Source organism: Lolium perenne, chromosome 7 (genome assembly GCF_019359855.2).
Source record: "Lolium perenne isolate Kyuss_39 chromosome 7, Kyuss_2.0, whole genome shotgun sequence".
NCBI lineage: Eukaryota > Viridiplantae > Streptophyta > Magnoliopsida > Poales > Poaceae > Lolium > Lolium perenne.
Window position 1 is genome coordinate 148,541,503 of NC_067250.2, and position 63,590 is coordinate 148,605,092.

The 63,590-nt window shown below is 45.6% G+C and overlaps 1 long non-coding RNA gene across 3 annotated transcripts; it reads right to left on the reverse strand.

Moving 5' to 3' along the window:
• Positions 1–46,341: 46,341 nt before the first annotated feature.
• On the reverse strand, positions 46,342–59,207 carry LOC127303810 (uncharacterized). Of its 3 annotated transcripts, none has more exons than XR_011748255.1 (3): positions 58,793–59,207; positions 47,510–47,643; positions 46,342–47,296 (listed from the first exon to the last, which is right to left on the reverse strand). It is a non-coding gene; the product is annotated as an uncharacterized lncRNA (long non-coding RNA). The 3 variants fall into 3 exon arrangements; XR_011748254.1 differs by lacking the exon at positions 58,793–59,207 and having other exon boundaries at positions 46,342–46,600; positions 47,238–47,296; positions 47,510–48,008; XR_011748253.1 differs by lacking the exon at positions 58,793–59,207 and having other exon boundaries at positions 47,510–48,008.
• Positions 59,208–63,590: the final 4,383 nt, after the last annotated feature.

A 63,590-nucleotide genomic window follows, 5' to 3' on the forward strand; every position in this document is an offset into this window, starting at 1 on the left:
ATCGGCTTCTAAAATAGAGCATCTACCAGGCCAGCTGCCCCCCGAGCCTCAGTCAAGGCGAGAATAGCGGTGAGGATGCACAGATCAGACAAAGGACTTTGAACTCAGGTAATTCTGAGACAGCCACCATGCCGAGCCAGCCAAACTTGCCCCCATCGATCGCCTCTTCTTTCGTTGAAAGCCGATATTGTAGACGAAACACCAACGGCTTAATGAGCAAAAGGCTGCCTTGCATGCCAAAACTGACGCTTCTGACAGTACTGCTGAACTGGCGCAAAGGGTTGGAAGTCCTCGAAGAGAAAGTTCGGGCACCAAAATCGGCTCATTGCGGCTGAGGAAGCTCTCATTGTTCACTCCCTCAAGGAAGCAGAAGGCCTTGAAGCTGAACTGACGACCGACTTGGTGAAAATCCGCGTCTTGAACACGCAGCTGGTAGTTCTTGTGTAATTTGTACTAGAGTCGATGGCTGTGCATCGGCTTTGTTTCTTAGCTCTAAAGTCGATGTCCGTGCATCGGCTGTATACCATGAGAGATTTTTTTTTTACTGGCCGATTTTTCTATCGGCCCCCAATATTTCACTGCACATGTATCGCACATGTTCATCTGATTAGGTGCCCCCCGAGCCGAATCTGCCAGGTAACTGCGGATATCGGCTCTGTAGTTAGCCAAGGCACTGTATTTGAACGTCGGCTCCGGTAGGACCAATGTTGATTCTTCCAGCTCATCAGCCGACGTAAAACCGCTGCCCATTAGATCGACGTTGAACACAGGCAGAATGTGTGGTGAGGATAATTTTGGCCGATTGCTGGAATCGGCCTCCACGTTGATTGAATCGCTCAATGAAGGCTTTGCAATGGTCCTCCATAGATCTTTGGGGCCGATCCCAAGAATCGGCCTCGCCACGTTTGTCCATAGGTTTGTTCTTGCTATACGGTCAGGCCGGTGGATAAGACCAGCCTAACCCCATCCTTTGTCACGTCGATGCGCTCGCAGTCGTCCAAATTGATGCCTGAGAGTGGCTCTTGGCCTGTTGTCTCCCAAGCGTTCATGCCAGCCGTTGAAATCTCGGCTGAGTCATCTGCATGGACGACCTCTACCTCATCTCCATCCCACTGTATTACGCATTGGTGCATCGTGGATGGGATGCAAGCTGACCAGCGTGGATCCAATCTCTTCCTAGCAGGACAGCATAGGTGCTCTTGCTATCGACAATAAAGAACGTCGTAGGGATGGTTTTCCTTCCTACGGTCAGATCCACGTTCAGAACACCTTGTGCGTCAGACGCTTGGCCGTTGAAATCGCTCAATGTCACGTTGGTCTTGATCAGATCCGAGCTAGAGCGTCCCAACCGACGTAGCATGGAGTATGGCATAATGTTGACTGCCGCTCCGGTGTCCACCAGCATCTTATTGACAGGCTGCCCATTGATATAACCTCGCAAGTACAGGGCCTTCAGATGTCTGTAGCTTCTTTCTCGTGGCTTCTCAAAGATAACTGGCCGTGGGCCGCAGTCAAGTTGTGCCACAGGTGCTTCGTCTAATCTTGGAGCACTAAACTCCGTCGGAAGGATGAACACCATGTTTGTGCCAGCCGATGTTTCATCATCGGCTTTTTTTTGTCTGGGGCGCCACTCTTTCCTTTGTGGCCGACCTTCTTCGTCCAGGGTTCGCTGAATTTTAGCGGCCAGATCAGGCCGCGCCTTCCTCAACGTGTGCAGGTATAACCTTTCGGCTTCCTCCAAACCACGTAGTCGCTGAACCCTGCGCTTTTGGGAACGGCTGAGTCCATCAGGCACCACCTTGGTCGGTGGTACTTATCTTCTTCTTCTTCATCGTCTTCCAATTCCTCGAGATCTTCCACCCGAGAGGACTCAGCGTGCTTGTTCCGAGGCGGGAGAGGCCCTAGACGTTTGAACACGGACACGTTAGCTGCATCCTTCCTCTTCTGTCTACATTCTGGGCAGTTGCCGATTGTAGGCAATCGGCTCATTCCTGAATCCCAGCAGTGTCTGAAGAAGGGGCAGTCCCAGTGCCTATCCTCGTCGTCTTGCTCTCTCGACTTTTCCTTGGCGTGGCGCTCATATCTCTCCTCGTCGCGATCATGCCGACGATGTCTCCTGGCGTCCCTAGCCAGACGATCTCTTTCATCATCGTCGTTGGGTCGTCGGCGTTGGTCATATTGACTCACATACTTGTTGAGGAGGTGATCAGAGAGAGGTCGCTGATATCTCACATTCCTCACTTCTCCCTCTGTGATGTAGCGCTTGCCATCGTGACGGAGCCGATCGCGTGGAATGGCTTCCTCTGTGTCCTTGCTACGAGAGCAGCTGCCCTCGTCTCCGTCTTTACCAGAGTGGTGTCCAGGTGCTACCATGTTGATGTTGAACGAGAATCCTGGCTGGCACCCTCCAGGGTAAGTGCACTCCACCATGTTAACGGTGGGGAAAGGGTGTGTGTCGACTTTCATGGCGTACTGGCTGAAAATTAGACGCCCTTGTTCTATCGCCATTTGGACTTGCTGCCGCCACACCCTGCAGTCGTTAGTGTTATGGCTGAATGTGTTATGCCATTTGCAATATGGCTTTCCATTCAGCTCCTGTGCTGTGGGGAGTTTGAGACCGTCGGGTAACTTCAGCTGCTTTTCCTTGAGTAAGAGATCAAAAATTTGCTCGGCTTTGGTTACGTCGAAGTCAAACCCCCTAGGAGGACCTTGTGGCTTAACCCACTTGCAGGACACGGGGCTTGCCCCCCGAGTCCATTCAGCCACTGCTACCTCTTGATCTCCCGCAGAGCCTTCGTCTTCATCTGCGTCAACCAGGACCACCGCACGTTTGAATTTATCCTGGTATACATCTGGGTGGCGCTGTTCATATACTGACAGCTTCTGCACCATATGCGCTAGTGAAGGGTAGTCTGCTTGGGAGGCCACGTCCTTGATCGGTGATGCGAGACCCACCACCGCCAACTCGACTGCTTCTTTTTCAGTCACACGAGCCGAATAGCATCGGTTCCTAACGGTCCTGAAGCGCTGGACGTATTCTGACACTGTTTCTCCGCGCTTCTGTCGTACTTGTGCTAAATCGGCAATGCCAGCCTCGGAAGCCTCTGAGTGATACTGCATGTGGAACTGCTCCTCCAACTGCTTCCAAGTCCGGATTGAGTCTGGTGGCAGCGATGTGTACCACCCGAAAGCCGATCCTGTGAGGGACTGTGCGAAGAACCTCACACACAGCTCATCTGCTGCCGAGATCGTGCCTAGCTGTGCCAAATATCGGCTCACATGCTCGATGGAGCTGGAACCATCTGATCCATTAAACTTGGAGAAATCAGGGAGCCGATATTTGGGTGGTAGCGGGATCAACTCGTACTCGTTGGGGTACGGCTTGGAATAGCCGATTGTCCTCCTTTTCGGCACCATGCCGAACTGGTCTCTCAGATTGTATCGATTTGATCCGCGGTGCTGGCTGCAGGAGTCGAACTCTGAAGATTCGCCGGAGTGGCATACTTAGCCAGCCATGCTTGCTTTTCCAGCTCTGAGCCAACTGCAGGAGCTGAGCTCTGGAGGTTTGTCGGAGTGGCATACTTAGCTAGCCACGTCTGCTTCTCAAGATCTGTTGCTGAAGTTCCTCCTGCTGTTCCAGAAGTCCCTGCTGTTGCAGTCTGGTTTGTGAGTGCCCAGTTACTGCAGTTTGGCACGTATGTGCACGTGTATCCGTGAGGGATCTTCTTAGGCGCCTCATGCAAGAACTGGTAGTCACTAGGGTCACCACCGATCTTGTAGACGATGTATGCCGGTGAATTCGGCACTTCTGATGCTGCCAACGCGAATGGCAGCGGTGGACGGGACTGGAGTGGCATCTCTCCTTGGTAAGTCCCGAGAGCTGGTCCTGACGGAGAGTACTGATGCCTCATGATTTCCTGGATCACCCGAAGAGCGACACGCTCCAAAGTGTTCACCAGGCTCTCAGAATGGCGGTGTAGCGAATGAGCTACCATGAAGTTAACCTCCTGACGCAGGGACCTGGTGCGTTCTTCTGACGGGGCAGACAGGTCCACTCCATCGAGCGCGCCTTCAGGTGAGAAACCTTTCCACCTGATGCCATGTGAGCGGGTTCTGTGAAAAGAGCCGATGAGGTCGGCTTCGAGGATTGCTTTGACCTCGTCATACTTCTTCTTGAGTTCCTCGGTCAGATCCTCGTACGTGATTGGAGTGCCATCCGCCATCTCAGATGTAGATGGCGATGCGGTTGATGTCGCAGATTGTCCCACCTGGCGTGCCAGAATGTTTTGCGGTCAGAAACCCACCGGCGAGCAGCGACGGGCAACACGGTAGAGCCGGGAGGCTCCCAGGACTGCGGCTGGCCCTGGTCCCTCCGAGCGACGGCCCGCAAAGACTCGGCACGCACGTCCGATGCTAGTGCAAGGGCGTGCCACCTGACCTATACCTGGTCAGGAAGGTGATGGATGTGCCTCACTTAGTTTCCTGCATGGCATACACGTAAACATTAAATACGAGCCTCGATCGGCTCTCAGGTTGTCCTGTGAATCGGCTCAAAGAGCCGATCCACCCATGATCCGTACGAGGTGTACGAATATATGGTGGTCCTGCTTTATCAGAATAAAGCTAAAACGACCTACTACAATTTAGGGTTTTCACCACATAATCGGAACATCCTACTCGTGATTGAGCCTGGCGGCCACGCACGGTAATCGTAAACCGACCCTAGACAGGGCCTAAAAACCAACACGAGGTTGATCCCCGGAACATCCTGTCTAGGGCTAGCAAACTACACCCTACGCGCCACTGGATCCTTCAATCCGTTTGTAAGGCCTAACTATGCAGATATTAAACTAATCCTTGGAGAACAAGGAGCAACCATAACGGATCGGATCTACTAAATAATGATCAAGTGGGGTGCCGCCCTTACACCTAAGATAGGCGTAAGGGCGGCTAGACGTCTCAGGGTTGCACGACGATAGCATATGATACGATGAACAATGCTAACCCTAACACGTCTAAGATAACTACGTTGCTCGCCATCAAAAAGGCTTCAGTACGAGCAACGCATGAACAGCGGATGAACGTGTACTGCCTAGATCGCAAGATGCGATCTAGGCAGCATGATGCTTACCCGGAAGAAACCCTCGAGACAAGGGAGTTGGCGATGCGCCTAGATTGGTTTGTGGTGAACGTGATTGTTGTTTATTTCATAAACCCTAGATACATATTTATAGTCCGTAGACTTTCTAACGTGGGAATAATCCCAACCGTGCACGAGCCAAACTCTAACTAACCGACACGTATCCTACTATATTACAGATACACGGGCAAACTAGCCCAAACTTTGCATATAAGGCCGATTCATCTATTCCTTCCATATATATTCTTCAAGCCCATCTTGATCGCGGCCCACCTCTGATTCGGTCAAATTCTGGTGATAACAGGGTGATGTCGTGCCTAACACCGTCGTCCAACTTTTTGGCCGGGCCTCGCTTCCTCGACTTTACAGAAGAAGTGCTCGATCCGGAGGGCTAAAAAGGAAATAATTCATAGTCAGTACAATTTAATTAGTTAATGCATCTAGTCGATCAACAGCGGCTTAATTAATTTATATACCTAGGTGATAACTACGGTTCCGGAGCCATTATGATGATCTTCTTCCTCACCGGCGCCATTAGGATCTTCTTCCTCAATATTCTCCGCTCCCTCACCGGAGTCATTCAAATAAGTTGCGGTGACATCGTCACCGCCATCATCTGGAATAACGTCGTCGTCGCGATCATCCAGAGTACCGTGGGCTATGAGGTTCTCCATGAAATTTTCTTGAATTTCATCTCTGTCCATGCTTTCTACAACGACCTGCAAGCTATATATAGGAACCATCATATGATCAAATTAAGGATAATGCAGAAAACTGAAAATGGAGTTACATATGTAGTTCTTAACTAAGGATCGATAATATAGTGTTGAAAGCAGATAGTGCAGTTACATGCATACATAGATCGGGTTCATGTTTATTTAACCCTAATACATCAATCAATACTACAACCTCTCAACCGCGCCGACCGGGTCCTAGAGGGTGCCGATCGGGTCCTAAGCCGCGTCGGGTGAACCCCCAAAGCCACGGAACAATCACGGGAGCATGGCTAACATGAGATCCCTGTATAACGCTCCATCCGGTCCTATACATGTTGTGTAACGCATACATGTAACAGCGAACGTGCTTGTCCTCCGCCGCAATGCGCTGAGCTACCTCCTCCGGCGGGGCCGGCTCCCTCTGAAACGACCGTGGCCCATAAGACCTCCACCAAAGAATATCCGGGTCGACGACGGGACCCGGATTCCACACCAAGGTGCGCGACACGGAAGCTAAGACCTCCCAGTGCGACCCCGGCGGAGCCCAGTCCCGGACCTCCCCCATCTGCTGCATCTCCTCGGTGAGAGTCAGACCACGGCGCGGCGGCTGTCGCGGCATCGTAGCTACGAAAACAAATCATATATATATGTACCAACATTAACATAAATTAAAAAATAACTTCACTACTTTTAACCCGGCAGGGGCGTCGGCACTATGTCGCGGCGGCACAGCCACGGGCGCCGGTAGGGGCACCGCCACGGACTCGGCACCGGCAGGAGCGCCCGCACTACCGGATTAACTATACTAACAATGTACTAACAATGTACTACCGGCAAATAGTTTACAATAATAGAGTTCTAACTTGGTGTTTTGGAACATGGGAGCATATGCTCCCTCTATTTTGAAATGCATCTTACACATATTTTGATTTTAGAAAAATTGAAACCAAAAATTCGCATGTAAATCTTCTCGTGCTAAACGCTTAGAAAGTTGTTTCATAAAAAATCGACTTATCATGTAACGTGTGTAAAAAATACAAAACTCAGTGCTGAAAATAATGTTTTCCACAAGATAATTTTTCTCTTTTTTATATAGACCACAAAAAATATTGGTTTTTCGTGAAACTTGACGAACGAACATATATTATGAAGATGTGCATGTAAAAAAATTTGTTAAAATTTTTCAACATTTCGAAATATGATTTTTTGGTAGAGGGTGCATACGCACCCAGGAGCCGAATTGAATTTCCGTCTAACTAACATTATTTTTATTAATGTTAGAGTTGTAACTAACATTATTTCTAACATACATATTATTATTGTAACTTTTACTAACTATTTCTAAAAAATAGCTTACTAACTATTTCTAAAAAAAATAGAGTTCTATCTAACATAGAATTTACTAACTATTTTTACTAACATATATTATTGTAAATATTTACTAACTATTTCTAATTAACATATTATTTTTACTAACCACTATTCTAATTATTCTAACAAACAAATTTTATATTTTTACTAACTATTTGTACTAACTTGTCTAACTAACAAATTATGTATTTTTACTAACTATTTTTACTAACTATTTGTACTAACTAACTACTAATCTATCTAACAAAAAAAATGTGGCCGGCCGGGCGCCGGCCGGAGGAGAGAAGGAGACTCACCGGCGGCGGTCGGCGCGGCGAGGAGGAGGGCCGGCGGCAACGGCGGCGGTCGGGGCGGCGATGTCGGCCGGAGGGTGCAGGGAGAGGCGGCGGTTAGGGGCGGCCGGCTGGGCGCGCGCGGGCCTGCGATGCGGCGGCGGCGTCGTGGGCGGCGGCGGCGGCAACAGCGGCGGGGTGCGCGTCGGCCGGCGGCACGGTCGGCGGCGGCTCAGAGATTGGGCAGCCTGGCGGCCCTCGAGTTCCTCTCCGCGCGTGATTGATCTGCGCGGAGGAAGGGGACTAGCTATTTAAGGGAGCCCCCCTTTGGTCCCGGTGCATGGCACGAACCGGGACCAAAGGCCCCCCCCGCTTTGGTCCCGGTTCGTGCCATGCACCGGGACCAAAGGTGTTTTTTCGCCTGTTCCTCTCCCTTGGCGCCAGATTAATTTTTTTCAAATTTTTTTCATTCCCGCCTTATTTCAAATCAAAAAAAGGGCTATGATATATCAACATGTTCAGAAAAAAAACTCTATCTAATAAAAGTATAATTTACATATGAATTTAAATATAATTTTAAATAAGTTATGAATTTGAAGCCACCGCCGCCGCCGTGCCACACACCGCCCCTTCCACGTGCCACCGCCGCCAATGTGCCACACATGTCCCTTCCCCGTGCCACATGTCGCCGCCGCTTCCACGTGCCTCGCCCCGCCGCCGCCGGCGTGCGACGTGTAGATGCCGCTTCCACGTGCCACGCCCCGCCGCTTCCCCGCGCCACCTGTCGCCAAACTTGCCGCGTCGATGTGCTATAAAGCGCCGCGTGCGCACGGAACCACACGTCGCCGTCGCCTCCGTTCATTCATCGCCGGGATGCCGTCGTGGCTCGTCCGGCTTCCGTGGCGTCCGAGCGCATCCGAACGGTAGGTTCTACGCCGAGATGCGCGCCGGTGGCTTCTGGCTCACCCTCGGCACGTACAACACCCCGGAGCTGGCGGCGCGGGCTTACGACGCAGCCGCATGGCGATTTCGGCGGCCACGGTGCGACATGAACTTCCCAGACGTCGAATCGCTAGAGGAGGCGGAGTTCCTCGCGCCGACGTCGTGCCTCGTCGACGACGAGGACCGTCGCCGCCACCGCCAGGTGCAGCGCCGGATCGCCATCGCCGAGCATGACGAGGAGTTGATGCGGCAGTGGAGGGCGCAGTTCCCCAATGACGTCGACAACACCGACGCGTTCTTCGCTGACCTTCGGGCACATCGCAGGTCCAACAGGCGCCACCGTCGGGCCGTCGCCGTGTTCGAGCTCGACAACCCGAATACAACTTGGGCCGACAACAACCCTCGGTGGGACAACATTTGGACCGAGACAACCTCCGACGATGAGTAGATCGACTAGACTAGTTGTTTATCTATTTTAATTGTATTTTCAATAAAGTCGTTGTGGCAGACGCTGATGATGAGAAAAGTTTCCCGCCAGATACATGGAATTAAAGTACAGAGCTCAACTGAAAATTAATTAAGATACATGGCCAGATTCGACTGTTCGAGTCATTCAGTCATACTCGTGCCTAGCCCTATAGTACTCGCCACTGTAGTCGTCGTAGTCGCCGTCATCATCGTCGCTGGCATCGGGGTCGCGGTAGTCAAACCTCGGCGGGAGAGCACGCGTGGGGTGGGACTGAGGGTAGCGCAGGCGGGGGCCACGGTGGGCCATGACGCCCTGGAGAGTCCGGCCGCTCCACCACAGCCGATGGCCGGCCTCGTTGAAGTTCGAAGGAGGCGGGCCGCCCTCCTCGTGCCTGGCAAGCGCCCTCTCATGCCGATTGATGAAGAAGCTTTCCCAAGTCGGGCTGTAGTCGGGATGCCACTGGGGATTCCTCCGCTGCTCTGGCGTGAGCTCGAAGTAGTAGTGGTTCGTGATGGCCATCTCGCGCACCACACCTAGAGGGACAGGAGGGACCGGTACGCCTCCGACGCTCAGCAACCAGCCGGTCGGGACGCGGTAGCCCGGCGGGCAGGGGTAGTTCGACGCGCAAAGCGCCTCCGCCTCCCGGAGGGTTAGAGATACGATGGAAGCCATGGGATAGAGTGATGAGGTTTGCAGATATGAGTCTAGATGTGATATGTAAATGGAGGCCAAGCCGACATATATATAGTGAAAAAATGGCGGGAGGACTTAGGCGGGAAGCAGTGGAAAGCTGTGGTGACCCGGCATACCACTGCATGGTGTAGTATGCAAGTCTGATACAACACCAATGAAACACCGTTCCACTAGTATTATATCGCTCAGAGTGGTACCACAGAAACATATGCGGGTCCAAGGCATGTCTATAGAATTACAACTTTGACTCTATTACATAAGATCAGCACAGCCTCCTACTTTACAATGAGGTAAATCTGCAAATAAACTCCAAAAGAACGACTCATAGTCTAATCCTATCACGAACTCTATTTGTAGAGTATTTACCTAGCTATAGAGACTAAGAATAGATTCTAGCTAAATAGGAGCTAGGTTTAGGAAGCTAGTTCCCTTCTATGGCTAAACTAGGTTTTCTCCTTGTTGGATGTGGTATCTGACTCCTCTGACAGGGTCTTGTCTCTTGAAGTAGTTGTTGACTCCTCGGCCTTCGAGTTGCACTGTGGATCCTTCTTTGATACCTCCATATCTAAGCAGGGGATTTAAGAGTGGGATGAGTACGAGCGTACTCAACAAGTTCATTATAGGAAAGAGGTGTTTAATGCACTAGCTACAGCATTAGACCAGAAAGTCTAATACCAATGCAAGTTTTCATAACCATTTCTTCAAAAGGTTGCTTTTATTCAGAAGAACTATGTCCGTCAGCCTTCACCGGTTTACTAGAACTTCATGGAGATCCTTTCCGGCCGCGTTCGCAGTTCCATATCCCGGAACAGGGAGTGACAGGTCACGATTCATTACACTCTGCAGAGGTGTGTTGCTTTACCCATAAGAGATCTTAACCTTGGTGCCAACCGGGCGCGCAACCCGTCCACACTTCCTATGGTGTGAGGCCCGGTATAAGGTCATAGTCAATCATATTCCTCCGCTACCTCGCACACCCACCCTTTGTTGCAAACCCCGACCCTGGGTCCTCGCCGGTCCCATTATTCCCGTAATTTCAGGGTGGACCCCGACCACGACAACAGTTCTGGGCTCTACCATAAACTCCTTCGCCGGCAGCTGCAACCCATCATAGACCGCATTACCGTGGGGAATTGGAGTGGGATCCCCACCCTCCGGTTGTTCCGCAAGACACAACTGCTACGGCAAGCAATGCTTTACCGTGGAGAATTAGAGTGGGATCCCCACCCTCCGGTTGTTCCGCCAGATACAACTGCTACGGTAAGCGCATCCGTTGATGTACAAGAGGTGGAAATACGATTGACTAGTCCGTCCCATTCCAGATCTTATGGTTAACACGGGTATTACGGCACAAGAATCACTGGCGACATTTGTTGTTTAATCCTAGATTGATATAAACCCTTGCAATGGAACCTCCACCATATCAACACAATCCATGGTTCCATTGCCCACCACATAGTCATATTCATAGTTATGAAAATAGTGGTTTTGGTTTTTATGCAATAGTGATAATCATAGTACTTTGCAAGTAATTTGATAAAGATACTCAAATGACATGAGCAAGTGATGAACTTGCCTTTCTTGACTGCAAGATTATGCAGACAAGGTCTTTGTTATGCAATAACTCCAAATTCTGAAATAGCATCATCGTCCGGTAAGGACGATGTTTAAAAGATTGGCAAAGATGCAATAATGCATAAGTATGAGATGCAATCGCTCTAAGCGTGACCTAACCCTGATGATTTAGGATTAGTGAGTGGTAATGATTAGTTCAGGGTGTGTTGCACTTTTAGAGTGATTCACAAACAAGGTTCTTATTCAGGTGTGATTACTTGGTACTATAAACAGGTAGATAATAAAGCATAATAATTAATTGAGCACACCAAGAATGATAATTGGCGTAATATTAACAAGTAAAGAACAATGGTCAGTTTAGTACTATATGGCATGGTTAATGATTAATTAGCATATACTTTAAAAGAATAACTTTTGAAGAACATGTTCTTTAATAAAGAACAAGTATGATAATTAAGTGGGTGGTTTTCTATGGTTGACTATGGCTTCATGTAGTTGCTGGAATAGGTATTAGATGGATCCCAACCAAGTTGGATTCATCAACACCTAGGGCTTGTAAGGTTAAGATAAACCTAGGAATCCTAAGCAATTATTCATACAAGGTTGCTATCAAGGTTAATTTATTTGGCTGGTGATTGCTAGCTAGGGTTTATAGGTTCTTATAAGCAGGGTTGATGATGATTCTTTATTTACTTCAAAAGAATAACTTTTGAAGAACATACTTCTTAATTAATAAGAAGTATTGCAATTAAGGTTGAGGTTGTCTTGTACTAGCCATTGGATCTCTAAGTAGAGAATGGTTGGTTCCTAAATAGGATGGTTCATAAGTATCTCACACTAGTAGGGTTTAGTGGAACAGGGTTATGTAATGTAGATAGTAGTTATGGTTGCTATTAGGGTTCATCACAATGGTGTGATGCTAAATAGGGATAAACAAGGATGATGGATTTGGTAATAGGAGCTAGGGTTTTACACTTGGTTGACCCTACTTGATTATCTAGGTTTGATGAAGATGAACACATGGAATGCTAATTAGTAGTGCTAGGGTTCCCATATTTTATGTGAATTTGAATTAGTATTTAGTTGCTAGATATGAATCTATGATTACTAATGAAGTAACATGATCACATGTTACTTGGGGTTTGGGTTTGGAAACCATTTAGGGTTTAAATGAAGTAATGGTTCTAGGGTTTCTAATTGAATTAGGGTTTTAGGAGTCACATGAAATAATAGAGTTGTGATATCATTCCATATTGAATTAGGGTTTGCTATTTACCATGTAGTTCCATGGTTAATAACTTCATGGTAAAGTTGAAGTTATTAGTAACTTGGAAATAAAAATAATATTGAATTTAGCATTTTCTTTTTTTTAAATAATTAATAATAAGGGTAATTATTAATTAGGGTTTAAATCTCTCTGATAATGATTTAACAAAATACCAAATAAGAAAAATTTATTTTAATGTTTTCTTTATTTATTTACTGGTTTTTATTTAATTTTGAAATTTTTACTAATTATTGAATTTTAATTGAGTTTAGAATTAGAATTAAAGGCTTAAATAACAAGTATTAAATAATTGAATTTTTATTAAAAATAAAAATTTCATTTTATATTTTTATTGGGTAGAGTTTACTTTTCTATGAATTTTGATGTATCATTTATATTTTTCTGAGCTATTTTGAATTTTATATGAATTTGTAAAGTTACAGCAATTATTGAATTTGAAATTAAACAGAAATAGCTAAAGCTACCCGTGTTTTGTTCCCACGAAGACACTGACCAGTGGGCCAGAGTCCACGTCAGGGCCACCGTGGCGTCGATGTGGCAGCCTGGTACCTCACCGGCGGCCAGTGGTGGTGGACGCCGGCGATTCTGCGTTCCCGCGGGGGCGTGCGTGTGATGGTTGGAAAGAGGACGCCGAGGCGATCCTAGTGGTGGTGGCGCCGCCACCAAATGGTCGCCAGAGCTCGGCCGGCGGCGAGGCCGAGCGGCAGAGCTCACGGGCCAACGTCGCGGGGCGTGCTTCGGAACGTAATCGAGCGAGATACGCATGCGAGGGGGATCAGTGGCTCACCAGGAGCACGCAGGGCTTGACGGCGAGGTCTCTGGTGGTCTAGGTCGCCGGAATTGCTCGATGCCGACGCCGGAGAAGACGGCCTGGCACGGTCGATTGAGGGCATTTCAGCTTGATTCCTTGTGCACGGTGACTGAGTCGAGGACGGTGGTCACAGTGGTGGTCACGGCGGGGCTCGGGGCTTCCCCAATCGACGGCGGTGATCGGTGCCGGAGCAGGTTAGGGTTTCGGTATGGGAAAGAAATCGAGCAGAGGAGAAAGAAGGTCGGGCTAGGGTTCGTCCAGGCTTTATACGGCTCAAGGGCGAGCCTCGTCACGACGTCGGGGAAGGAGAAGGCACCAGCGCGAGGGAGAAGCTGGCCACGGCGTCTCGCTGGCCTCCAGGCGTGAAGAAGGAATGAGGACGAGCTCCTCATTATTTTTTTTAACGAAGGGGTATACGGGCTCCTGCTGGGCTGGTGTTTGGGCCATGTCGATGGGCTGGTTGGTGGGCTGCGTCGGCTTGGCAAGGTCCATGTATCCAGGTAAGGCCTTTCTCCCCTTTTCTTTTTTTTCTGTTTTTATTTTCTGTTTTCAAATTCTATTTTAAATCCTGGTTTAAATTCAAATTTGAATCATTTTCTACGTTGCAGGTATTTCTTAATTGAATAATACAAGGAATAGCCCAAGATTCATCATCCACTTTGATAATGTATTAGAAAATTTAATGTGGGTACTATAACCTTGGTTTAGTTGTTATTATTGGGATTTGAATTCAAATATCCATATGGACATGAATTTGACTATTATCTTTAAGAATGTTAAAAATTGTTTTCCATATGATGGTTTTGTTACTTAGTGATATATGGAGTTTTGTTGGTATTACTTTTTATGAAACAATCCCAAAGTAATACTTATTAATGAATTTCAATAAGGGGTGACTTAATGGCATAAGTTCATGTGTTAAAATATCTCTAAGGATTTGACCTCCTATTTGAAAAGGTTGTCACTTGCCTATTATTTTATGTGCATAACTATGTGCTAATGAATTTTATTAATTCTATCTTGAATGCCCTAGGGTGAACATTATTCTCAACATAGTTTGGTTTTGACTTATGAGGATAAGTGGTTGATCACACATATGATTTTAATTATGGTATTTAACACTAGGTTAATCTTAGGTTTATAATTGAAACATAAGATGTAGTTTGTGAGCAATCCTAGGGTTCTAATGAGATTCACCTAATGGCAATTGGTTTGACTCTCAACTATGGCATGGTTTGTATTATGGTCACCATAGTGATACATAAACTAGGGTTGAGGTATACTTCTAGTTTGTAGAGTTGGGATGACACCATATTGCACTTGCTAGGGTTTATTCTCCCCTAACCAAGGTAATATGATTACTTGCTTAATTGTTTCTGTTCTCCTTGAATTATTAAGGACTTGAGAATTAGTTTTATCTAATCCCAATTAACTTGTATTACTCTCCTCAATTTATCATTAAAGTAACTAAGGTGGTTATGGTTCTTTTATAGTTAACTTTGGTCAAATAGATGGATGGTTTCTCACCATATAAAGTATAGAGTTTGACTCTAAAGGTTTTCTTGTGGTTCTTGAGTGAAGATTGGGATATAAGCCTGGATTTGATTACTAGTGATCTCCCTATGATTTCATGTGGTGAATTAATATGTGCTAATCATATAAGTGTTAGCATTTGGATTATTCTCCTATTTCTCCAAAGCATGGTCATGGATTAGGCATGATCCACTTATTCTTAATATCCTTACCTCAAGTTCTTTGGTTTTAGGATCATCACTCAATCTATAATGATCAAGGTTTGGCTTCCTAAGGTATCACTCATTAAATAGGTTTCTCACTTCCATGATCAAGTATTGTCTTGATCAACTAGGGTATAGTACTTCTAACCTACCTTCTTGAATGGGACTACTATGGTTGCCTCGTTAGTTTATATCCCAGGAGAATGCCTGAGATATTATGTTAGGGTTCAACTTGATCAATGATGATGTAATTATCTGGTATATGGATAGTTCTCTCCCTCACATTCAAGTGTTGCCTCAACTACTTGTGTGTAACACCATAGCTTGGGCTCTCTTATAAAAGGATGGTTATTCTAGGTTTTATGGTATACTCCTAATATTAATTTAGGTAGCTAAGCTAAAGATTCAATGGTCTAACTTAGTTGGATTAGTCCTATCCTTATTTCACTAATCCATGTGTATAGTCTTATTGATATTTGGTTGTCCTTTATTCTTAAATAGGTAAAGCTAAGATTGGTATGAGTGGTCCCTCTCTCAATTGGGAATGATTTTAGTACTAACTTAAGTTAGGCTCCATAGGGATTGATGTGATCCTCAATATCTATGTTTAACATAATTGGATTCTCTCTCTAGGGATGGTCTGGAATAATATCCTAGGGTTTCTCTTAGAGATGATGATTTGAATACTTGGATGTATATCCAAGGTTTTGCTCCGGGTTTGTTAATGCTTCTCTAATAATTATAATAGAACTCTCACCTCGCTAGGTTTGATGCTTAACTATTTGGAATAGAGAAGAATGTGTATTTCTAGAGTTGATCTCCTTGTCATGTTTCCAAGAATGAAGTAAAATAAATACCATGAGGTTCATGGTAGGATCATGGATTAGTTTAAGACATGGAAAAGATAAGTGAAGAATAGTTTCTCCAGTTATTGTTACTTGATTTCCAATTAAATGGATGTTCATATGTTATGGCAAGGAATATCATGTTGTGATCTTTAATAAGATCAAGTAGTTGATCCTTGATTAATAAGTTCTTGTGTTGATTTTAATTTCATTTGATCTAACCCCTTAGATCAAATTATCTCTACCCAAAACAAGGTTTTTGCAAAGTCACATTGAGGTTTATAGCGCTTGACTTGATGAGCTACTTCAATTCCACCAAGGTCAAGTGAAACTTCAGTTACTGTGACTGTTTTACTTTAAAGCGCGAAAATTCCCCAGATTTTCTATGCATGAATGCAATGCACACATCTGTTTCCTCTATTTTTGTAACCCCAATACCTGGGATATTACAGTCTCTACCCCTTAAACTAAACTTCGTCTTCGAAGTTTGATCTCTCTCACGTTTCGGAGTGTGGATCTGACTTGTGCAGACTACTTCTTTTCTCGAACTCCATGGTGATCTCACTGGATATAATTGAATATATCCCTTGTCCAGATTCTTCCTGGAATCCATTAGGGTTTGTCTCTGAACATTAGTTTCTTACTCCAGTTCTACGATACCTGTCTCTGAGCCATGGCTTCTAACTTTAATTTATTGATTTCTTCCAACTCTATAAGCTTGTTTCCTTTCTCATTGAAGATTCAATGATTGAGACTTCTTCTGATGCTGCTAGTCTTAACTGAAGAATAGTTTGATAACATACTCCTAATTAGTAAATAGGTCTTGGTTTTCCCTTACTACCAAAAGTGCAATAATGGTACATGGTAAGGTACTGACCATAGAGATGGTCGTCATGGTTTATTTCACTAAGAATGGATTAGACTCATTTAGTCCATCCAATCATGGTTTATAGTTGATATCTATAACTATTTTGGGTTATTTAGGTTCCATGAAAGGAATCATTCTATTAGTCTATGGTTCTGGTAAGTTCAATCTTCTTCGGTCTTTGGCCTTCTTGAGCTGTATTTGGCCTATAGTATTTTCTTCGTCCAACTTCATTAACATCAGCTGACTTAAGCTCTCGTACTTCTGAGTAAATATCACTCACTTTCTCAAGTTATAGTCCACTTCTTACTGCCTTGAGGTATAAACCTCGGCTTCTGGTCTGACATCCATCTGAAAGTAATGTTCAACAATCTTATGAAAATAAGATCGAACTTCCTCTCAGTTCAGACATTCTGCTTCTATCAGGCTTAAAGTATTGAGTTATTGTATACCCAACTCAATCATTACTCTACCCCTTAGAGTTTACTTATGTTCTTCAACTCCTTTTCTTCCAACTATTGATCTTATGATTATAATATTGGTCTAGGTCTAGCTTAGGGTTTGCACTTCTTCTAAGGTCTCACGAAGAATGTTTGTGGTATATCCACTCAATTGTGGACATCCGACATGAATCCTTCGACTGAATGATTATAAGTCATAATTATTTGGCTAACAAAATTTTATTTGTTCACAACTTCTTGGTACAAATAGTCCAATGGTGGACTACTTGATACCAATTATGGCTATTTGTTATCTAAAAATGATTTCTATTATAGGTTCTGGTCAACTGGACGAGACATCTTCTACTCTATCTTCCAGTATTGATCCTATACCAATTGTGGTATTCTGATATCAACTATGGTCTTCTTATATCTGCTATGGTTTCATCAGTCATCTTCCTTTTTGAGGGTTTATTGATGCAAGAAAACCGCTAGCTGACACTATGAATATAGTATCCTAAGTGATTTCCCATGCATTCCCTCTTCCATAATGACTATGGATCTGTTTGAGCTTCACCATAATCACCAGATTTCTCACCTTCATGCTTCTTATGTACTAAAGTACTCCTCTGTTGAGGCAAAGCATGAGTTCTGGTTGATACTACCTTCTGAATATTGTGGTTGCTTCCCACAACTTTGTTTCCTTTCTTCTAATGAACCTTCATCTTGTCTTCAGAATCTTTAGAATTCGTCACTTTCTCACATGAATACCATTACCCTCTAGATCTATAGCATCTAGTAAGAACTTGATATTGCAACATGCATTTGCATATCAAAGTCAGACTTCATGTATGGATCTAGTCAAACAATGAAAATCCAATAAAATCCAAGAAGATTCAGCTTTGTGTTTATAATACACACCATCATAAGCCAGAATATAATAGTTGAGTAAGACATCTCTAAACATCAGGCTGAGATGTGTAGTATATAACACCACATAATATAGGTTTTTATCGTGATACTTAGCACGAGTATATGGGATTCTTCTATTTTGTCTCAACCTTTACCTTAATTGCACATTTGCAATGAGGTAAACTTGAAACAAAGTGGTCTAGGATAGCTAAGGTTAACCTAGTTTTGTTTGGAAGTACTAACAAAGTATTATACCATATATAAGTGCTATTGAGGACTACTTCCTATGATACATTGAGTTCTAACACATGGCTACTCTGAATACATATCTATTAAGATATATTTTCTATACTTCCAAGTGTTTCTATCATAAAACTATGGTCATGATGTGCTTGGCACACTTCCTATTGTTTTTGGAACACAATTCTTGCACTATTGTTTAGCACTTGACTTCTGATTGTACTTCTCCTAATTACTTTAGATGTTTATCACATAATGATCCTCAGGTGAATCATATATGATTTCTATCTCTACCCTGTAGGTAGGCATATTTTATTCCTATCTCTCCTCCTTACCTCCCACTAGTAAGCTTGCACGTGCAATGCACGTCTCTTAAAGTTTGTCACATGTTTCTGAAATCCTATTTATGTATTATGTGTAGTTTTTTCTAAGTTTAATTCAACGAACCATTTAAATTGGTCCCATTGGCCTATAATGTAAGTTGCGCATGAAACGTATGATCGACACATGGCATCTTTCAAAATTCAAGGGACCCATATTGCTTTTGCCATCTTCGAAGTCTCGACTTCTCACCATCACCATTCATTTCCTAGTCAACAAAAATAAAAACATTTGTCCTGAATTGTGTCATACAAACCAACAAAGTTAATTTTTAAATAATAGTGAGACATATGATGAATATCATGATACCGAGCTAAATACATAGTTAGGGATGTCGGATAAAATATCTCTCATTAAGTACTACAAACCACATAATGGCCATACATAAAAAAATAATGATGCATTTTTATTTAATCCACTGAAATGATAAATTTTTTTACCTCTGTCTATAAAATGATGTCAAAAGTTTGTCTAAAATTGGAATGCATCTAAAGTCTAAACACGCTTTAGTGTATAGGTACATTCCAATTTGGACAAATATCCCACAACTTTTTATGGACGGAGGAAGTCGTAGATTTTTTTTTGCGATGAAAAAAGCTAAGGAAGTAGAAGATTTAAACAAGTAAAATAACAAAAATATATTAGAAGATTTAAATTTTTTTAGAAGCAAACAGATCTTGGTACGTGTAGTTGGTGTTAGACGAACATATCACTCAGTCGTGCGAAAATAAAGGAAAAAAGCACAAATCGGACACCTTCAGACCTCACTCCAACATCCCACTCTCTCTGAAGCCCCCTCTGCCGGCTCCACTACATCCCCGCCGCCGGCGTCGTGGGCCGCCCCATCCCCTGCATCCCCATCGCCGGAGCGAGGGCCTCCCCTCCCCTGCCTCACCCGCTGCCTCTAGAGTTCCGCCCCTCCCCCTCCTAGTGTAATCAGCGCGCCACGACCAGCCCCTTCCCTGCCTCCCCGCTGCTGCTGCACTTTCCTCGCGCCGGCGGCACGCAAGATTTCGGTCACCGAAGAGCCTGGGGAGGCGCTGGAGATTCTGTGTAGAGCAGAAGGCGCCAATCTCGGCATGCTCGCGGCAGGTCAGACGACGCCGAGCTAGAAGCCGGCGGAGGTCTCCATCTAATTCGTGGGGCGTTTGAGGGCTCCACAGCGCCGGACTCCTCCCGTGGGACAAGCGCCGGTGAATCGTAGCAAGAGCAGAGGGACGCCGGCGAGGATGCCCTGCTCTGGGACTACCGATTCCGTGCATCTCCAACGCTTAAGGGTAATCTTCTATTTACTCCCTCGATTGTACTTTGATTCATGAATTGGATTGGTATCATGCTTGCTTATATGCTTGGAGAGCTTGTGCAGTGCCATGTACTACACTAATCAAGTTGTCAGTTGTGGAACTATATATATGCATGTTTGATACTATGGGCACCAGGTCGCTTGCATATATTGTGTGCTGCATATCTCTGTTGGTGATGGGATTATTTGGTGTTCGTGCAACTTCATGATTAGGAATACTTGGTAAACTGGTTAGTATGATAAAATCTGTAGCTTAGATATGAGAGATAGCATTCACTTCTTCAATGATAGAAAAGGGAAGGTAAACCATGAGTTTAGGCTACCCTAGAAGCCCTCCAACTACATGTAGATGGTGTACATCTTATCAATATGAAAACCTTAAATCATGACATGATTATATGAATGTGGAAAGTGTGCTTTTTTACGGCTTGAGAACTCAAAAGTCCATCCATAGCACTTAGTTGTTCATAGATTTCTAATTTCGGCTGTATGAGTCAAACCCATGGCAATGGCCATGCCCAATTTATCATAGAGTGCACATTTTCCTAGGTCATCAAAAGTTAATAAAAGTAAAAATACAATAATGAGTTGTATATGGTTTAGGGTAGTTTGGACATGCATCCACTGTACCAATATGACTTTCTGACCATTTTTGTTTTCTCCGTTCAATTTGCCTGCTAGTCTAGACTCTAGAGTCAGTAGTGGCAATGAACTGACTATCAGCTAAGAATTTTGACGTTCCCGAATAAATGATACAAGTAAGAACATGAACTGAAAAACAATACTGATAGATAGTGTGACATATAGACAGTACCAAGATTACTTCTTGTACCAACAATATTTTAAGCAGTTTCAGTGTCGTGTGCTGAAGTGAGTTTTTTATCCAAGAAGATGATAACTCAGGTCATGAGCTTGTATAATGTTGCCTATTTTTCTATACAGTTGTGCTGTTCAACTGTGAAATAAAGTACTTTCTTAGTCTGGGTAATCACATGGAGAAATTTAAGCAGTCTAGCATTACTGATGTCATCGCCTCAACAATTGGCATTAAACCGGAGTCTTTTTAAAAGCCTCCATCAACCCTGCATCGACTGCTGGTAACTGTTCTAAATCAAAGCGTGAACCTCAATATTTACCAGAGAATTCAAGAGACGATTTTAACGGGGCCGTCAAAATTAAAGTGCTATTCTGCAAAAGCATTTCATATTCTCCTGCGTGAAAGAGTTTGTTGGGCTGTGGAAATACATGATTCGTTTGTTCCCTGCAAGAGCTTACTTTTACTACTAAGTAAGTTAGGATTTCTTTAAACAATATAGAGGTGTAACAGCATCAGTAGCCTGGTTGGCTCTTTTAATTCCCAAGATCCAATGTTGTAAAAGAAATTATCAGTCGAACCACACTTACCTTAATTGAGCGATGAGGATGTGAAGCTGCAACAACATATGCTGCATAAACAAAATTCCAACTGTGCAAATTAGAAATGAGAAATAAAGGTCAGGATATTTCTATATATGAGGAAACTAAAATAAGATAATGATGCAAACATAATATAAGGAATGCAGTTTTACGTATATATTCTAGTCAGTTGTAGGCGAAATCACTAAATGTGGAGAACTGTAATAGAGATAACATTTAGTTGTACAATATGGTACAACCTGTCATCAGTGCAAACTGGCCTTGTGGTAATGATTTACTGTACACTATGCTAAACTTCTATAACTATCTCATCAGGTTTGACCTCATGTAATTTTCTTGCCATTTCACCATTGTTGGCGATACAGGTCAGCGGCTCACTTCATGGTGCTTTGATTGGTCCGCCACCGTGGTAACAATTGCAAATTTTCTAGGTATGTCTGTCATGTTACCTTCATATTCTTTTATTATGATTGCTGTATGCTCCTAGTTTCCTGTTTGTACATTCCATGACTTGAGAATGATATTAATGTGGCTTTTATTTTCGCCATGCTCTATGTAGTTGCTATTGGGGCTGTAAAATTTGGTGGTTTGTTTTGCAACCATTTTAACAACAAGGTTCAGAAAATCATGATCACCTGCACGCTATGCATCTTCAATGTCCATAGATTATCATAACTAAGACCTGCAATCAGAAAACAAATATTGTTAGCATCAAAAGTAGTTACACACCCCTTGATTTTGGTGCTTTTCCCGGATTTATCAGAAAACAGAGATGCAACTTAAACCATAGAAGAGCGTACCTGCCTCACCCCTCCAAAACATCAGTACAAATAATGTTTTTGGTGTTTTTCCCAGATTTATCAACTTCCTTGTTTGGATTGGCCAAAATCCGTTTCGTATTTCTTGACACACCGGTTGACTATGCAACTTTCATCTGCCCATGTGAGAATACAGGCTTGGGAAGGTAAATGTTGCAAACCCTACAACAGCCCAATATATACGATGGTAAGAGGTGTATAGAGTAACAATGACACATATTAGACACAACGCACTACCTTGTTGATCGCTTGATAGTAGGAGCATTAAGATACACACAGACCCCATCAAAGAAAATGGTGGTTAATTGACGTTGGCATATTTAGGTTCTTGTTAATTACCTTGTTCTTTCCTGTTGGTTGTATGTCATGGAATGGATTTGGCTGGAAGATGACATTATGATCTCTGGAATGGATTGTGGCTAGAAGTTTACATTATGATATGTCCAAGAAAAGTAACTGACAATTAGTCGAACAATTATGGTTGTGGTTTAAAAATCCAGAATGACCAGTAATACCAAGATAACATGAGAAAGTAGATTGCAGCGTTCTGTAATTTTGAAATCAAACCTTGATTTTGCAGAGTTCAAAAGAAGCATTCAGAGATGAAGCCTTGGCAGCGGTTGGAGGCTAGTGCAGGGGACGCGACGGCGGACTACGCAGAAGTGGCGGCGGTCGGTGCCTGGTGGTTCAGAGCAGCGGCCATGCGGGAAGCGTGGTGCAGGCACGACGGTGGATGGCGCCGCAGTGGTAGCGGTCGGCGCCCGACGGTGCAGAGCAGGCGGCCGTGCGTGTCGTGCAGGATCAAGCTTGGCGGCTGGCAGGAACAAGCGCGGCGGCGACAGGCCGCGACGGTGCTGTCATCGGCGTGCGTAGGGCTTGTATCTGCGGGCGCACAGCTTCAGTTATGTGATTTGAGGAAAAAAAGGAAATCATGGATCGTGAGCAGGAGGTGCGGTTAGGCACGTTTGCGTTTTTTTTTAGTGGAGGGGTGGAGCAGACGTGGTCTGCTGGTCTGCTCGCATCAAAGATGCAACAGATTTCAGCCTTTGGATATTTCAATTGAAGGGTTGGGATTGGTTGGATGGGACGCTCTCGCTCTTTTAAAGTAGTGGAGATGGAGATGGAGATGATTGACTCATCATGGTCTATACTACCTCATATAACTCAGAGTTATCACTTACTATCAATTGTTTCACATGTCTTGTTAATTTTTCTTACTCATTACTTATCTGGGTCTACATTTTCTATTAGGATATCTTACTTATCTTCATCACTTAATATTACTTCTAGTACAGGTCTGAGTAATTCTTTATTTAACTATAACATGTGTTGGTACACATCTTCCAATAGGATATCTTCCTTATGGTTGTATCCTCTCTTTGGACTACCATGTATTGTATACCAACTGTGATCTACTCGTCTATTGTTTTAAGGACTTAATGATGTGCTACATGTTTGGGATTAGCTGACTAACTTTACTTTATCTTGGTAAGCTAGGTAAGAAATGTTGACTCAAGTGTGTCAGGATTATTCTCAAGTGAATATCCATCTCAAGTCATAAGAATTATTTGGTTTACCTAGGACAACTTCCTATAGACACTACCAATCCTATAGGTCTCCTTTAAAGGGTTTTAATCCTAAGGTCAAAGCATTTGCTCTGATACCAACTGTGGTGACCCGGCATACCACTGCATGGTGTAGTATGCAAGTCTGATACAACACCAATGAAACACCGTTCCACTAGTATTATATCGCTCAGAGTGGTACAACAGAAACATATGCGGGTCCAAGGCATGTCTATAGAATTACAACTCTGACTCTATTACATAAGATCGGCACAGCCTCCTACTTTACAATGAGGTAAATCTGCAAATAAACTCCAAAAGAACGACTCATAGTCTAATCCTATCACGAACTCTATTTGTAGAGTATTTACCTAGCTATAGAGGCTAAGAATAGATTCTAGCTAAATAGGAGCTAGGTTTAGGAAGCTAGTTCCCTTCTATGGCTAAACTAGGTTTTCTCCTTGTTGGATGTGGTATCTGACTCCTCTGACAGGGTCTTGTCTCTTGAAGTAGTTGTTGACTCCTCGGCCTTCGAGTTGCACTGTGGATCCTCCTTCGATGCCTCCATATCTAAGCAGGGGATTTAAGAGTGGGATGAGTACGAGCGTACTCAACAAGTTCATTATAGGAAAGAGGTGTTTAATGAACTAGCTACAGCATTAGACCAGAAAGTCTAATACCAATGCAAGTTGTCATAACCATTTCTTCAAAAGGTTGCTTTTATTCAGAAGAACTATGTCCGTCAGCCTTCACCGGTTTACTAGAACTTCATGGAGCTCCTTTCCGGCCGCGTTCAAAGTTCCATATCCCGGAACAAGGAGTGACAGGTCACGATTCATTACACTCTGGAGAGGTGTGTTGCTTTACCCATAAGAGATCTTAACCTTGGTGCCAACCGGGCGCGCAACCCGTCCACACTTCCTATGGTGTGAGGCCCGGTATAAGGTCATAGTCAATCATATTCCTCCGCTACCTCGCACACCCACCCTTTGTTGCAAACCCCGACCCTGGGTCCTCGCCGGTCCCATTATTCCCGTAATTTCAGGGTGGACCCCGACCACGACAACAGTTCTGGGCTCTACCATAAACTCCTTCGCCGGCAGCTGCAACCCATCATAGACCGCATTACCGTGGGGAATTAGAGTGGGATCCCCACCCTCCGGTTGTTCCGCAAGACACAACTGCTACGGCAAGCAATGCTTTACCGTGGGGAATTAGAGTGGGATCCCCACCCTCCGGTTGTTCCGCTAGATACAACTGCTACGGTAATCGCATCCGTTGATGTACAAGAGGTGGAAATACGATTGACTAGTCCGTCCCATTCCAGATCTTATGGTTAACACGGGTATTACGGCACAAGAATCACTGGCGACATTTGTTGTTTAATCCTAGATGGATATAAACCCTTGCAATGGAACCTCTACCATATCAACACAATCCATGGTTCCATTGCCCACCACATAGTCATATTCATAGTTATGAAAATAGTGGTTTTGGTTTTTATGCAATAGTGATAATCATAGTACTTTGCAAGTAATTTGATAAAGATACTCAAATGACATGAGCAAGTGATGAACTTGCCTTTCTTGACTGCAAGATTATGCAGACAAGGTCTTCGTTACGCAATAACTCCAAATTCTGAAATAGCATCATCGTCCGGTAAGGACGATGTTTAAAAGATTGGCAAAGATGCAATAATGCATAAGTATGAGATGCAATCGCTCTAAGCATGACCTAACCCTGATGATTTAGGATTAGTGAGTGGTAATGATTAGTTCAGGGTGTGTTGCACTTTTAGAGTGATTCACAAACAAGGTTCTTATTCAGGTGTGATTACTTGGTACTATAAACAGGTAGATAATAAAGCATAATAATTAATTGAGCACACCAAGAATGATAATTGGCATAATATTAACAAGTAAAGAACAATGGTCAGTTTAGTACTATATGGCATGGTTAATGATTAATTATCATATACTTTAAAAGAATAACTTTTGAAGAACATGTTCTTTAATAAAGAACAAGTATGATAATTAAGTGGGTGGTTTTCTATGGTTGACTATGGCTTCATGTAGTTGCTGGAATAGGTATTAGATGGATCCCAACCAAGTTGGATTCATCAACACCTAGGGCTTGTAAGGTTAAGATAAACCTAGGAATCCTAAGCAATTATTCATACAAGGTTGCTATCAAGGTTAATTTATTTGGCTGGTGATTGCTAGCTAGGGTTTATAGGTTCTTATAAGCAGGGTTGATGATGATTCTTTATTTACTTCAAAAGAATAACGTTTGAAGAACATACTTCTTAATTAATAAGAAGTATTACAATTAAGGTTGAGGTTGTCTTGTACTAGCCATTGGATCTCTAAGTAGAGAATGGTTGGTTCCTAAATAGGATGGTTCATAAGTATCTCACACTAGTAGGGTTTAGTGGAACAGGGTTATGTAATGTAGATAGTAGTTATGGTTGCTATTAGGGTTCATCACAATGGTGTGATGCTAAATAGGGATAAACAAGGATGATGGATTTGGTAATAGGAACTAGGGTTTTACACTTGGTTGACCCTACTTGATTATCTAGGTTTGATGAAGATGAACACATGGGATGCTAATTAGTAATGCTAGGGTTCCCATATTTTATGTGGATTTGAATTAGTATTTAGTTGCTAGATATGAATCTATGATTACTAATGAAGTAACATGATCACATGTTACTTGGGGTTTGGGTTTGGAAACCATTTAGGGTTTAAATGAAGTAATGGTTCTAGGGTTTCTAATTGAATTAGGGTTTTAGGAGTCACATGAAATAATAGAGTTGTGATATCATTCCATATTGAATTAGGGTTTGCTATTTACCATGTAGTTCCATGGTTAATAACTTCATGGTAAAGTTGAAGTTATTAGTAACTTGGAAATAAAAATAATATTGAATTTGGCATTTTCTTGTTTTTTTAAATAATTAATAATAAGGGTAATTATTAATTAGGGTTTAAATCTCTCTGATAATGATTTAACAAAATAACAAAAAAGAAAAATTAATTTTAATGTTTTCTTTATTTATTTACTGGTTTTTATTTAATTTTGAAATTTTTACTAATTATTGAATTTTAATTGAATTTAGAATTAGAATTAAAGGCTTAAATAACAAGTATTAAATAATTGAATTTTTATTAAAAATAAAAATTTCATTTTATATTTTTATTGGGTAGAGTTTACTTTTCTATGAATTTTGATGTATCATTTATATTTTTCTGAGCTATTTTGAATTTTATATGAATTTGTAAAGTTACAGCAATTATTGAATTTGAAATTAAACAGAAATAGCTAAAGCTACCCGGGTTTTTTACCCACGGAGACACTGACCAGTGGGCCAGAGTCCACGTCAGGGCCACCGTGGCGTCGATGTGGCAGCCTGGTACCTCACCGGCGGCCAGTGGTGGTGGACGCCGGCGATTCTGCGTTCCCGCGGGGGCGTGCGTGTGATGGTTGGAAAGAGGACGCCGAGGCGATCCTAGTGGTGGTGGCGCCGCCACCAAATGGTCACCGGAGCTCGGCCGGCGGCGAGGCCGAGCGGCAGAGCTCACGGGCCAACGTCGCGGGGCGTGCTTCGGAACGTAATCGAGCGAGATACGCATGCGAGGGGGATCAGTGGCTCACCAGGAGCACGCAGGGCTTGATGACGAGGTCTCTGGTGGTCTAGGTCGCTGGAATTGCTCGATGCCGGCGCCAGAGAAGACGACCTAGCACGGTCGATTGAGGGCGTTTCAGCTTGATTCCTTGTGCACGGTGACTGAGTCGAGGACGGTGGTCACAGTGGTGGTCACGGCGGGGCTCGGGGCTTCCCCAATCGACGACGGTGATCGGTGCCGGAGCAGGTTAGGGTTTCGGTATGGGAAAGAAATCGAGCAGAGGAGAAAGAAGGTCGGGCTAGGGTTCGTCCAGGCTTTATACGGCTCAAGGGCGAGCCTCGTCACGACGTCGGGGAAGGAGAAGGCGCCAGCGCGAGGGAGAAGCTGGCCACGGCGTCTCGCTGGCCTCCAGGCGTGAAGAAGGGATGAGGACGAGCTCCTCATTATTTTTTTAACGAAGGGGTATACGGGCTCCTGCTGGGCTGGTGTTTGGGCCGTGTCGATGGGCTGGTTGGTGGGCTGCGTCGGCTTGGCAAGGTCCAGGTAGCCAGGTAAGGCCTTTCTCCCCTTTTCTTTTTTTTCTGTTTTTATTTTCTGTTTTCAAATTCTATTTTAAATCCTGGTTTAAATTCAAATTTGAATCCTTTTCTATGTTGCAGGTATTTCTTAATTGAATAATACAAGGAATAGCCCAAGATTCATCATCCACTTTGATAATGTATTAGAAAATTTAATGTGGGTACTATAACCTTGGTTTAGTTGTTATTATTGGGATTTGAATTCAAATATCCATATGGACATGAATTTGACTATTATCTTTAAGAATGTTAAAAATTGTTTTCCATATGATGGTTTTGTTACTTAGTGATATAGGGAGTTTTGTTGGTATTACTTTGTATGAAACAATCCCAAAGTAATACTTATTAATGAAGTTCAATAAGGGGTGACTTAATGGCATAAGTTCATGTGTTAAAATATCTCTAAGGATTTGACCTCCTATTTGAAAAGGTTGTCACTTGCCTATTATTTTATGTGCATAACTATGTGCTAATGAATTGTATTAATTCTATCTTGAATGCCCTAGGGTGAACATTATTCTCAACATAGTTTGGTTTTGACTTATGAGGATAAGTGGTTGATCACACATATGATTTTAATTATGGTATTTAACACTAGGTTAATCTTAGGTTTATAATTGAAACATAAGATGTAGTTTGTGAGCAATCCTAGGGTTCTAATGAGATTCACCTAATGGCAATTGGTTTGACTCTCAACTATGGCCTGGTTTGTATTATGATCACCATAGTGATACATAAACTAGGGTTGAGGTATACTTCTAGTTTGTAGAGTTGGGATGACACCATATTGCACTTGCTAGGGTTTATTCTCCCCTAACCAAGGTAATATGATTACTTGCTTAATTGTTTCTGTTCTCCTTGAATTATTAAGGACTTGAGAATTAGTTTTATCTAATCCCAATTAACTTCTATTACTCTCCTCAATTTATCATTAAAGTAACTAAGGTGGTTATGGTTCTTTTTATAGTTAACTTTGGTCAAATGGATGGATGTTTTCTCACCATATAAAGTATAGAGTTTGACTCTAAAGGTTTTCTTGTGGTTCTTGAGTGAAGATTGGGATATAAGCCTAGATTTGATTACTAGTGATCTCCCTATGATTTCATGTGGTGAATTAATATGTGCTAATCATATAAGTGTTAGCATTTGGATTATTCTCCTATTTCTCCAAAGCATGGTCATGGATTAGGCATGATCCACTTATTCTTAATATCCTTACCTCAAGTTCTTTGGTTTTAGGATCATCACTCAATCTATAATGATCAAGGTTTGGCTTCCTAAGGTATCTCTCATTAAATAGGTTTCTCACTTCCATGATCAAGTATTGTCTTGATCAACTAGGGTATAGTACTTCTAACCTACCTTCTTGAATGGGACTACTATGGTTGCCTCGTTAGTTTATATCCCAGGAGAATGCCTGAGATATTATGTTAGGGTTCAACTTGATCAATGATGATGTAATCATCTGGTATATGGATAGTTCTCTCCCTCACATTCAAGTGTTGCCTCAACTACTTGTGTGTAACACCATAGCTTGGGCTCTCTTATAAAAGGATGGTTATTCTAGGTTTTATGGTATACTCCTAATATTAATTTAGGTAGCTAAGCTAAAGATTCAATGGTCTAACTTAGTTGGATTAGTCCTATCCTTATTTCACTAATCCATGTGTATAGTCTTATTGATATTTGGTTGTCCTTTATTCTTAAATAGGTAAAGCTAAGATTGGTATGAGTGGTCCCTCTCTCAATTGGGAATGATTTTAGTACTAACTTAAGTTAGGCTCCATAGGGATTGATGTGATCCTCAATATCTATGTTTAACATAATTGGATTCTCTCTCTAGGGATGGTCTGGAATAATATCCTAGGGTTTCTCTTAGAGATGATGATTTGAATACTTGGATGTATATCCAAGGTTTTGCTCCAGGTTTGTTAATGCTTCTCTAATAATTATAATAGAACTCTCACCTCGCTAGGTTTGATGCTTAACTATTTGGAATAGAGAAGAATGTGTATTTCTTGAGTTGATCTCCTTGTCATGTTTCCAAGAATGAAGTAAAATAAATACCATGAGGTTCATGGTAGGATCATGGATTAGTTTAAGACATGGAAAAGATAAGTGAAGAATAGTTTCTCCAGTTATTGTTACTTGATTTCCAATTAAATGGATGTTCATATGTTATGGCAAGGAATATCATGTTGTGATCTTTAATAAGATCAAGTAGTTGATCCTTGATTAATAAGTTCTTGTGTTGATTTTAATTTCATTTGATCGAACCCCTTAGATCAAATTATCTCTACCCAAAACAAGGTTTTTGCAAAGTCACATTGAGGTTTATAGCGCTTGACTTGATGAGCTACTTCAATTCCACCAAGGTCAAGTGAAACTTCCGTTACTGTGACTGTTTTACTTTAAAGCGCGAAAATTCCCCAGATTTTCTATGCATGAATGCAATGCACACATCTGTTTCCTCTATTTTTGTAACCCCAATACCTGGGATATTACAAAAGCGCGGGAAGAAAAATAGGCGGGAACGCAGTGGCGCCGAAAACATTAGTCCCGGATGGTGGGTACAACCGGGACTAAAGATCATTTTTTTTGTCGTCTAACAAAACTGTCGGTGGGATAAGGACGTGTGGGTAACCTTTAGTCCCGGCTGGTGGGTACAACCGGGACTAAAGATCATCTTTTTTGTCATCTAACAAAACTGTCGGTGGGATAAGGACGTGTGGGTAACCTTTAGTCCCGGCTGGTGGGTACAACCGGGACTAAAGATGTCGGTAGGATAAGAACGCATGGGTGGACGCACTGCTCGATGAGATAAAGCATGTAGCGCACGACACCCTGTCGAAGGAACAAGACAAAGTAGAAGAGGTGCCGTGCCTATAAAAGGAGCATCGATACGCCTTGCCAAGCAGATCAACAAGCCAAGCAGAGTTTCATTCCCATGGATGAAGGGAAGGGTTGGGAAATCTCCCGTGGCGCAGTTTCTCGAAGATGTCGTTGGTGCACACGCCCTACGGCATCTTCAGAAACTGCGCCTTGGAATTTTTTCCTGCAAGCCCCTGAACGACTACATCTCCTCTAACAGTGTTGGGGAAAGGGTTGGGAAATCTCCCGTGGCGCAGTTTCTCGAAGATGTCGTTGGTGCACACGCCCTACGGCATCTTCAGAAACTGCGCCTTGAAATTTTTCCCTGCAAGCCCCTGAACGACTACATCTCCTCTAACAGTGTTGGGAAAAGGGTTGGGAAATCTCCCATGGCGCATGTCCACTTTTAATATCTTACATACAGTTAAATGATTACACAAAAATAAATGGGAAATTGATTGCCATGTTGAGATACTCATTTGTGCCATGAACATTCTTCAATTAACTTGATGATGGAGCATCTTCATCATTTAATCTTCTTCGGCCGTAACCATGGAGCATCTTCATCATTTAACTTGATGCTTGGATCAATGTTCACTCTGAAGGGTGGAATTTCATCAAACTGATTATAATCTTCTGACATGTCTGTCTTGTCCTCCACTCCCACGATGTTTCTTTTTCCAGAAAGAACTATGTGGCGCTTTGGCTCATCGTTTGATGTATTTGTTCCTTATGTTTCCTTTTTCTTGGTTTGGTAGACATATCCTTCACATAGAAAACCTGGGCCACATCCTTGGCTAGGACGAATGGTTCGTCTCTATACCCAAGATTGTTGAGATCCACTGTTGTCATTCCATACAACTTGTCTACCTGAACCCCGCCTCCTGTTTTGTTGACCCATTTGCACCTAAACAAAGGGACCTTAAAAGAAGGTCCATAGTCAAGTTCCCATATATCCTCTATGTAACCATAATATGTGTCATTTGGGCCTTAATTCATTATTGCATCAAATCGGACACCACTGTTTTGGTTGGTGCTCTTTTTATCTTGGGCGATCGTGTAAAATGTATTCCCATTTATCTCGTACCCTTGGAAAGTCACTACAGTCGAAGATGGTGTCTGGGCCAGCAAGTACAACTGATATTCAATATCTTTGTTATTCAGGAGATGTTTTTGCAACTAACCGCCGAAAGTCGACATGTGTTCACGTCTAATCCAATCGTTCGACTGCCCCGGGTTCTAGGAGCGTAGAAAGTTCTTGTGGTCACCGATATACGGAGCCACCAAGGTGGAACTTTGTAGAACTGTGTAGTGTGCTTGAGTCAAAGAAATCTCGTCCCTACATATCATTGATTTCCTTCCTAGCGTGCCTTTTCCACTTAGTCTCCCTTCATGCCGCGATTCAGGAACACCAATCGGCTTAAGGTCAGGAATAAAGTCAACACAGAATTCAATGACCTCCTCTGTTCCATAGCCCTTGGAGATGCTTCCTTCTGGCCTAGCACGGTTATGAACATATTTCTTTAAGACTCCCATGAACCTCTCGAAGGGGAACATATTGTGTAGAAACACAGGACCGAGAATGGAAATCTCATCGACCAGGTGAACGAGGAGATGTGTCATAATATTGAAGAAGGATGGTGGGAACACCAGCTCAAAACTAACGAGACATTGGACCACATCATTCTGCAACCTCGGTAGAATTTCTGGATTTATTACCTTCTGAGAAATTGCATTGAGGAATGCACATAGCTTCACAATGGGCAGTCGAACATTTTCCGGTAGAAGCCCCCTCAATGCAATCGGAAGCAACTGTGTCATTATCACGTGACAGTCATGAGACTTCAGGTTCTAGAATGTTTTCTTCTCCATATTTATTATTCCCTTTATATTGGAGGAGAAGCCAGACGGGACCTTGATACTGCTCAGACATTAAAAAATATTTCCTTCTCTGCTTTTGTAAGAGCGTAGCTGGAGTAATGACGTCCTTTAACTATCTCAAGCAGTTTTTTGGGGTCTTTCCTACGTTGTTGGTCCTCCTATGCTTCTGGTGTATCTTTTGTCTTCCCGTACACACCCAGAAAGCCTAGCAGGTTCACGCAAAGATTGTTCGTCACGTGCATCACATCGATTGAAGAGCGGACCTCTAAGACTTCCCAATAGGGTAGATCCCAAAATATAGATTTCTTCTTCCACATGGGCGCGTGTCCGGCATCGTCATTCGGAATGCACCGTCCGCCAGACCCTTTCCAAATATTACATCTAGATCCTTGACCATACCAAATATATCAACACCATCACGATGGGGAGGCTTCCTCCGGTGATCAGCCTCACCGTTGTAATGCTTGCCTTTCTTTCTTACGGGATGGGTAAGCCTAAGAAATCGACGATGCCCCAGGTACACGACCTTCTTACATTTTTCCAAATAATCACCTTCGAGCTCATGTAAACAGTGCGTGCATGCATTATATCCCTTGTTTGACTGTCCTGAAATGTTACCAAGAGCAGGCCAGTCATTGATGGTTACGAAAAGCAGCGCTCTTAGGTCAAATTCCTCCTGCTTGTGCTCGTCCCACACACGTACACCTGCTAGGGACCACAGCTGTAGAAGTTCTTCGACTAATGGCTTCAGGTACACATCAATGTCGTTCCCGGGTTGCTTCGGGCCTTGTATGAGAACTGGCATCATAATGAACTTCCGCTTCATGCACAACCAAGGAGGAAGGTTATATATACAAAGAGTCACAGGCCAAGTGCTATGGCTGCAGCTCTGCTCTCCAAAAGGATTCATGCCATCTGTACTTAGACCAAACCTTAAGTTCCTTGCATCATGTGCAAAGTTTGGGAACTCTCTATCGATTTTTCTCCATTGGGAGCCATCAGCAGGGTGCCTCAACATCACGTCTTTCTTACGGTCTTCTTTGTGCCATCGCAACAACCTAGCATGCTCTTTATTTCTGAACAAGCGTTTCAGCCGTGGTATTATAGGAGCATACCACATAACCTTGGCAGGAACCCTCTTCCTGGGGCGCTCGCCCTCAACATCACCAGGGTCATCTCGTCTGATCTTATACCGCAATGCAGTGCACACCGGACATGCATCCAAATTCTCGTACTCACCGCGGTAGAGGATGCAGTCATTAATACATGCATGTATCTTTTGCACATCTAATCCTAGAGGGCAGACAATCTTCTTCGCTTCGTACGTCTTTGGCGGGCAATTCGTTACCCCTTGGAAGCTTCCTCTTAATTATTGTCAGCAACTTTCCAAATCCTGAGTCAGTGACACCGTTCTCTGCCTTCCATTGCAACAATTCCAGTGTGCTGCCTAGCTTTTTATGGCCATCTTCGCAAGTTGGGTATAACAATTTGTTGTGATCTTCTATCATCTTGTCAAAGGCCAACCTTTCCTTTTCAGTTTCACATTCTCTCCTTGCATCAGCAATGGCCCGACCAAGATCATCATCAGCAGGCTCATCTGGTGCCTCTTGATCTTCTACTTCATTGTCTTCATTGCCTTCTGCAGTATCATCGTATTCAGGGAAATTGGGATAACCGTCATCATCCTCTTCCTCTTCTTCATTGTCTTCCATCATAACCCCTCTTTCTCCGTGCTTGGTCCAACAATAGTAACTGGGCATGAAACCGGATCGCAGAAGGTGGCTGTGAATGAGACTCGAGTGAGCGTAATTTACGGTATTCTTGCAGTCCACACATGGACAATACATGAAGCCACCATGTTTGTTTGCCTCCGCCACGGCCATAAAATTATCCAGGCCCGAAGTGAACTCGTCAAACCGTCGGTCAATGTACATCCATTGCCGATTCATCTGCATGATATAATTAAGCTGATCAAAACCATTACAGAACATCACGATGTATATATACACATGTATTTTATCAATTGCAGATGAAAAGGATAAAATTGTTAACCTCGATGAAGAAGAAAAAAGCAAGTTAAGTGTGGCTTGATTTGTGTAAACTCAAGTGGAAAATCCTCTTAAGCATTTCATCAAACACCTCTTGTGCATGTGAAGAAGAGAGGAGAACAATACACCCCTCTCGTGAAGAAAGTGAAAAAATGGCCAAGTGTGGCTCACACTTGGGCAGGGGCAAGGTTATATAGCCAGAGAGGGGGCCTTTGGACCCGGTTTGTAATATAAACCGGGACTAAAGGTTTCCCACGCCTGACACAGCCTGCCGCGCCCTGCCGTGGATCCTTTAGTCCCGGTTTGTATTACAAACCGGGTCCAAAGGCCACTACAGGACAGGCGCCAGCTAGTGGGGTCGCCCTGGGCAAAACGAACCGGGACCAATGCCCCCCCATTGGTCCCGGTTTGGTTCTGCACTGGGACATTTGCTTGGGACCAAAGGCCTCTTCTCCACTAGTGTGGGAGCCCCTAAATTACCATCATTTTTCTTTTAGCTTTTCACTGATATATAGGACCGACATGTCAGTGGGTCAACTTATTTTTTCTCCCCTCAAAGTAATTGACTGATTGCAGGTCTTTGGCAGATTTCAATCTTGTAATAGGCTAACGATACAATTTTATTCATTAGTGATGAACGATACAATTTTATTCATTAATGATGATGTTGAAGCATCCAGCTCTAAGTTTTTTTAATCCATTCTGGACTCAGGATCCGGTGTTACAAGATCATCCATGCCTCGTGCTACAATATGCAGAGGATATTTTGATCGTAATCCAAGGGGATGTGGAGTAAGCAAAAAATCTTAAAACAAATTCTAGATGACTTTGCTAGCACTACTGGACTAAAGATTAACTTCACTAAATCAACCTTTGTGTAGATAAACCTGATTATGCAGGAAGGAGAGGAGATTGCAGAAGTCCTGAACTGTGAAGCGGCTTCGTTCCCACAATCTTATTTGGGATTACCACTGTCGGACTCGAAGCTCCATAAGGAGGTTTTCTTACCATACAAAACATAATTGGCTTCTCACTTGAATATATGTAACACCCCGGCCACCCCCCGGTCTGTCACCCGTGCGCACTCGGGAACTACTTCCCAGTCTGTCACCCATCCTCAAATTACTTCGGGCCAAGCACGCTTAACCTCGGAGTTCTTTGCTGATGAGCTTCCGGAAAAGAAGTTGCAACTTGTTGATATGAGTATTCTATCAATCCTATTAAACCCTAGGCCAGGATGTCACACTCATCCCCTCTTAGAAGATCGACGCCCTCGTCGATCAGCCCCAAGCCAGGAACGTCCCCTCTTGGCACACGTCTGTGCGCCCAGTGTCGGCACATGTGCCATGCCGTGTGCCACGATGGGCCACACCAGCCATGCGCCATAGGCCCGAACCCCTGACCCGCACACGCCCGTGTAACCGCGAAGGTCGGCTCTGATACCAAATTGTAACACCCCGGCCACACCCCCCCCCCCCCTCCCGACCGGGCATGTCACCCCTGGCAGCTCTTTAGGATCTCTAGACTAGCCCCACAGACCAGCACAAGTCTTTCCTGTGCACTTTGTCCTCACTCGTGCGCACTCGGGAACTACTTCCCGGTCGGTCACCCATCCTCAAATTACTCCGGGTCAAGCACGTTTAACCTCGGAGTTCTTAGTTGATGAGCTTCCGGAAAAGAAGTTGCAACTTGTTGATATGAGTATCTATCAATCCTATTAAGCCCTAGGCCAGGATGTCACAATATATTACTCGAGGAGGAAGACTGCCGCTGACAAAACCGTTTCTACAAGCTTTGCTGGCATATCAAATGTCTTGTATCAAATTCACGCAATAGGTAAGGCTTTGTTCGGTTGCTCCCGCCCCGGTCGGGATTCGACGCAAAACCCGGGGGTTAGCCGGGATCAGCCTGGACGGGGATCCATTCCAAATCATGTTAAGAAACGTGTTCGGTTAAATCCGGCCGGAATCTCACCCCCGCCAAAACCAACCCAATCCCGTCCAAAACACCGGTTTTTAAAACATCTTGTGTCACCCCGTGGAAACTTTCCCCATGTGGTTGTCCCGAATCGGTACGATGGAAAACAAAAACATCGCGCTCCTTCTCTCGTCTTGCTAGATTCAGATCGATGCAGCTCCGGCGGGTAAGGAGAGAGCGGCTCCGGCGGGTAAGGAGGGACGGCGGCTCCGGCGTGGACGAGGGGACGGGCGCGAGGAAGGGGTGGACGGCTGCTCCTGCGGGGACGGGGGGAGGACAGGGAGGACGGGGTGGTCGGCGGCGAGGACGGAGGTGGACGGCGGTGAGAACGAAGTGGACGGCGGCGAGGACGAAGGTGGACGGCAGCGATGACGCTGGAGGCTCCCCTAGCCGCTAGCCTCGCAGAGTGCCTACCAGTGTTTCTCCACGCCGCAATTTCTGGGGGGCTAACCGAACGGGTCAAACCTCCGAGCGATTATAGAAGGGAAAATTTGCTACAGGACACCGTTATTTTCTGGCGTTTGCCAAAACACACCGCTCGATTGTATCTTTGCCAGGTACCATTATAATTTCGTGGCACATTATAGAAAGTTTTAGGGAGAGGAATTATCGGGATCAGGATGACCTCACGGGATCACCCAAATCCTCTAGTGGTTTGTTCCACGTGTTGTTTGGTCCACCCTGAACCGAACGAGGCCTAATTGATGAGTTGGAGAGATTGATGACAGATTTCTTATGGAAAGGTAAAAGCACAGTGAATGGCAGTGATTGTTTGGTTGCCTGGGACTATGTATGCAGTGGCTTCGAAGAGGGTGGTCTCTGAATCAAGAATCTGAATGTTTGCTCAAAACTTCGCCCATCGTGTCTTAACTGAACCCAACTTGCCCTAGGTCGGATGGGTGATGAACTGATGACCACACATATACAAGGCAGGGATTTTCATGACAGATCAACAACCTAAACCAGAGCTTGGAGGCAGATTAGTGGGATCATTGACACATAAAGAAATGCAACTTGTGTTCAGCTTGGAGACGGATTTAGTACCTTTTTGTGGAAGGATAAATGGGCAACTAATGGTCCCTTTTGTGATTGGCTCTTTTTTCACACGCCATCAGACACAATATTTCAGCTGCGGATTGCTAGCATGGGTTATCCCTCTGAATCATACCACCTCTGACCGGGCTGAACGAGAAAAAGGACTCTGCTCTTGTTCCTACGAACTTGTACACTTCGGAGTTTGGAACAAGATAAGAGAGGCTGGAGAATAGATAGAACGAACACTTTCTCGGTTAGCAATTTGTACAAGCTCACGAACAGGGGCGGTGTTAGACATTTCAGTGCAGACTCTATCTGGAGATGTGCTGCACCAAAAGAAGGAAAACTTTTTGCCTCGTTGTTGATTAGGGGCAGGCTCAAAGTGAGGATTGTTTTTTCCATCAGAAAGTTGTGGATGATGAGAATTGTCTTTTTGGTTGCAACGAGACAGAGAGAGACGGTCGAACATCTGGCTCTGGAATGTGGGCAAACAATTCACATCCTTGCACTTCTAGGGATTAACTTAACAAATATTGAAGAGCTTAAAGGTATCTAGACGCAGCTAAAGAGAGATGCCCGGTTCAGAAAAGGGATGCGCATGAGATCTGGTCACTATAGCTTCGCTGTGAAGCGTTTGGTTGTCAAGGAACAGGAAAGTGTTTGATGATGTGGAAATCTCAGTCCACATTGTGGCCGAACAGGTGCAATGAGACATGCAAACTCTGGGGGCATGGGGTCGGGAAGGAGGAGAAAGCAGCTCTTCATCCACAGATATCAGATTGGCAAGGATGATTTCACCTTCCTGTGTTTGTGTTGTAAATACACCCCTCTTTTGGTTCTTCCTTTGTTCCCTTCCCTGTAATCTCTTGCATGTATGTTCCCTTCCCTGTAATCTCTTGCATGTAAACCGTTGAGCTGGCTTAGCTCCTTTTAATAATAACTAGCACAAATACCTGTGCGTTGCAACGGGAAAATAAGTTAGGAATTCATTTTGAATACACCGGAGTTCTCATTCTACCATCACGAATGATAGTTCATTCTTGGTTGTTATCTTTCCGCCCTCAAGAGCACACTATTAGGTTACCTTCGCAGTGTACGCGACATCGTGGATATATAGTTGGTCTTTACAGAGCCCTTGTCTTCAGCGATGATTAGCGCGTAATACACCTCGATGTCCTTGAACAAATCGTCCTTGATTTAGTTGAAGGGAATGTTCTTCCATTCGCAATGTAACTTTAAAGTTGGTGGCCTCCCCAAGTTTGTTCATCCCTTCACCGGCATCGACGCCTGCCTCCAAACATTGAATTGACGAAGCTTCATCTAAAATGATGTCATCGATATCATTATTTTTGCTTGTGACTTATCTGCAGGCCAGTCATAGAGCTACATCAAACTGTCTATCGTGTCCCACTGCTGCACATGTACATCGGAGTAGATGAGGCGAGGATGGCCGCCCCGAGATCATTCAAAAATCCGCCAGAGGAAGCTTCTACGCTCAAAGAAACCTCTTGGAGGACATATTTGTGACAATGCGAACCTCCAGCACCGGAGCAATGCCCACGACAAGATATAGCCGAGTAGCGTCCTTATGTCCTCTACTCCGGTGAAACCCAATGACACTGAGCTCTGGCGACTACGACGCATCGCTGGAGGAGGAGAACAGTGATCAAAGATTGTGGATTTCGTACTCGGTCACGAGGTGGATAGTATGTGACCGCACCACCGCCTCATGCGTAATATCAAAGCGCTCATCTCAGCGATGACCTCACCGCGTCGATTTTGCTTCTGTCCTTCGTGGCTTGTTGGAACGCTCAGATTCGATGATCGGCAATAGATTGTTCCCGTATTTAAAGACTCATGAAGGGAAAAGGACGACTTGGCCTAATCCGGATAAGAAGTTTGCGTGGGACTCTTGCCCAACAAGATCATGACCGATCATGAAAAGAATCCGAACCGATCACGTATTGATTAGGTTGGTACATGGTATGATCGATGAACGGACGACGATCGAAGAAAATATGGACGAACCCAATATGATGGACCGAACCACGGAAACTTTTTTTTAAAATCTGGTCTGCATTTTCTTCCATCAGCAAAATTCAATTTTTATTTTACCCAAAAGGATGTTACAGCATAAAATAATCCTCTGGCAGACGATTTACAAGTCATTTCAGTTTACTTAGCAATATAGAGTACTAAACAAATATGGATCAAATCTTTTTAGGGGTCATGAACCGAATCTAGTCTGACCAAAAAGATCTGATCTAGCACAACGGAAACATTTCCTAGAAGAAAGAAGCAGCCCGTCTGTCCCAGGAGATCCCATCTCCCCCTCCTCTCTCGGTCAACTCCACCCCTTTCCCTGGCCGGGCCGCTGGCTGCGTCCCAGGCAGCTTATCCCACCTCTGGCTGCCGAGGGCTGCCAAATCTCCTTCTCGTTCCTCAACAACACGGTGGCGCTGCCGGCGACTGTGCTCTGGCTCGGTCATCCCGGCCATCCCGGTCTGCCTTTCCCTTATTTAATTAACTAACTCGTACTGCTCTTTGGCTTCTTGACTCCCGTCTCAGCTCGAAAATTAGCAACTTGGAAAACTATATAAATTGGTGGAACTTAATTTACGAAGGCGAGGTGGGATTAACAATCTATCCAGCGGTTGGTAGCATCAGGTCGGGACGTAACCGTGAAAGCAGGCCCAGTAGCGCAGCGGCCCATCAGCATCAGCCACGGGCGTTTTGGTATAGATATGTAATTTGGTGGGAGGGTAGAACGGTCCAAAAAAGTGTTAGACGATAGAAACAATCATCCCTTTATTATTAGGTATAGACTAGCAAAATTTGTCCGTGCGTTGCACCGGGAGCGAAACACAATGTAGTGTCACAACTTAAAAACTCACACCTCTAGTTTTACCAACATTTGTAATATGAAATGTGCATAATTATTGTATCTTGACTATTTAACTGCCTAATACGTCTATATGCTTCGTCCTAAACACGGGTGGGAGGATGCCTTTGGTTAGCATTGCGACAAATTTCACCGGTGTTGTTAGAAGAAGCCATTCATGGTGGTAGAGAGCAATTGAAATTAACAAAATATCCACTCCAAACTAACTCCATGATGGGCCTCGGACCAGCCTAATAGGCATGAACCTGAAATTCTGAACACGATCGGACTCCATGGTCAATTTTGCTTTTGTAGTAGGTGTTGCTACCAGATGAAAAACATCCTGCGTGAACACCGGACTATTTTCTTTTTCACACTGTAATGCATATAATATATCGTTTTGCACTAAACTGAGCCCCACTGAAAATATGGCAATCGATTGGCGTATCTCGTTTTGTGCCAAGTTGTACGCCACTGAAAATATGACCACCCGGCTCGGTTGCTTCGCTCGTCTACCTTTTCCCACGACAGCTGAGGCCCCGCCCAAAGGGTCCAAAACCCGCAGCAGCCTCCTCCGCCATCTATCCAATTCTCTGTGGTCAGCATTGTTAGATGTATATATCTGTCTCTTGTAGTTTCCCCATATGTTAGGGGCTTTCTGCATATGTGCACATATACATGTACTATATATTGTGGCCTTTGGCCCCTTGATAATACAACAAGTATATTGCGCTAACATGGTATAAGAGCAAAATTGATCCTCTAATCCCGGCCGACGTTGCTTGTTTCGTCGCCGTCTCCGTTCGTTCTCCGTCGCCTGTCCACGCCGCCCCGGCCGATTCTTCTCCGCATCACAGCGCCGCTGCCCCGATTCCTGCTCCTTGGTCGGCGCCCCGATTTGTTCCTGCTCCTTGGTCAGCGCCCGATTTCCCCCGATTCGATCTCCTCCTGCCCCGATTCGATCTACCGCCCGATCCAGGCCGCCGGCCGTTGTCCCTCCGCCGGCCGCCCGCCTCCCCAGCCGGCCGTCGCCCCTCCTCCGGCCGCCTCCCGCCGCCGGCCGCTCGCCTCCCGCCGCCGGCCGCCCGCCTCCCGCCGCCGGCCGCCCGACCACCGCCACCGGTCGCCCGACCACCTCCGTCGCCCCTCCTCCTGCTTCGCTTCGGCCAGGCCCGACGCCCAGGAGTCCAGGACTCGCTCGATCTCGAGCGCTCCCGTGCAGTCGGCCAGTTCAGTTGACTTCGATCAAAAAAAATCAAAAAAAAATACTGTCGTCGGCTGTTGTTATCCGATGTCTTCTTCCGCTGATTCCGCCATATCTTTGGGCCTCCCTTCGGTACTTGGTATTTGTCCGCTGCCTCCGTGTATGACGGCTAGCCATTCTTCGTCGCCATTTGCGGCCTCTTCACGCGGCTCTGCTCGCGCTTCGCCGACTTCGTCTACGTCGGTCCGTCGCTCTACATCGACTTTTGCGGCCTCTTCCTGCGGTTATGGCCGCGCTTCGTCGACTTCGTCTGCGTCGGCCTGCCGCTCTACATCGACTTTCGCGGCCTCTTCACGTGGTTATGACTGCGCTTTGCCGACTCTGTCTTCATCGGCATGTTGCTCTCCGCCGCCCCCTTTGGTGGCCTCTGTGCGTGTGGGTGATAGCTTCTCGTCGGCACCTGATTGTACGTCGACCTCTCCAGTCGCGCCCCTCTCTGCGCATGAGATAGCGCAGCTTCACTGCCTCAGGTCTCGAGTTCAAATCCTGGTTTTCGCAATTAAGCCTAAAAATTGTTGTTGCCCCCCTATTACATGGTTTTCGCAATTAAGCCTAAAAAATTGCTGTTGCCCCCCTCTGTGTGCTCTTCTTCTTTCACGTGTTGACTTTCTCTTCTCCCGTCACACGCGAGTGGGGGTGTTTGTGAAGTGTATATGTGGATTGCCTCTTCTCTTCCGCCACATTTCTGGGCTGAGGCTGTCGCTATGTCGGCCCACCTCATTAACATTCGGCCTTCCGCTGCTCTACAGGGTGGTATTCCTCTCGAGCGTCTCTCCGGTGTTTCTCCAGACTACTCGACTCTCCGTTCATTTGGTTGCGTCTGCTATGTCTTTCTGCCTCCTCGCGAACGCACCAAACTGATCGCTCAGTCTGTTGAGTGTGTTTTTCTCGGATACAGTGATGAGCATAAGGGCTATCACTGTTGGGACCCCGTTGGTCGTCGGATGCGCATCTCTCGTGACGTCACATTTGATGAGACGCGTCCCTTCTATCCTCGCCCCACCTCGGGTACTTACCCGGTGGATGATATCTCTTTTCTTCTTTTTCCAGATGCACCCCCTGATGTCCCTCCTCCCCTCCCTCCTACTTCTGGTGCGCCCCCTTCGACGCCATCCTCTCGTTCGTCTAGTACACCTAGTACTCCTCGTTCTCCGGCTTCGGCTCCTTCCGATGTTGTCCCTTCTTCCTCTTCTTCTGATGACTTGTCTTCTGCAGATGACCCTCCCCCTTCTCGGCCTGTTCGTCAGCGTCGTGCTCCAGTTCGTTACTCTCCTAGTCAGTATGGTCTCTCTGTTGTTTCCGAGCCGACTTCTTATCGGGATGCCGAGCGTCATCCTGAATGGCAGCTTGCCATGGCTGAGGAGATCGCTACGCTTGAGCGCACTTGCACTTGGGATCTTGTTTCTCCCCCTTCTGGTGTTCGTCCCATCACGTGTAAGTGGGTCTATAAAATTAAGACTCGCTCTGATGGATCTCTTGAGCGCTATAAAGCGCGTCTTGTGGCTCGTGGTTTTCAGCAGGAGCACGGCCGTGACTATGATGAGACTTTTGCCCCCTGTGGCTCATATGACTACTGTGCGTACCCTTCTTGCTGTTGCTTCTGTTCGCCGCTGGTCTGTCTCCCAGCTTGATGTTCAGAATGCTTTTCTTAATGGCGAGTTGAGTGAGGAGGTTTACATGCAGCCTCCTCCTGGATATTCTGTTCCCGATGGAATGGTTTGTCGTCTTCGACGTTCTCTCTATGGTCTCAAACAGGCTCCTCGTGCCTGGTTTGAGCGCTTCGCCTCTGTCGTGACTGCTGCTGGTTTCTCTCCTAGTCTTCATGATCCAGCACTTTTCGTTCACACTTCTCCTCGTGGACGTACTCTTCTTCTTCTCTATGTTGATGATATGATCATTACTGGTGATGATCCTGAGTATATTGCCTTCGTCAAGGCTCGTCTTCGTGATCAGTTTCTCATGACTGATCTTGGTCCTCTTCGCTATTTTCTTGGGATTGAGGTTTCCTCCACTTCTGATGGCTTTTCTATCTCTCAGGAGAAGTACATTCAGGATCTTCTTGCTCGTGCTGCTCTTGGGGATGAGCGCACGGTTGATACTCCTATGGAGCTTAATGTTAAGCTTCGTCCCTCGATGGTGATCCTCTTCCTGATCCCACACGTTATCGTCATCTTGTTGGGAGTCTTGTTTATCTTGCTGTCACTCGTCCTGATATTTCTTATCCTGTTCATATTCTGAGTCAGTTTGTCTCAGCTCCTACCACTGTTCACTACAGTCATCTCATCCGTGTTCTTCGTTACCTTCGTGGCACGATCACTCATCGCCTTTTCTTTCCTCGTTCTAGCTCTCTCCAGCTCCAGTGCTACTCGGATGCTACGTGGGCGAGTGATCCTACGGATCGTCGTTCACTTTCTGCTTACTGTGTGTTTCTTGGTGGTTCGCTTGTTGCTTGGAAGACGAAGAAACAGGTAGCGGTTTCTCGTTCGAGTGTTGAGGCTGAGCTGCGGGCTATGGCCTTGTTGATTGCTGAGGTGACCTGGTTACGGTGGTTGCTTGCAGATTTTGGGGTCTCTGTTACGACACTCACTCCACTTTTGTCTGACAGTACAGGTGCTATCAATATTGCACGTGATCTGGTCAAGCATGAGCTGACCAAGCATATCGGTGTTGATGCTTTTTATACACGTGCTCAGGTGCAGGATGAGGTTGTTGCGGTTCATTATGTGCCTTCAGATTTGCAGTTGGCAGATTTCTTTACGAAGGCACAGACTCGAGCGCAACATGACTTTTTACTCTCCAAACTCAGTGTTGTGGATCCACCATGAGTTTGAGGGGGGGTGTTAGATGTATATATCTGTCTCTTGTAGTTTCCCCATATGTTAGGGGGCTTTCTGCATATGTGCACCTATACATGTACTATATATTGTGGCCTTTGGCCCCCTGATAATACAACAAGTATATTGCGCTAACAAGCATCATCTCTGTTGACTCAAGAGGATTCTGCTCTGTCAGATTCTTTTGAGTATACTTCTCGTCTAGTTTTTTTGCAGTAATACTTCTAGTCTAGTTCCCCACATATAATTACAGCCGTGCTGCCCCCCTTGCATGCATGTCAAGGTTACCCCCATTTAATGCTTTGTTATCACGGAAGGCTCGTTGATTCAATTCTCTGTGGTCAGCATCATCTCTGTTGACTCAAGAGGATTCCGCTCCGTCAGATTCTTTTGAGTATACTAGTTAGTTGCCCGTGCGTTGCCACGGGAAACATGCACGAATAAATTTGTGTATATAAGTACTGACAACACTGTAGCCACATGTCCACAACTCTTTGCTTATCCTTTTTGTTCTCTCTCACCAGTACGGCTGCAAGCGGCACAACTAAGCGTGGAGGATTGGTTTTCAAATAGTATGATTTGTAGACGTGTAAGCAATTTGTCCTGATCATTCATGTTTGTGGGATAAGCGGGATCTTGTTTGTGCATCCCTACTCACCAGCAACCACCTTGCACCCGTGTTATCTTCCACTTCCTTGATTGGCCATCTCACACCATGCTGAAGCCGTTGGAGATAATTTAAGAAAAAGATGAGAGGTATTTACTTGCCTTCGACAAATCAATTGTAATTTTTTTGATTCACAACATGCACTTTTACAACTATGGACTATCATGTCAATTGTTCAATATCACATATCAGTTACAAGTTCATTGACAGACCTTGTAAATAAGATAGAAATGAGAAAAACTTTAGTTATTTTGAGAGGCATACATCAGTTTATTCAAACACACAAGCTCCCTAACCGTTGGTAATTTGGCAAAGGAGTGGTCAACTAACCTTCTATGTTCACTCTGACAAACTTATGCTACTCTTCTGGAGTTCTGAACTACTGTAAGATTAAGCCACAGTGACTCAGGTCATCCATCCCCTTGCATAGCTTAGGCTATCCAATCCTTGACCCACCAAACAAAATATCACCATGACTAATTCCACACCTTCGTTCTGGTGCTTGGATGCGCAGCTCTGGATCCAATGATCAAAAGAATACTGAAAAACTTTCCAAGCAAGACTAAATGGAGCTACCTTGGACCATTACAATCAAGAGGAGCTCATCGGCCATAAAATAAAAGGGCCAGGCTTACAAATCGAAAGACCAACTATATTCAGATTAAGAATCTCTTTGTCCATCGTTTCTCCCGCTAAGAAAGAACTACTCCAAACACCAACCCATTTGTGGTATGTACTGTTTCGGGGATTAAAAATCAAATAGCCATATGAATTAGTAATAAAAAAAATCAGTCTATTGGGAACTACACTTAATAGTCCATTACTACTGTATGATATAACAACACCTTAAATCAGGCTACAAAAACAGAGGAAAGGCATCATTTTGCATTTGATATGTATCATCAAACAAGAAGCAAGAACTCGAAAGAGGTAACCAATCCGAACATGGCTGCAACTGGAATTATTAAATTACTTATGAATTAATGACACACCAAGTTTATCTAATGCTTAATCTGAAACAAAACCCCCAATAGCATTGTTCTTCAGAGGATTTCACCTTGTCGCTTAACGTTCTAGCCCAGGAACAACATTGTTGAATTTTACCCGCAACACACCCCCCATCAACACCACAGCAACCTGGAGTAAGCGATGCAAGCGGTGAAAGACAAGCAATATGCAGAGTCGAAACTTCACACCAGTACAAAACAAGGATATAATATGCACTGCAATAACAAAATTACTCGTTTGCCTTTTCAAAAGAAAAATAAAATTAACCATGGATTGCTACCGGCAAACAAAAATTAATCGCCTGCAACATTGCGATACACCATGAACATATATTGGGATTGATATGGGTCAGAACTGACCGCATACCCTTTAACATACCAGATCAGAGGTACATTAGTTGGGTAAGAGTTGTCTGATACCCATTTTGGAGAGGGCTCAGATGCAAGTCTTCTTCCCCATTGAGTCCAATCTGGAGTGACAAATACGCTCATATAACGAAAAACTAACAATACTATTACTAAGCTATGGTTGACCTAAACAATGATTATGCAATATTGAGGGAAAAGTGCAAACAGGAACCAGATTAAACTGGCCTGAAGTCTAATACTTTAATATTTATAAAGATGGAAGCTCTAAATTTAGGATGTGCTATACTGGTAATAATAAGACAACATCATTGTTCTGGATGTTGGCAGTGGTTTATATCGTATATCAGCTTGGAATTTAGAGGATTTAACTGAAACTTTGCACAGAAGGAAGTAGTGACCTTTGCTCAGTCTCAAATTTAACAAACACCAAGCTCCAGTCACGTATTTCTTCAAAATTCTGTATAAAAACCATTGATGTACCAATTAGGTCTTGGCTAATCATATTTATTTAAGATATCAAAAGATTCATGTACAAGTGCACATCAATTACATTGCAGGATGACCACATATTTACAATTTGAAAAACGCATATGAGCTGGCATATTCAACAAGGGGCAAATCAAATATTAGGGATTTCCTGCAATGTGGAGATGAGAGGAAAATGACGAACCTTGTGGAGATGCACGAGCCTTGGTGAGGCGCGGAAGGGAAGCGGACACATGCACACAAGCAACCACCAAGTCGAGCCGGCAGGAAGTTGTTCCATCGCGTTTCCCTCGACACCGGCCGCGTCCCTTCAAATTCCTATCCAACACCATCAACACAAGTAGTAATATTGATCAACTGATGTGTAAATGTACCATCTGACACAACAAACTAATTACATTGGTACGGGAGGGGGAACATTGCACAGCCACTCCTACAGATCCAAAGGAAGAGAGACCAACGTGCTAGGGAGCTTAAGATTGGTTCTTTGCACATTGGTTTAGTTTCATGTTGTAAGAGCGATCGGTTGGGAGGAGGGGAACTTGAATATTGTACTTTGGTCACAGTTTCATGTTCTTTTTGTGAACCAGTAAGCATGCCTACCAATGAATTTGATAGTGACCATGTTTCCCAAGTCCCAACGAATTTGATGGAAATTTTATCTAACGGATAGTGTTTGACCTTGCCTCTGTTATCACCAGAATTTGACCGGATCAGAGGTGGGCCGCGATCAAGATGGGCTTGAAGAATATACATGGAAGAAATACATGAATCGGCCTTATATGCAAAGTTCGGGCTAGTCTGCCCTTGTATCTGTAATATAGTAGGATACGTGTCGGTTAGTTAGAGTTTGGCTCGTGCACGGTTGGGATTATTCCCACGATTAGAAAGTCTACGGACTATAAATATGTATCTAGGGTTTATGAAATAGACAACAATCACGTTCACCACAAACCAATCTAGGCGCATCGCCAACTCCCTTGTCTCGAGGGTTTCTTCCGGGTAAGCATCATGTTGCCTAGATCGCATCTTGCGATCTAGGCAGTACAAGTTTATTCGCTATCCATGCGTTTCTCGTACTGAAGCCTTTTTGATGGCGAGCAACGTAGTTATCTTAGACGTGTTAGGGTTAGCATTGTTCATCGTATCATATGCTGTCGTAGTGCAACCCTGAGACGTCTAGCCGCCCTTACACCTATCTTAGGTGTAGGGGTGGCACCCCGCTTGATCATTATTTAGTAGATCCGATCCGTTATGGTTGCTCCTTGTTCTTCAAGGATTAGTTTAATATCTGCATAGTTAGGCCTTACAAACGGGTTGAAGGATCCAGTGGCGCGTAGGGTGTAGTTTGCTAGCCCTAGACAGGATGTTCCGGGGATCAACCTCGTGTTGGTTTTTAGGCCTTGTCTAGGGTCGGTTTACGATCACCGTGCGTGACCGCCAGGCTCAATCACGAGTAGGATGTTCCGATTATGCGGTGAAAACCCTAAATCGTAGTAGGTCGTTTTAGCTTTATTTTGATCAAGCAGGACCACCATATATTCGTACACCTCGTGCGAATCATGGGTGGATCGGCTCTTTGAGCCGATTCACAGGACAACCTGAGAGCCGATCGAGGCTCGTATTTAATGTTTACGTGTATGCCATGCAGGAAACTAAGCGAGGCACATCCATCACCTTCCTGACCAGGTATAGGTCAGGTGGCACGCCCTTGCACCAGCATCGGACGTGCGTGCCGAGTCTTTGCGGGCCGTCGCTCGGAGGGACCGGGGGCCAGCCGCGATTACGGGAGCCTCCCGGCTCTACTGTGTTGCCCGTCGCTGCTCGCCGGTGGGTTTCTGACCGCAACACATTCTGGCACGCCCGGTGGGACCATCTTCGACATCAACCACATCGCCATCTACATCTGAGATGGCGGACGGCACTCCAGTCACGTACGAGGATCTGACCGAGGAGCTCAAGAAGAAGTATGACGAGGTCAAAGCAATCCTCGAAGCCGACCTCATCGGCTCTTTTCACAGAACCCGTTCACATGGCGTCAGGTGGAAAGGGTTCTCACCTGAAGGTGCGCTCGATGGAGTGGACATGTCCGCCCCGTCAGAAGAACGCACCAGGTCCCTGCGTCAGGAGATTAACTACATGGTAGCTCACTCGCTGCACCGCCATTCTGAGAGCCTGGTGAACACTTTGGAGCGTGTCGCTCTTCGCGTGATCCAGGAAATCATGAGGCATCAGTACTCTCCGTCAGGACCAGCTCTCGGGACTTACCAAGGAGAGATGCCACTCCAGTCCCGTCCACCGCTGCCATTCGCGTTGGCAGCACCAGAAGTGCTGAAGTCACCGGCATACGCCATTGACATAGTGGAATGCACGTATGAAAGGATCGTATGCCGCACCTAGAGGGGGGGTGAATAGGTGCTAACCAATTTTTAGTACTTTTTCAATTTAGGCTTGACACAAAAGGTAAATTCTCTAGATATGCAACTAAGTGAATTTACCTATATGACAAGGCTAACAACTAAGCAAGATAAAGAGATAGAATAGGATAGAGGTAATCGAGAGTGGAGCACGCGATGACACGGAGATGATTCCCGTAGTTCCCGTCCTTTGCAAGAAGGTACGTCTACGTTTGGAGGAGTGTGGTTGCTACGAAAGCCAAACCAACAGCCACGAAGGCTTCACTCAGATCTCCGGTGAGCAACGCCACGAAGGCCTAGCCCACTTCCACTAAGGGATTTCCTCGAGGCGGAAACCGGGCCTTTACAAGGTTCTTGGGGCACACATCCACAACCAAATTGGAGGCTCCCAAATCTGTTACAACACAACAATCAACAACAATACATCAACACAAATCAACTAGGGAACCAAATAGGAACACTAGCATGAGATCCCTCAAACAAGAGAGGGGGAAATGAAGAACGCTTCGGTGAGGATGTAGATCGGTGTCTTCTCCTTCGAATCTCCAAAGATCAAGAGCTTTGGTTGGGGCTTCCTTGCAAATCTTGAGTTTCTTGAGGTGGCTCTAATGGAGGAGGCTTGGCAGATTTCTTGTGTAATGATTGAGCAAGCAACCAAGGTAGAAGAAGGGGGGTATTTATACCTCCCCTCAAAATTGAGCCGTTGCAGCTTCCGGGGGGCCGGATAATCCGCCCTAAGTAAGGGCCGGATAATCCGCCCCCCCCCCCCCCCGGATAATCCGGCCTTCGGGACAAAACCGTGACTTTATCCGGCCAAATGTCCGGCCCTATGCCAGAGCTATTTTTCGTTCAGTCCTTAGCCAAATTCGGGGGGGGGGGGGGGGGGGATATTTCCAAAATATCCGGCCCGGATATTCCGGCCCTGGTACAATACCGGGACAATATCCGGGCAAATGTCCGGCCCCCATACAGAGCTACTTTTCCTCGAAGACTTAGCCAAAAACAGGGGCCGGATATTTCAACAATATCCGGCCCGGATTATCCGGCCTGGCCAACTTTTTCTGATTTCTTTTGACAGACGATCAAATCCAACACACATGAATAAATAACTTTGTAATCCCTGTACCACTTAAACAAACATTAGTGTATCACATATATTGACATCAAACACACAAAACATAATGTGAGAGATGTTCTTTCAACGTACCCTGGGAGGTGCCAGCCAAGATTCTCGTTCAACATCAACATGGTAGGACTTGGGCGCCACCCTGGTAAGGGCAGAGACGAGGGCAGCTGCTCTCATAGCGAGGACAAGGAAGAAGCCGTTCCACGCGATCGGTCCCGACACTTCCAAAAAATCCTGGTTACAATCAAGATGAAGGCCGATTCCAGCAATCGGCCCGTATTATCCGTAACGCACGCTCTCCCTGCATTTGGTGTCGACCTCACAGGTGACGGGAAGCTAGGGTATGGGTTTACATCGGCTGATGAGCTAGAGGAAGTCGACATCGGTCCTGGGGATAAGCCGCGACCAACTTTTATCAGCAAGAAGTTAGATCCACATCTCAGGGGTCAGATGATAGCCCTGTTAAAAGAATACCCAGATTGCTTTGCATGGGATTACACAGAGATGCCTGGGTTAGACAGGAGCATCATTGAACATCGGCTCCCCCTTAAGAAAGGATTTCGGCCGTTCCAACAACGAGCACGTCAGATGAAGGCCGAAATTCTGGAAGAGGTCAAGAAAGAGATCGAGAAGATGTTGGCCGCCGGGTTCATCAGGCCATGCAGGTATGCTGAATGGATCTCCAGTATCGTCCCTGTAGAGAAGAAGGACGGCCGATGGCGTGTGGCCATCGATTTCCGAGATCTCAACAGAGCCACTCCAAAAGATGAGTATCCGATGCCTGTGGCAGAAACGTTGATCAATGCAGCTGCTGGCCACAAGGTGTTGAGCTTCATGGATGGCAATGCCGGCTATAACCAAATCTTCATGGCTCCAGAAGATATACATAAGACCACATTCAGAGTACCAGGGGCAGTAGGCTTGTTTGAATATGTAGTCATGACCTTTGGGTTGAAGAATGCTGGTGCAACGTACCAACGAGCCATGAATTATATATTTCACGATCTGATCGGCAAGTTGGTGGAAATCTACATCGACGACATGGTAGTCAAATCTGTCTCCATGGAGGGACACTTGGGTGATCTACGACGCATCCTGGACCGAACTCGGAAGTTCGGACTGAGAATGAATCCGAAGAAGTGTGCCTTTGGTGTGACGGCTGGTCAGTTCCTAGGTTTTCTGGTTCATGAACGGGGAATTGAGATCGGCCTGAAAAGTCAAGAGGCAGTGCGTACCATGCAGCCGCCCACCACGAAGAAGGAGCTCCAACGTCTCATCGGCAAGATCAATTTTATCCGACGATTCATCTCTAATCTGTTAGGACGAATCGAGCCGTTCATAGCACTGGTGAAAATTAAATCTGATGACGAGTTCCACTGGGGGCAGAACAGCAGCAGGCGTTTGACGAGATTAAGCGGTATCTGACAACGCCGCCTGTGCTAGTTCCGCCCCAACAAGACAGACCGTTCTATATCTACTTGTCAGTAGCTGACACGTCCATCGCTTCGGTGGTGGTGCAACTCTATGAGGGTGTTGAAAAGGTCGTTTTCTACCTCAGCAGAAGGATGTTGGACGCGGAGACAAGGTATCCTGAGGTCGAGAAGCTTTGTCTTTGCCTGTTCTTCACCTGCACCAAGCTTCATCACATCCTTTTAACGGCAGAGATCATCGTCATATGCAAGTCAGACGTTGTCAAGCACATGCTGTCGGCCCCCGTTTTGAAAGGCCGACTTGGTAAGTGGATGTTTGCGTTGTCGGAGTTCGATCTTCGGTATCAGCCTGCGAAAGCAGTCAAGGGACAAGCGTTGGCCGATCTTATAGCTGAACGGATCAATACCAATATAGCGGCACTATCGATACGTGCATGGGCTATGTTCTTCGATGGATCGGCTTGTGACGATGGTTGTGGCATCGGCATTCTGCTCATATCGCCTCGGGGGGCAATGTACTCCTTCTCCATCAGACTATCTACCCCTTGCACCAACAATGTCGCTGAGTATGAGGCAGTGCGTAAGGGAATGGAGTTGCTGCTGGAAGCCGGGGCAGAAGCGGTAGAGCTTTTTGGAGATTCAAAGTTGGTGATTAACCAGCTCACGGATGAATATAAGTGCGAGAGTGAATCGCTTTTCCCATATTGGATGGAATGCCGTGAGTTGATGACACAGTTTCGGTACATCAACTCTAATTGGGTCCCAAGATCCCAAAACACCGAGGCCAACGATCTTGCACAAATGGCGTCAGGCTATAAGGACATATCAGACGGGTCAGAAGTTCAGGTGCAGTTCCTGGAACAGGATGATTGGAGAGCCGAAATCTTCAATTACTTAAAAGATTCGGCTCGGGGGGCACCTAAACGGATAAGATACAAGGCCATGAAGTATGTCCTCATAGGAGACGACATGTTCTACAGGACGTTGGAAGGGTTACTACTCAAGTGCCTGGGACCAACTGAGTCTAATCGACTCTTACATGAGGTGCATGAAGGCGCCTGTGGAACTCACCAGTCGGCTCATAAGATGAAGTGGCTGATTAGGCGATCAGGGTTTTATTGGCCCACCATGCTTGAAGATTGCTTCAAGTACTACAAGGGATGCCAAGCGTGTCAGATGTTCGGGAAAATCCAGATGGTACCCGCATCAGCAATGAACCCCATCATCAAACCTTGGCCATTTCGAGGTTGGGGCATGGATATGATCGGAAAAATCCATCCTCCGTCGAGCAAGAATCACGAGTGGATTCTGGCCATTACAGATTATTTCACCAAATGGGTGGAGGCCGTTCCCATGAAGAAGGTAAAATCGGAAGATGTTATCCAATTTGTCAAAGAACATGTCATTCATAGGTTCGGGATTCCCCAAACCATCACGACCGATGGAGGTTCGGTTTTTGTCTCTAAGGAATTCAGAAAGTTCTGCGATGACATGGGGATCAAGCTAATCCGATCATCTCCATACTATGCTCAAGCCAACGGGCAAGCCGAAGCATCCAATCAAAGCCTGATCAAGCTGATTAAGAGGAAGATTGACGAGAACCCTAGGGTGTGGCATGAGACGTTGTCAGAAGCTTTGTGGGCCTATCGCATGTCATGCCATGGAGCTATAAAGACTTCGCCGTACCAGCTTGTCTATGGGCAGGAGGCCGTATTACCTTGGGAAATTACGACTGGATCGAGACGTGTCACGTTTCAGAATGACCTGACGCCTGAAGAGTATGCAACCCTGATGAGTGACACTATTGAAGATGCAACAGAACTTAGGCTTTGGTCGTTGGAGAAGGTTAAAGAGAACAAAGCCAGGGTAGCTCGGGCATACAATAAGAAGGTGAGACCAAAGGAGTTTCAAGTTGGTGATCTAGTATGGGAAGCCGTGTTGCCACTAGGAACCAGGGATAAAGCATATGGCAAATGGTCTCCTAATTGGCACGGTCCTTACAAAGTCATCCAGGTTCTGAAGGGCAATGCCTACATGCTTGAACAGTTGGATGGTGTGAAGTTCCCAGTGGCCGTCAATGGCCAACATCTCAAGAAGTATTTTCCAAGCATTTGGGATGATGGGCAGTGAGGTATGGAGGCCGATTTAAAATCGGCCAGTTAAAAAAAAAATCAAATCACAGCCGATGCACAGACATCGACTTGAGAAAACATGCGGAGACAACAGTATGCGAGTACAGCCGATGCACGGGCATCGACTTCAGAATAATAAAAGCCGATGCATTGCTATCGACTCTAGAGGAACAAGCTCAATTAAGCAGGTTAACAGATCGGTTTCAGACCAGAAATCATGATATTTGGGAGGAATCTCCTAGTGGGTTTGCTGAGGAGTTCAATCTGCGCGTTTAAGGTTGGAGGATGGTTTGGACGTGAGTTAGACCTGTTGGACCGCGTGAATAGGCAACGGCTTGGCCTCAAATCGCGTTTATAAGTACAAGCCGATGCCCTGCCATTGGCTCTCTGTACAGCGACTTCGTTCGACGATCGGCAAAGTTGACAAGAAAGCAAAATTAATTGGGGAATATTTTCTTCATTAATAGTGGGATTTCTTATAAAGAAAGAGCCGATTGCTCAGGGAAGAAGGAACAAAAGCCGACTACTACTACTAGTCCCTAATCTAAGGGCCGTTGCTGCCCTCGTTGTCGTCGTCGCTGCCGCCGGCGCAGCTGCTGATAGGCTCCTCATCGGAGCTCCCGTAGCCTTCTACGGGAGCCTCATCTTCCTCATCGTCGTCATCGCTGTCGTCGTCCCACCAGGCGCGGAGGCGCTTCGCCGGTGGGTAACCTTCGAGGGAGTCGTCGTCGTCCTCCTCCGCCTCCTCCTCGGAGGAGGTGAAATCGTCCCAGGAAAAGCGGTCGTCCTCGCTCTCCGCCTCCTCCTCCCCGTCGACGAGGAATTGAAGGTCGTCCTCTCCGTCGGTCAAGGATTTGTCATCCTCGGACCAGATGGAGGAATCGTGTTCCTCCTTGTCCCACGTCGTTGGGGCGAGGATGTCGTGCGCCGCCAACGAGCCCCACTCTGGCGTCGGTTCACGGAAGGGGGATGATACGTAGGAGAGGTTCGAGGAGGCAGAAGAGGAGAAGGAGGAAGAAGACATGGCTACGGAGGAATGTGGGTTTTTTGCCGATGGCTGGTACGGAGCAGGAGGGTGAAGGGGCAAACTGCTCGACGCGGTTAAATAATGGGATATTGGGGAGAGTTAATGTTACAGCAGTTTCCGAGGAAGTGGTGCCAAAGAATTGTCGAATCGCGCATAGAAGTCGAGAAGGCAAGGCATCATAATGAAGGATACTGCAGCAGTTCTGCTCTGCCACGACATGACCCGACGAAGAAAAGCAGAGTGATTTTGGAATTATCAATTCCAAAACCAGGGGGGCATGTGTTATCACCAGAATTTGACCGGATCAGAGGTGGGCCGCGATCAAGATGGGCTTGAAGAATATACATGGAAGAAATACATGAATCGGCCTTATATGCAAAGTTCGGGCTAGTCTGCCCTTGTATCTGTAATATAGTAGGATACGTGTCGGTTAGTTAGAGTTTGGCTCGTGCACGGTTGGGATTATTCCCACGATTAGAAAGTCTACGGACTATAAATATGTATCTAGGGTTTATGAAATAGACAACAATCACGTTCACCACAAACCAATCTAGGCGCATCGCCAACTCCCTTGTCTCGAGGGTTTCTTCCGGGTAAGCATCATGCTGCCTAGATCGCATCTTGCGATCTAGGCAGTACAAGTTTATTCGCTATCCATGCGTTGCTCGTACTGAAGCCTTTTTGATGGCGAGCAACGTAGTTATCTTAGACGTGTTAGGGTTAGCATTGTTCATCGTATCATATGCTGTCGTAGTGCAACCCTGAGACGTCTAGCCGCCCTTACACCTATCTTAGGTGTAGGGGCGGCACCCCGCTTGATCATTATTTAGTAGATCCGATCCGTTATGGTTGCTCCTTGTTCTTCAAGGATTAGTTTAATATCTGCATAGTTAGGCCTTACAAACGGGTTGAAGGATCCAGTGGCGCGTAGGGTGTAGTTTGCTAGCCCTAGACAGGATGTTCCGGGGATCAACCTCGTGTTGGTTTTTAGGCCTTGTCTAGGGTCGGTTTACGATCACCGTGCGTGACCGCCAGGCTCAATCACGAGTAGGATGTTCCGATTATGCGGTGAAAACCCTAAATCGTAGTAGGTCGTTTTAGCTTTATTTTGATCAAGCAGGACCACCATATATTCGTACACCTCGTGCGAATCATGGGTGGATCGGCTCATTGAGCCGATTCACAGGACAACCTGAGAGCCGATCGAGGCTCGTATTTAATGTTTACGTGTATGCCATGCAGAAAACTAAGCGAGGCACATCCATCACCTTCCTGACCAGGTATAGGTCAGGTGGCACGCCCTTGCACCAGCATCGGACGTGCGTGCCGAGTCTTTGCGGGCCGTCGCTCGGAGGGACCAGGGCCAGCCGCAGTCCTGGGAGCCTCCCGGCTCTACTGTGTTGCCCGTCGCTGCTCGCCGGTGGGTTTCTGACCGCAACAGCCTCCCAACCAATTTTTTACAGTAACCATACCTCCCAATCGAAATATCTATTATGCTTGAAACTTTATAAAAGTTAAATCAGACAAGGACATGAGAGTGAGACACGTGGTAAAATATACTCTTGTGTCCCTAAAAGAACTCGAGGGCTATTGACTTTAAATCATATATTACAATTTCTGTTACAAGAATATAAATGTGTCATGAGTAACCAAAATGAAATGGATTGGACATGCTTCAATATCTATGATTATCCATTAGATACTCGGATTATCAACCTCTATTAATAACAACACTATATGGTGCATATAGTCCTACAGGAAGGTTTGTATTTTCAATGGAGTGTCGCCTTACCTATATAGATGCAGAAGAACTTTTAAAGAGCTAGAATAAAAAAAATACAAAGTTATTAGAGCAGCTATAGCTGCTACCGTAAATAGGCCCAAAACTGAATAACTCCAGCGACATACGGGCCGCGCTCTGTTTTGCGCTTCCTGCAGCGCCCGTAAAGTGGTGCCGGCCCGTAAACATAGTTCAGTGGCCCAAGAAAAGCCCGCTTCGGACCATACATATGCCGCTTGGCTCGCCGGACCAGAGCAGGAACCCTATCCACTCCGCCACACTCCCTCACCAAATCTGCCGTCGCTGACGAACCTCCAGCACCCAAATACTCCACCGCCACCACCTAATCACACCTCCGTCGACGCGAATCGCTCCGTCGCGTCGACATGGAGCCCGTCCCACCGCCTTCCCCACCGTGCTTCGGTGCCTGCGGCCAGCCCCTCAAAACCAGCGCCAAGCTCCGAGCAAGTCGCTCAGTGGGCAGCAAGAAGCGGTTGGCGCGGTGCTGGACCAACTGGGAAGCGCCGGTGCCTCCCTCCCACGCGTCGTATGCCTACGGCGGCGCCTCCTCCACGGGTGCGGGGAGCAGCAACAGAAGCTGCGACCGTCGTCGCCGCTGCCCTCCCTCTCCTCGGGGTTTAGCTCCGAGGGATCCGAAGAAGAAGACAGCGACAGGGTTGTCGAGGGCGACTTTGTCGCCTCTGACGAGGCCGAGGCGCGCATCCTCGCATGGATGAAGTGGCGCTCCGAGCGCGCCCACTTCCACGAGGTCGCTGCCAACGACGTCGAACTGGAGGAGGCCCTCCGCCTCATTGAGCGCCAGAAGGCGGAGGAGCGTGCGGCGGACGGCGTCGTCATCAACTGAATCATCGCCGTCGCCGTCGTAGGTTGATGCGCGCTAGTTTCTTTTGCTATGTCTGCTACTATGATCGCTCTGTTCCTAGCGACGTTATGAACTATGATCTTAACTGAACTATGTATGTGATCTTACAGAACTTTCTCTGAATTTTTCCGCAATTTTTCCGGAAGTGCAACCAACGCGAAATTTTAAAAGTTCAGTTTAGGATTCGGTGGCTGCTCTGCCCACGAGTTTCTCGAACTGAAAATGCGGCATTCGGTGAACTGAACTCTTCCGTTTACAGTTTGTGTTTTAAGGTAGCTGCTAGAGCTCTTAATAATCAGCCCCATATGCAGCTGATGATGTTTTTTTGTTACATCGCACCATAGTTTAAAAATCTCCTGTGTTTTTATCTGTTTATACTTTGCCAGAGGTTTTCTTAGGCTTAATAATAATTTCCTCTCCCTTTATGTGCCTCTGTTACTCTTAATAATAATTTCCTCATACGGATTTACTCGACCAGTGTTGATACTGTAAATCTGCTGAAGATAGAGACAATGATGTTCGGTTCAGAATTCTACAAAACTATATTAAACAACAAATTTAATTTGAACAGTCGACGTGGGCAGGCCGTTCAGAAACAGGGTGAACCATGCCGCAAGCAACCAAATTATCAGTTCGGCGGGGAATTAGGAGGAAGGAGGGAATGAAGTTTACATGAAAGAATACTTGCCTCCCTCGTCGCCGATTGCCGCTCACGTGCCCTAGCGCCGCCGCAACCAAAGCTCCGATGGGTGTGGTACGCCGGGGCCGCGAGCTGCTTGACAGCGAATCAAGGTGGAAGCAGGCATCTTGATCTGCGTCGAGACATGTGAACGGCGGCGGCGATCTGAGCGCGACCGGCGGTGGGCGACATGAGTGGGGCAGGAGGTGGCTGGGGAGGCCATGCAATAAGAGGTGTCGGGGTGAATCCGTGCGAGAAGCGAGTGCACCCCTCCTCGAGCGCCGTGGTAGCGCAGTCAGCGGGGTGGCGAGGAGGCCGCGACGGAGGTCGAAGGGGGCTGCGCTGGAGCACGGGCGTTCGATGCCGTCAGCGGCAAGGCAAAGCGGCGGCGTCGTGAGATGCGGGGGAGAGAGGATAAGGAGTAGAAGGGGCTGAGTGGATCAGCTGGAGCTGGGCTTGGCCCATTTTGGAATTTGTTGGGGGCAAGACTCAAGAGCGATGCACGACGAAGGACAATGACGGAACACAGGAGTGGATTGACGACGGAACGCCTTCCTATTTTTTAAGTAGTAGAGACTTTTCGTCTAGTTTTTTTGCAGTAATACTTCTCGTCTAGTTCCCCACATATAATTACAGCCGTGCTCCCCCCTTGCATGCATGTCAAGGTTACCCCATTTAATGCTTTGTTATCACGGAAGGCTCGTTGATTCTTGGAAACTGACGTATATAAGTTGGTGTGACTCAATTTGAGGGAACGAGGTGCGAAAATACGTTGTAGAACCTGCGGACGCACCTCCCCCATATCTGACCTTCGATTCAACATCCGGAGCCGTCCACTACTTGTACATTCCCACGTAGCAACTTCGCCTATGTATACCCGACGGTGTATTTCTGCCTGTACCAGCCAAAGTACAGGGAAACAGTGCAAGACGGACATGACGTCAGCGCCCTGGTAGGTGCAGCAATTAACTTCCCTTGCAGCTCCATCACAATCCACTCCCTCTCACTTTCTTCTTCCCTATACAGAACGCGAACGAAAAAATTGTACTCGCCTGCGGTGGTTGTCTAATTTCTTTTGCTGACTACTTATTGTTGGATAATTAGGCACAATTTCCATGATTAATTCCAGAATATTAAGCATGACGACAGTAACTACTAACATGTGAAACTCGAACATACTAGATGCAATGATCAACATGAACAGTAGCAAAGCAAACAGTACAACATCCATCGCTAAACAGATCGAGATATGTCGCACGTACCGATCTGGTGGAGGTGGCGGTGAAGGTGTAGCAGACGATGTTGCAGCAGTAACGTTGTTAATGACAACGTTGTTGATGACGGGGACGACGGGTCGAAGTAGACGGCGTTGAAGACGACGGTAGGCAGCACCGCCCGACTTGGACGGAAGGCGACCCGTGATGAAGAGCTTGAGCAGTCGCGCAGAGCGCTTCCCAAAAACCTAATTCGCCCTCTCCCGTACAGGATCGCAAGGACGAGCGGTTTCGGAGACCTGCTCTCCCGTTCGCCGATGCACGTCGGCGCGCGGGATGGAGTAGGCTACGATGGCGGCGCAAGCAGAGAGAGGTGGAAACCCTAACTCGTGTATAGGCTCGGGAAACCCTAGGCAACGTGGGCCACACCCACGTCGCACGAACGTTTCGAGTCGGTTACAGATAGCCCACGATCCGGGAGCGACCCGAACCGACTAACTGCGACGCGTCCGTCTAGGACTCTGTTCGTTTTTCCTGAGCTGCAAAAAGTAAGGAAAGTCTCGGCTCGAGGCTCAATCCACTCACCACGAGTGCGGCGCGCGCGTCGTGACGTGTCGTGTCGAGTCGAGTCGAGACGAGCGAGCGAGGAGGAGGAGGAGCGCGCGCGTGTAGCACTCCTATTCTCACTCACTTACTAGTGGTGGAACAACCCACCTTATAAGGTGGTCTAACTTCCTTCCAACTTTCCATGTGGGACTAAACTTCCCACCTCTTGCCACTCCCTAGTGAGCTGCCACCAACTTGGGCTCAAACTCACAAAGCTGCCACTATGTGGGCTTTGAGATTTATAGGAAAAACTGAAATCTAGTATGGGCCACTTAAAGTGGGCCCAATATTTCAATAATCCCCCACCAGATCTCAAATCCCATTTAGAGATTTACCAATACTCACTGCTTGTTTATATACCAGTGTTTCAGCGGAGACTGTTAAGTTGAACTTCCGCCTAGAACCTTAAGCTACATCCATTCACACTTGAACAATGGACTAAGCCTTGAATTGCAAGTTTTGCGTGAATAGGGTTTCACTCAAAGTCATGACCAGTACATGGCTGCCAGTAGCCTACCCCGCGGGTGAAGCATATGCGTCATACTTCATGGTCTCTTCATGAGTTTACTAGAGATCACCCAAAATCTCATAGATTGCGACGTTTAACAATCGGACTCATATAGGTGTGTTATTTCAAGAATGCTCTGTAGGACAGCATCTTTGCTAATATAGCCAACATAATCACATTAAGGCTTGTTGCCAACCTGCCTTACAGCAATTGAGAGTTGTGCATCTTCACATAGAGAGGGTTGCATAATACTCTCCTCAATTAAACCACTAGTTTGTTCTTCCCAGGTCCTAATTCACGGGATCTCCGATCACAAAGGTTGGGTTACCACTATGGTGTAACATCAACGGGTCTCAAACCCATCTCCCTCGATGCACTTTCTATCACATTACGTGATAGTCCCTTTGTAAAGGGATCTGCCAGGTTTTTGTCTGTTTGAATATATGTAACAGTTATTACTCCGGAGTTTCGCAATTTCCTGACAGACTTCAAACGTCTCTTGACGTGTCTTGATGACTTCGCGTTATCCTTAGAATTGTTCACTTTGACAATTACAGTTTGATTGTCACAGTTTAAAAGGATTGCCGGAACAGGTTTTTCAACCACAGGCAAGTCCATCAAGAGCTCACGCAACCATTCTGATTCAACAGTGGTTGTGTCTAAAGCAGTAAGTTCTGCTTCCATAGTTGACCTCGTCAATATGGTTTGCTTGCAAGATCTCCATGATACTGCGCCACCTTCGAAGGTAAATACATACCCACTTGTGGCATACAGATCAGCTACATCTGAGATCCAATTCGAATCACTATATCCTTCAAGCACAGCTGGGTGCCCTGAATAGTGAATCCCATAACTCATTGTACCACATAGGTAGCGCATGACCCTATCAAGTGCATGCCAATGATCAGTACCCGGGTTTGACATGAACCTACTCAACTTGCTAACAGCAAAAGAAATGTCGGGTCTAGTCGCGCTCGCTAAGTACATGAGTGAGCCAACGATCTGAGAATATCTCAATTGATTTATGGCAATCCTCCGGTTCTTGCGTAGTGTCACACTGGGATCATAAGGTGTTGGAGAAGACTTGCTATCAATATAGCCGAACCGGCTCAAAATCTTCTCAACATAATGGGATTGCGTTAGAGTAATCCCACTCTCGTTCTTAATCAGCTTGATGTTCAGAATCACATCAGCTTCTCCCAGATCTTTCATATCAAAGCTCTTTGACAAGAAAGACTTGACCTCGTGTATTACTTTCATGTTTGTACCAAAGATCAGAATATCATCCACATACAAACATAGTATAACACCTTCGCCCCCACCATGGCGATAGTAAACACACTTGTCAGCCTCATTGACAACAAAGCCTACAGAAGTTAAAGTTCTGTCAAACTTCTCATGCCATTGCTTAGGTGCTTGTTTCATGCCATATAAAGATTTCAGCAACTTACACACCTTTCTTTCTTCACCTTTTACTACAAACCCATCAGGCTGATCCATATAGATTTCCTCTTCCAACTCTCCATTAAGGAAAGCTGTCTTTACGTCCATTTGATGAACGATAAGACCATAGGAGGCAGCCATGGATAGTAGTACTCGAATGGTGGTAAGTCTAGCGACAGGTGAATAGGTGTCGAAGTAATCTTCGCCTTCTCTGTGTGTAGCCTTTCGCTACAAGCCGCGCCTTGTACTTTTCAATAGTACCATCAGGTCTTAGCTTCTTCTTGAACACCCATTTGCAGCCCACAGGCTTGCATCCATGGGGTCGTTCTGATAGCTCCCAAGTTCCATTAGAAAGAATCGAGTCCATCTCGTTATGGACAGCTTCTTTCCAGTCATCTGCATCCGGAGATGCATATGCCTCTGCAATGGACGTGGGAGTATCATCCACAAGGTACACAATGAAATCATCACCAAAGGATTTTTCAATCCTTCGTCTCTTGCTCCGTTTAGGAGCTTCATTGTCATCCTTCTCAGTAACATTCTCATGTGATTGTTCAAAATACTCATTAGATGTACTGGACTCAGGAATTATCTCAGTAGAAATTCTAGCAATGCTATGCATATCTTTCATAGGAAACATATTCTCAAAAAATGTTGCATCACGAGATTCCATAATAGTATCAACATGCATATCAGGTACCTCGGATTGAACTACTAAAAATATATATCCTACACTCCGAGGAGCATAACCTAGAAAGATACAATCCACTGTCTTTGGTCCAAGTTTGCGCTTCTTAGTAATTGGAATACTGACTTTCGCCAAACATCCCCATGTGCGCAAATACGAAAGTGATGGTTTTCTCCCAGCCCACTCCTCGTAAGGGGTTTTATCTTTATTCTTGTTAGGAACTCTATTCAGGACATGACATGAAGTCAACAAAGCCTCCCCCCACCATGCCTTTGATAAACCAGCAGTGGCTAACATGGAATTCACGAAGTCAGTCAGCGTGCGGTTTTTCC